Below are 72089 nucleotides of genomic sequence, written 5' to 3'. Positions count from 1 at the left end.
GCTTTTACCACTTTGATATTATTTGACTGTATATATAAACTGTGCCGAACCCTTCTCTCTTCACCTCCGGGGATGTGCTTACTGGTTGAGACTCCCTATTCTGTTAGTGTCATACCCTGAAATAAAAAAGAGGCTCGGACAAGTTACGAAGCCGGATGGCCTTTTGGTTCCCGGTAAGTTGCCCCCTCCTCGACTTGAGTTGTCCGCTCGGGTACACAGTCTAGAACACCGACTCAGGTTTTGAACATAAAATAACATGACTTCATGTCGGATCCCTAGTAGGAACGCTTATTTGCATCATGTTGCATTTGACATAGGGGACTCAACACAGGGGTTGGGTCCGTCTAGGACAGGCAACCTGAAATGAAAGACCATCCTGCTGCATCCCGTTTGTTTTGCGCATTTATTTGCTTCAGATCTGCATGCTGGCCGGTTTCTAAAAAAAGAAAAAAATAGCAGCGTAGAGAGATAATTACTTATTTTGGAAAAATAAAACCAATGTCCAAGTAGTGTCGAAACCTCGCCGAAAGTTTCTTAAAAAAAAGAAAAGAAATGAAAACAAAATTCGTCTTTTAGTTTGATTTAAAAAAAAAAAATCCAAAAAAGAAGTATTTGTTTTTTTTTTTAAAAAGGAAAAAACAAAATGCAAAAAAATATTATTTTTTTTTCTTTTTCTGTAGTACCTCTTTCATTAAAATCAGACTAATAGTCCAAATACTTCCTTAAAAGATTTTTCGAAATTTCAAAAAAAAAGTAAAAAAAAATTCAAAGAAAAAAATATTTCTTTAGTCTTCATCTCTTTTCAAAAAAAAATATATATATATATAAAAATCCAGAAAAGAAAAAAAAATATTTTCTCCTTTTCCTTAAAAGATTGTATTCAAAAAGGGGTTTAGTTTATTTCCTTATTCCTGATCGGACCGAACTACGCCGGTTTGATTCTCACAGGGTGTGAGATACGTAGGCAACCCTCATCGGGTCCAACCTCCCATTTTGCAAAAACGACCAGAAAAGAAAAAAAATAACAAAATGTTGCCACTTTTATAAAAGAGTCGGGTGATGCCATTTTTGTAAAAATAGTTTTATGTTCCTAAGCGGGACGCCGGAAGGCTGACATTGCATAAACGGCCATCTTTGGTCATCATTTTTTGATTTTTGACCGGTTGATCCTCGCAGCCTTAAAATCTTCATTCCCGAAGTGCTAAAAGGCCGCATTTGAAAACCAAGTCCATCGTTTTGAAAAAAAATCTTGGAAAAGAACATAGATAGTTTTATTTTGAGTCTAATAAAAGTTTTTCGTTGGCATAATCACCTTAATAAATGTGCAGGATGAGCACAATACAAAACAAACCCTTTTCAATAATGACCAAGATCCCTTTTGAGTTGCGATTATGGTGGAATGACCTAGGCAAGGAAGGGCAAGACAAAGTAAAGAAGTATCTGAAAGATCTCCCGGATTTACTAGACATCCAGCCTCGGGGTGATGTTATCAGATCATTGGTCACTTGTTGGGATTCAGCACACAATGTATTTCATTTCTCGGACTTTGAGCTCACCCCGACATTGGAAGAAATAGCGGGATACATCGGAAGTGATGAAGCTCCGTTAAGGTTCAAGTACTTGATTGAACCTAGGGCCGTCACTGTACACCGATTTTTGGATTTCCTAAAAATACCCCGAACATTTCACCATCCAGATTTTGCAAAAGGTTTCTGCAGTCTCCGCCTCATATATGCTAGATACGGCCACGTGGGCGGGTTCAATAAGCCAGACTTCAAACTATGCAGTAGAGATAACCGACAAAAGTGGGATGAACACAGGCTGGTAGCTTTTATGATAGCTTTTTTGGGTCTTATAGTGTTCCCAAGGAAAGACGGAAACATTGATTTGAAAGTAGTTGGGGTCGTCAGTACCTTGCTCACCCAGGATAAAAGTACTCTGGCGCCTATGATTATGGCTGACATCTTCCGGGCTCTCACTGCTTGCCGAGCGGGGGCGACTTTTTCGAAGGATGAAACCTATTGTTGCAAATGTGGATGACCGATCATTTATGCCACCGCTCCCCGCTCTTGGGTTACGGTTTGCCCGAGAAGACTTGTATTGGAGAATTTTACACAAGAATCAAAGGGGTTAGTCTACCCGAGGGAGTCACAGCTTGGATGTCATTCTTCCGAACTCTCACTGCCAACCAAATCCAGTGGACGCTCGGATGGTTGCCTGTTGAGGAAATCATATACATGCCGGCAACCAGGCCCCACTTTTTGTTGATGGGGCTTAAAAGCATCCAACCCTATGCACCGTATCGGGTTTTGAGGCAACTTGGGAGGTATCAAGTAGTGCCGAAAGATGAAGACTTGAGTACCCAAGTGGTTGAAATCAGTCCGAACGGTCGGTTCCCCGAAGAAGAAGTTCGCCAGATCTGGAGTGAGTGTCAACATCTGACGGCAAATACTTGTGTGTTGGATACGGCTAAAGGAGAAGTTTCCCCAGGGTATCACGCTTGGTTTAGAGGTGACATGTCCTGCGGGAGACCAGCTAAAAGACCTCATCTCAAAGATTTCGCTGAGTCATCCCAGGAGCAATGGAACTGGTTAGCAAAGGAAAAGGGTTATCGGGCGGAGATCGGTGAGTTGAAGCAACAGGTTGAAAGTCTGAAATTCAATAACAGTATGCAAGTTGCTACGGATTGAGGCGAAAAGAATAGATTGGCCCAAGAAAATGAAGAACTTAGGGCCCAAATCCAGAAATTGAGAATGGCTCCTGATAAACAACCAAGGAGTCGATCAGATGAGCAGTTGATAAAAGGGTTGAAAAATGAAGTCAGGGAATGGCGAGATGGTTTAGAAGAGTATGAAAACGTCATGGCAGAGCTCAAAGTACAGTGGGGTACAAGAGCAGATAAGCATCGCCGATACTTGAATCAATTGAAACGCGACCACGAGAAAATTGTTACCAACATGAAGAGAAAGGTGGTTACACTTGAGATTAAAGCAGTTAAGCAGGCTGAGGATTTCCAAATTGAAAGCGGACACTGTTACGACTTGTTGGCCCAAATGGAGGTAGAAGTGCGGCAACTGAAGAATCAGCATATGCAGGATTTTCAGGCATTAAAAACATGCAGTGATTAGATAAAACGCCTACTTATAGAAAAGAGGCAAACCAGGGATAAGATTAGGACCATTGCCCATGCCATCATCAGAAGGTGTCTACGGTGTGAAAACATGACCAGCATTACCGTTCTCTCAGCAGTGATGGTTTATGTCAAGCATACCATACATGATCTGGAACAACTTGAAAGGGATCTCACACCTAGGACCGCGGCGAGGCCGAACAATGCCCCACGGGCACCAATTCTCGAAACCTTAATGTATTCGTAGGTCGAGTCTGTATCTTAGCGTCTTCTGTCCATCTTTTCACATCAGGGTGTATTAGTCCGTTTGAAGTCTGTACTTATTTCAAGGTTTGTTATTTTCCCCTTTTCAAAAATATTAGTTGTAATAGATTGTTTCAGTAATAAAATGTGTGCTTCTTTTACACTCATCTATTTTGAACTACGTAATGATCTGATTCACGCGGCATCGTAATACGTAGGCAATCCTCATCAGATCCGGTCACATTTTTAACTGCAAATAACGAAAACGATAATAATAGGAAATAAAAAAATAAAAATAATAATAATAATAATAATAAATAAAGGAAATCCTAAAGAGAAGCCGGAATGACGCATGTCTTCGTTGCAAACATGTAGAAATTCACTTAACTGTATAGGTGCATCACGCCCCAACGTGCGATTACCTATCTGTTATTTGTTTCAAACTAACCGTTTGCTTGCTGCTGAGTTATCCAGGTTTTTAGAAAAGGTGGTTTGGTTCGGTGGAGGTCTGGCCTCACATTCATACTTCACGAGGTCGAAAGGAAGTGTTCAGTTACCCATTGTTAAGTCGAGAGGGAGTATTCACACTTACTTCACAAGATCAAAGGGAAGCATAGAGATGTCTTCAGAAATTCCTTTGCCGACAGTTCCTGTTTTCGAGGAGAGTTCAATCTCGGCTGTCTTGAAGCCCGAGTCAGCAACTGCTGAGGAAAACAGAATCCTGCGGCTCCGCATGTTGGAAATGTTGGATGACTGGAATAACGGAAAAGAGCCACCGAGTGTAATCCCTGGGTTCCCTGAGTTGTTCTCCAGGACAAGTGGGACTTCCAACGTCCCCATAAGCTATCCAGCTACCCCATTCGGGTACCCAGCCATTTCAGCCCTCTCTGCTGGATCGCCCTCTGATTCTTATCCCCGGATGTCAACAACGGACGTAGCTACGAACATATTCACTGCACCTCCATGTCCAATCGAGGCACAACCTGCTACACACAAGCCAAATTTTGACTCATCCTCATTCACATTCCAAGCACCATCCTTCTCACTGGAACCAACTCGGTTCACCACCAGCACTCATCCTCAACAACCTCAATACGAGTTTGTACCTCGGCAGGATCAAAACCCCAAAGCTGCTGAACAAGATGAGATGGCAAAAAGGATGAGGAGCCTCGAGTAGAGTTTGAAAAACATGCAAGGTTTAAGCGGACAGAAGAGTGTCTCCTATACCGATCTATGCATGTTCCCTCACGTGCACCTACCCGTGGGTTTCAAAACCCCAAAGTTTGAGAAGTATGACGGGCACGGCGACCCCATTGCTCATCTCAAGAAGTATTGCAACCAGTTGCGGGGAGCCGGCGGCAAAGAAGAATTGTTGATGGCATACTTCGGAGAAAGTCTGATAGGAATGGCTTCAGAGTGGTATATGGACCAAGACATATCTCGATGGCATATATGGGATGATCTCGCCAGAGATTTTGTGAGACAATTCCAGTATAACATCGACATTGCACCAGACAGAAATTCTCTGTCAAACTTGAAGAAGAAACCTTCAGAAAGCTTCAGAGAATATACTATCAAATGGCGCGAGCAGGCATCAAGGGTAAAACCTCCTATGGACGAGATAGAAATGGTCACTACTTTCCTCCAGGCTCAAGAATCAGACTATTTCCAGAATATGATGTCAGCCATGGGAAAGCCTTTCACGGAAGCAATCAAGATCGGGGAGATGGTAGAGAATGGTTTGAAAACGGGTAGAATCTTAAGTCAAGCAGCCATAAGGGCAACCTCCCAAGCCGTCCAAAGCGGGTCCGGAGGAATGGCAAGAGGAAAGAAAAAGGAAGAAACATCCATGGCAGCATCAGAAGCGAGGGAATATCGTAATCCTAGGCCCCGATTTCCAGAAAGAACCCCACAGCATTACTACCCCCACCAAAATGTGACTTATGCTCCTCAACCCTACATGGTCATGAATACCCAGCCCTATGTCCATCCACCACAGCAAGCCAATCGAGGCCAAGCTCCACCTCCTAGAAATCAGCCTCCCTACCGGAACCACTATAATCCACAGCCCCCTCAAAATAACTTCCGCCCTCAGGAACCACCTAGAAGACGGACTTTCACACCCATCGGCGAACCATATTCTACCTTGTTCCCAAAGCTAGTCCAGATGGGTTTCCTGCAGCCAGTCCCTCAGACAAGGCACAATCCGGCATCACCTGCTTACAAAGCCGGTGTTAGGTGTGCCTATCATTCAGGAGCAGAAGGGCACGATACAAATGATTGTTGGGCTTTGAGAAGGGTAGTTGAGAACTTAATAGAGCAGTGGAAGATAGTACTAAGGGACGAGGAGGTCCCAAATGTGACTAACAATCCGTTGCCCGCTCATAATAACGGGCCGTTAATTGGAATGATTTGTGAGGACAAAGAATTTGATCCTGCTTTAAAAGCTATAATCGCCATCGTCGATGTAGGGAAAAAGCCTAAAACCACCCTGAAGCTAGAGAAAGGGGAAAAGAAGGCCACTACTGTCAAGGTTGAGCCCGAAGAGAAGGTCGAGAAAAAGACAATAACGATGGTGCCTGTGAGGAATGAAGTTCTTTACATTCCACGAGGTCGAGCAGAGAAGCCGCAGAGATTTGAAGTCAAAAGGGCAAAACCAATGTACGTACCAAAAGGGGCCTATGTGGTCCGGGGGACGATTCAACCATTTCGGCCGAACGAGCCAGTGGTTATCGGACGTGTACCACAGAAGCTAATGACAGACCCGTCCACAGTACCGTGGAACTATCAAAGAACATTGGTTACATACAAAGGCAGAGAAGTCACGGGAGAACATCCGGAGAATACTTTCGTTGGAAGGTATTCGAACACTCAAGAGTTAAACAACGCCACACAGAAACGCTTCCCACCCAAGGAGCCTGTAAGCATTGAGGAAGCGGAAGCTTTCTTCCAAAAAATGAAAATGCCAGACTACGAAATGGTGGATTAGCTATGCAAGTGCCCCGAGCAAGTGTCCATGCTGTCTCTACTGATGAGGTCGGCCGAACACCAAAAGATCTTGCTCAAGACCCTGAACGAAGCGTACATACCAGTTGAAACCTCAGTCGAACAACTGGAACGAATGACGGAGAGGTTCTTCGCCGTTAACCAGGTTTCTTTCAGCAAGAACGATTTACCTCAAGAGGGAGCAGCTCACAACAAAGCCTTACATCTGACAATTAAATGTGAAGACTACTACGTCAAGCGGGTAATGTTGGATGGAGGTTCAGGTGTTGACATTTGTCCACTCTCCACACTGCAGAGAATGGAAATTGGGACCGGAAGAATCCGCCCCAATAATGTCTGCGTAAGGGTTTTTGATGGCGTCAAGAGGGACACCCTCGGGGAAATAGACTTGGTGTTAACTATAGGACCAGTGGAGTTTGAAATAACTTTCCAGGTGCTTGACATGGATACGTCTTACAATTTTCTCCTCGACGGACCTTGGATTCATGCGGCAGGGGCTGTGCCTTCCACTCTTCACCAGATGGTGAAGTTTGAATACGAAGATCAGGAAATTATGGTCCACGGAGAAAACGAACAGTCTATTTATCGGGACCCATCCATCCCATATCTTGAATCAAGGGAAGGGAGCGAGCACACGGTTTATCAGGCTTTCGAAGTTGTGCTAGCGGAGCAGTATGAAGAAGGAAGACCTTGCCCCCAACCTTTCTCGTCCAACGCCTCAATCATGGTGGCTAAAGAAATGATCCGACATGGATTCAGGCCAGGGAAAGGGCTCGGACGAACGTTGCAAGGAATAACGGAACCCATCACCCTGCCTTCCACCAAGAAACTTTTTGGGATAGGTTTTCAACCCACTCCAAAAGATGAAGAGTGGGCAAGGAAGAGGAAAAATGAGGGTTTGAAACTGCCTCGGCCATTGCCAGATTTGTACGAGACTTTCGTCGGACCGAAATACATCGAAGAAGAAGACGATGAGGTTTTCACGGATGAAGAGATCGAGGAGATATGTGGTTCAATGAGAGGAATGCTCTACGAAGCTCACATGGTTCAACCAGGAGAAGGCACAAGCACCGCTGAGATGTTATATGTGGGGCCAAATGCCAAGCTTTGAAACTGGGAGGCCACGCCATTCCCAACTAGACAGGAGTCCGAGTAGACCTATCCTTCCACCATTCCTGCATCACGAGTTATCCCCATGATGTAACTCAGATGTTTTTCCTTCAGTTTCTTGTTTTGAATTCCTGAAATATAAACCTTGTTATCTTCCAAATTCCAAGGAATAAAAATCAGTATTTTCTCATTTTTTCCTTTATTCTGATTTCTGTTATTTTTCTTTTATCTTTTCTTTCAGTTATAATAATGCGGCTTTAAATAATATGACATGCTTGCGGACTTCACGCCCAGATCACCACGAGCTATTTAATTGTGAAATAATGAACAAATAATCGGAATATGACGAAGAAGAGGCTTTTAGGGAAATAAATCGAGAATTGGAACACTTTGAGAATAAACCTAAGCCGAATCTGAATGACACTGAACAGGTTAATTTGGGAACTCCTGAAGAAATCTGAGAGACCAAGATAAGCATTCACACGGACGAGAAAATGCGAGACACGATAATTAAACTCCTTTTTGAATTTAAAGATGTGTTTGCTTGGTCATACGATGACATGCTAGGATTAGGTGTTGATCTAGTGGTGCATAAATTGCCAATTCACCCTGATTGTCCTCCAGTTCAACAAAAGCAGAGAAAGTTCAAAACCGATGTCAGTGACAAGATTAAAGAAGAAATCATCAAGCAATTGAAAACGGGAGTAATTCGGGTAGTCCAGTACACCACGTGGTTGGCGAATGTAGTTCCAGTGCCGAAAAAAGATGGGAAGATTCGGGTATGTGTGGATTATCGAGATTTGAATAGGGCGAGCCCCAAAGACAGTTTCCCATTGCCCAACATCCACATTCTTGTTGATAATTGCACCAAACATGAGATCCAGTCTTTCGTAGATTGTTACGCTGGGTATCATCAGGTGTTGATGGATGAAGAAGACGCCGAGAAGACTGCCTTCACTATACCTTGGGGCACTTACTGCTATCGAGTTATGCCATTCGGTCTGAAGAATGCTTGGGCAACTTACATGAGGGCCATGACTGCCATTTTTCATGACATGATGCATCAAGAGATAGAGGTGTATGTGGACAACGTGATAGTCAAGTCTAGGACTCGGGACAATCATATCCAATACTTGAGGAAATTCTTCGAGAGACTAAGGAAGTACGACTTGAAGCTGAACCCGGCCAAATGTGCTTTTGGAGTCCCATCAGGCAAGCTTTTGGGTTTCATAGTAAGCAGGAGAGGTATCGAATTAGATCCAACAAAGATAAAATCTATCAGAGATCTACCTCCCCCAAGAACGAAAAAAGACGTGATGAGTCTATTGGGCAGATTAAACTATATCAGCCGATTCATTGCCCAGCTGACTAGCACATGTGAGCCCATATTCAAGCTGTTGAGGAAGGATGCGGCGATCTAATGGACGGCTGAATGTCAAGAAGCTTTTGACAAGATCAAAGAATATCTTTCAAATCCCCCAGTTTTGGTCCCGCCAGAGCCAGAGAGACCCCTGTTCTTGTATCTGACAGTCTTGGAAAATTCTTTCGGTTGCGTCCACGGGCAACATGACATAACCGGAAAGAAGGAGCAGGCAATCTATTATTTGAGCAAGAAATTCACCGACTACGAGGCCAAGTACACTTTGCTGGAAAGAACGTGTTGTGCTTTGACGTGGGTTGCTCAAAAATTGAGACATTATCTCCAAGCTCACACTACTTACCTCATAAGCAGGTTGGATCCTTTGAAGTACATATTTCAGAAACCAATGCCTACTGGAAGACTGGCCAAATGGCAAATCTTGCTTACTGAATTTGACATAGTCTATGTCACCCGCACGGCAATGAAAGCCCAGGAATTAGCGGATCATTTGGCCGAAAACCCGATTGATGAGGAATACCAACCGTTGAGTACTTATTTTCCGGATGAAGAAATAAACACCATAGAAGTAGCCTCGGAAAATGCTCATGTTTGGAAGATGTTCTTTGATGGGGCCGTAAACGCCAAAGGTGTAGGAATCGGGGCGATTTTGATCTCACCCTCTGGTCAGCACTATCCTACTACAGCTAGACTGCGTTTCTTTTGCACGAACAATACAGTTGAGTACGAAGCCTGCATAATGGGCATGCATATGGCGATCGATCAGGATGTTGAAGATTTATTGATTATGGGGGATTCTGACCTAATTATCCGTCAAGCCCAAGGTGAATGGGAAACTCGGGATGTCAAGCTTATTCCTTACCGACAGCACGTGGAGGACCTCGGCAAGCGTTTCAAATCAATAGAGTTCAGGTATATCCCGCGGTGTCACAATGAACTAGCAGATGTACTTGCTACCTTAGCTTCAATGTTACCCTACCCAGGCAACGCCCACGTCGATCCTTTGGAAATCCAAATCAGGGAAAGACACGGTAACTGTAATGAAATCGAGGCAGGATCACGTACACAACCATGGTACCATGATATCAAGAGGTTCTTGAAGACACAAGAATACCCCGAACATGCTACTGGAGATCAAAAGATGACTATCAGGCGGCATGCATGAGGTTTCTTTTTTAGCGGTGAGGTACTGTATAAAAGGACCCCGGACCTCAATTTGCTAAGATGTGTTGACGTTGAGGAAGCGGGAAGGATCATGCATGAAGTACATGCAGGAGTGTGTGGGCCCCACATGAACGAGTATGTTTTGGCAAAGAAAATCCTTCGAGCAGGTTATTACTGGATGACCATGGAAAAAGACTGTTTTAGCTTCGTTCGAAAGTGTCATCAGTGTCAGATACACGGTGATTTGATTCATGCACCTCCCACAGAACTGCATCCCATGTCTGCACCTTGGCCATTTGTTGTTTGGGGCATGGACGTCATTGGTCCGATCGAGCCGAAAGCCTCAAATGGACACAGATTCATATTGGTTGCTATCGACTACTTCACGAAATGGGTAGAAGTTGTCACTCTCAATTCAGTCACTAAGAAGGCTGTGGTGGATTTTGTACATTCAAATCTTATCTGTCGTTTCGGTATTCCTGCAACTATCATCACAGATAACGCGGCAAACCTGAATAGTCACTTGATGGGGGATGTTTGCGAACAGTTCAAAATAACGCATATGAACTCCACTCCTTATCGGCCCAAGGCCAATGGCGCTGTTGAAGCAGCAAACAAGAACATCAAGAAGATTTTGAGGAAGACGATCCAGAGTTCCCGATAGTGGCATGAACAGTTACCCTTTGCATTGTTGGGATATCGCACTACAGTACGCACATCAATAGGGGCAACCCCTTACTTGCTGGTGTATGGGACCGAGGCTGTGATACCAGCAGAGGTAGAAATTCCTTCGCTCCGAACCATCGTCGAGGCAGAAATTGAAGATAGCGAGTAGGTTAAGACTCGATTAGAGCAGCTGACTTTGATTGACGAGAAACGAATGGCTGCGGTTTGTCACGGGCAGTTGTACCAACGAAGAATGGCCCGTGCTTACAACAAGAAAGTCCGACCCAGGAGTTTCGAAGTGGGTCAACTGGTATTGAGGCGCATTCTTCCACATCACCAGGAAGCGAAAGGAAAATTTGCTCCTAATTGGAAAGGCCCATACATCATCAGGAAGATACTGCCAAGAGGAGTGTTGTATCTGGGCGATATTGAAGGAAATGATCCTGAAACAGCAGTGAATGCGGATGCAGTCAAAAGGTACTATGTTTGAGTTTACTTCGGCGATATTTTGACACATTTGAGATGATGAAGGATTTATCCCCACTGCCCAAACACTGTCAACTCTCTCCACAAGCCCTTTAAGCCGGCTACATTTCTTTGGCTACCTTACAAAAAAAAAATTGGCCTGAGCTACGTCTGACTTGATTCCGAAAGGATACGTAGGCAGCCTCTCTCTGGGGTTCAGTCACGCCAAAAATAAAATCCAATTTACCCTGAAATTGAAACCGGGGCACACCAAACAGCTTAGAAGTTGTAGTTTCATCTACCATTCTTTTACCAAGCACAAGTCCTTTGGATCAATTGCTAAAGGCAGGGGAAGCCAAGAGATATCATGATTGGAGGCCGGTACATTCAGAATTGAGAGAAATAAAACGAGAGAGTCTTGTCGGTGAAAACCTTCGGGCACCATGAGGCGACGGGAGTAGAGAAATCAAAAATGAGAGAGCTTGTTTAGTAAAAACTCGCAAAGAGTGCTATCAAGCGACAACCAGAAGAGAAACGAGAGAGGTCGACTAGCGAAAACCCGCAAAAGGGCGTTGTCGGCCGAAAGGATGATTCCACCTCAGGAAGTCTTGGCAAAGTTCCCCCAGTTTGGAAACATAGATCCGGTTTGGTTCATGAGGAAATGCAAGTTCGTTGAAGGTCAGGCGTCCAGTCCAAAAAGCATGTCATGTCAATTTAAAGTCAGCATGTTTTCCTCAGATAAGTCTTTCTTGTCCCGAAAGAGACATTTCTCTTCTAAAATTTGCTTTCTCCATTCTTTGTTTTACTTTTTTTGAATCCCTTTCATTTTTAACCCCAAGTTCCAAATATACTGGAAAGAATAGGAGGCGGGACCGGTTTCATGGAGCTCTGTTTCGTAAGAAGTAAATACCCCACTTCAGTGGTATGTTTGTCCAATCCCGATTGATCATGATGTTGGTTGCATTCGAAGTAAAGCCACACACACCCACACAATCAAAAAAAATCCCTTGGTAAAAATCCCCACGAAGTCTCCCTTTGTAAAAATCCCCCAAAGAGTCTGCCCCAGTGAATCCCCATGAAGTCTCCCTTTGTAAAAATCCCCCAAAGAGTCTGCCCCAGCGAATCCCCACAGAGTCTCCCTTGTACAAATCCCCACAGAGTCTCCCCAATAAAAATCCCCACTGAGTCTACCTCGGTAAAAATCCCCAAGCAGAATGGGATGGAAGAACCAAAGCCTTACATGGGCAAATCATCACAAATCCGGGAATGCGAGTCTGAGCAGTTTAAAAGGGTGTTGCCTGTGAATCCAATCAATGGCAGAGTTTCTCAACAGGAATAAGGACGAGACAAAGCAATTGGAACAATCAAGGTCACCGAACCAACCACCATTTTTTCAAACTGACAATTGTTCTTTGTTTGGAAAATTGAAATAGGTGTGATCCAAAGCAATCGTGCAAGAAGCAGGTGTCGCCCAAAAGAAAAGAAATACGTGAATGCAAGAAACAGTTTTGCAATAAGGAATCTACCCAAAAAGGGAAGTTTCCCCAAAATTCTCTCTTACATTTTACTAAACAAAAATAATAAAAAAAAGGAAGTAAGAAGAAAACTCAAAAACAGAGGGTCAGTTAGAATCCCCGGCATTTTCCATTTAGCCAGCATTAGGGCTCCAACCCCTGAACTGAGCATTTTTCTGTTAAGCCGACATTAGGGCTCCAATCCCTGAGTTGAGCACTTCTCCATTTAGCCAGCATTAGGGCTCCAACCCCTGAACTGAGCATTTTTCTGTTAAACCGACATTAGGGCTCCAATCCCTGAGTTGAGCATTTTTCCGTTTAGCCAGCATTAGGGCTCCAATCCCCGAACTGAGCATTTTTCTGTTAAGCCGACATTAGGGCTCCAATCCCTAAGTTGAGCGTTTTTTCAATTTAGCCAGCATTAGGGCTCCAATCCCTGAGTTGAGCGTTTTTCCATTTAGCCAGCATTAGGGCTCCAATCCCTGAACTAGGCGTTTATTTTTCTGTTAGCCGACATTAGGGCTCCAATCCCTGAGTTGAGCATTTTTGTAGCCAGCATTAGGGCTCCAATCCCTGAACTGAGCGTTTTTCTGTTAGCCGACATTAGGGCTCCAATCCCTGAGTTGAGCACTTTTCCATTTAGCCAGCATTAGGGCTCCAATCCCTGAACTGAGCATTTTTCTGTTAGCCAGCATTAGGGCTCCAATCCCTGAACTGAGCATTTTTTCTGCTAGCCGACATTAGGGCTCCAATCCCTAAGTTGAGCATTTTCCTGTTAGCCAGCATTAGGGCTCCAATCCCTGAACTGAGCATTTTTTCTTTTAGCCGACATTAGGGCTCTAATCCCTGAGTTGAGCACTTTTCCATTTATCCAGCATTAGGGCTCCAACCCCTGAACTGAGCATTTTTCTGTTAAACCGACATTAGGGCTCCAATCCCTGAGTTGAGCACTTTTCCATTTAGCCAGCATTAGGGCTCCAATTCCTAAACTGAGCATTTTTCTTTAGCCGACATTAGGGCTCCAATCCCTGAGTTGAGCAACCTTCCTTCAGCCGACATTAGGGCTCCAATCCCTGAGTTGTGTATTTTTACCTTTAGCGACATTAGGGCTCCAATCCCTGAGTTGCGCTTTGTAGACTAGACTTTTTTCCAATCCCCTCATCAGTGCTGTAAATTTTCATGGCAATTAACTCACGAAATTTGCCTAGTTGAAACTGGGGCAGAAAAATTCGTTCGTTTGTTTTGTTGTCTCAGCAGGTCTGACCTCGAGGCGCATGGATCGAGATGACCTACGGGATGAGTCTCAATCCAGAATAAAGAAAAGAAGAAAAGAACAAAAAGAAGATGTTCCCAAATATCGGAACAAACAAAGGGAAGGTCGCTCAAAATTTGATCAAATCCCCGAGCTCCGCCAATCCCGTCTCACTCAATACTGTAGAAATAAACAAGCGCCTACAACTTGCAAGCATCAAGATTAGGATCGAAGTCTACAAGCAGAATCAGCTAAGACCCAAGATCAAGTTGTAAAAGAATTATAGATAGGAATCTTGTAACTAGCAGTTGATAGGCATAAGTAGTTAGTTCAGTTTCAATTTTCCTTTGGCTGTAATAAGGAGGTCAGTAAAGCAGTCATGGCAATAGCGACAGCAGTAACAGCGAGCATTGCAATCCCATGGTAGTCTCAGCTACCAAAATTTCCCGAACTACATTGACCTGATTCCTATTTAGCCCAGGATATGTAGGAAATCTTTGAAGCAAAGATTCGGTCAAATCTTTCAAAAAATGTGCTTCACACGGAGTATTCCAATGGGCAAAAATCGCTCATATCCGCTCACTTTATCTTTGCATGAAAACTCTTCATGTTTTCGGACAAAGAGGGGCAGCTGTGAGCACGTGATTTTTGTTTACACGACAATTACTCCAAAAGAAATCAAAAAATAAAACAAATGGTTTTGTTGTACAATTTTTGGAGTTTACGTGGCACTTTTGGCAGTTATTTGTAGTGTTGTTTGTGATTGTTTAGTAACGTCGAACAAAATACAAAAAAAAATATGTATGTCACATGTTGAGTTTAGGATGTCATTCTACTATTAGGAATTAATCAAATCATAATTTGGTTATTAAAAGGAAAATCACAAAATATGCATCTTTTATTCTACTTGTTGTTATTGAGTGATTTTATTTTAATTAAATGTTTAATGTGAGTGATAACTGTTTGTTTGAGTATTAATTAATATATGTATGGTTTTATTTTGATTTTTACAATTTAGTTAGTAATTTTGTGTGAATTAGAAATCAAAAGAAGAAAAGAATTGGTTTTTATAGGATAAATCGGAATTGGGCCAGTTTCAGACCCAAAAATCAGTCCCAAACTCATTAACCTAGTCCGGCCCCAGACGCAAAAGGAAACGACACCGTTTTTGGCACCCTCCATCTGAACCGTTGGTCAAACAAATCCAACGGTCCAGGTCAGGCCTGTCATTAGTCCAAACGACATCGTCTCTTTAAGTTAAGAGATCAAAGTCGTTGATCACCAATGATCCAACGGCCAAAAATCCAACCCCCGTCCCGTATATAAACCTCCCCCTTTCACCCCGCGCCCTAAGCCAACCCCCCTCCCTCGAGTCGTCTCCCTCACCAAACCCAAACCCCTTAGAACCCTAGCGCCGCCCCCCTTTCCCCTCACCGTAAACCCGGCGGCAACAACGCCGGTGACCCCCAGACTAACACCCCTAGGCCACCTCGACCCCCTGAACACAGATCTACTAACCGTAGGTCTCGAATCTTTCCCCACCGTCTCGAATCTTCATTTGAAGATTCGAGCCGGACCCCAACCCAGTCCAAACCCCCCCCCCCCCCCAAATCCATGCCAGGCACTCCCCTGACCTCCCACGTGACCAAACCAGGCTTGGTTTGGTCCGAATCTAACCAGAAAAACTTGAATCCCAAATCTGCCCTAGGAACCCTAGAAGTCCAGAATCCGAGTTTCTGTCCGTTTAAAGAAGAAGTTTGAGGTCTACTAGATTTTAATCGAAGTATTCTCAGTTGAGAACACTTCGATTAAAGTCTGTTCAACCCCAAAAGAGGTTCGAGTCAAAATCCGAGACATGGTCATCTGATTTTCAATTCTTTAAGGTATTTTCTTCTTCTTTTCCTTGCCAGTTCATGTTGTTTGTTTTGCTTAATGTTTGTTCATGTGTTTAAATGGTAGTGGATTTTTTTTGTGTCGACTGTTCCGTCCACCTTGCCCGGACCTTTATTTGGTCAAGTTTTTCTCTATTTTAACTGATTCGGTGTATGTGTGTTAAACTATACAATCGATTGAAAATGAATTTGGTCAATTAGTTAGTTTCAGGTTTAAGTTTGTTTTGATAGTACAATTTGCACCTCCTGTTAGTACTATTCGATCCTGATTCATTTGGTATGAATTGAATGTGCGCATTATAATTCACGCAGTCTATTTGATACATGTCGTCTAATAGTTTTAGTTTGGAATGATAGTAATTTGACTCCTGTTGGTTTAATTTTATTCAAATCAGTTGAGAATTGATTACATTGTGTGTTAGCCTTTTAAATTGAATCAGAAACCACTGTAGGATTGTTTATAGCTGTAATTTCAATAAAATCTCAGAGTATAAGTTAAGTGGACTGCCAGTTTGAGTATGGTTGAACCATTTAGAATAATCTATAGTGCAAATACACCCTGGCTGACATCTTTACAGATGAGAAGTCAGGTGCAAACTGAGTTTAATAATAAAAGACTGGAGATGCACATGAGAATGGTAGTGGAACCTACTGTACAGCAGGGTATCCACTGTTTTTCTTGATTTTCAGCAGTTTAAAGTGAAGAAATCCCATGCCTAGACAATCCTAAGTGGAGATGACAGCCTTTAAGGCTTATTTTAAGTCCTGGACAGCCTGTCTTTAAAGGCAGGTTCTTCCTTCTATAAAGAGGAGGACATTAAGAGTTCAGAAGGGGGAGAGTTCTGAAATCAGAAAGGTAGAAGAGAGAAAAACTGGAAAGGAAAAGGGGTTTGGGACCAAAAGAGATTTGAGAACAAAGAAGAAGCTGAAAATTCTACTTTTATTCACTTTTTCTGTTTGAAATCAGCATCAACTGCTTTGTTCTATTCGAAACTTGGGTTTCTTTCCTTTGAGTGTCTGAAAATCAGAAACTGTGTTCCATTATTGTGTCGGATTCACCTATTACCTGTTAATTAACATTGGAGTTTCCTGGGTCTCAACTGAGCCTTGTTGAGTCTTTTACTTGGACATTGTGTACTGTTTCATTGAGTTACTGCTGGTTTATTCTGCCTGGGGGTGCTACTGCTGCTGTATTTGTTGTTGTTGTTGCTATCCTTTGTTACTGCTGCTGACTTCTCTACCTTCTTCTTCTTCTTTACATTTCAACATCTAGGTACACACTAGAATTTCACATTGTTGTAACAGTGAAAGCATGAAATGAAAGATGTGAAGAAGTTTAATCCTTTGCTGCAGTAATTACAGGTTTTGTAGATGTTGTTAGATTTGTGTAACTTGCTAGGTTGTAACTCAATAGCATAATACAATAGGTAGTTTTTGTACTTAACTGAAGCTTAGTCTGTTTAAGTATTGTGATTTACAGTTGTTTGGTTTTACGAATGATATAATCATGCAATTTGTGGAATGCACGAGTAGTTGGCATAGTGATAACTAGATTTCCTTTCAGCTATATGTTGTATGTATAGGGTAGAATGCTTTAACCTTGCTAAATACAATGTAGTTTTAATCTTTTGAGTTTTAACTTTATCGGATCCCGTTAGGCAGTTTATAGGACCACGTTCGAATCCCATTAGTAGCAGCTTCTAGTAGTTTAATTCTATTAATCTAGTTAAATAAGTTAGCTTAAATTCAAACTCGAAGGATGTTTAGCGTGAGCTTAGCATGCTATTTACCTTGCATGCAATTTCTTTCATCAAATTAAAAGCATGTTCAATAAGGTACAAAAATTCCCCACCTCGCAGATAATTAATCCGATAATTAATAAGAACCCGGAGTTGGCTAAGCATGTAATTTAATTAGCATGTATTTTCTTTCTTCTATTTTTAGAGACAAACATAATAGAAAAATGTAGTCGCTGTAGGTTTATCCTTTCAAAATGAGACGAGCCTCGCCAAGTATAGATGAAATTGCGGGGCCCTCAACAAATTGGTTGTAATAAATATTTAGATTTCTTGGGATGAGCCGTTTAATGAATTTCACTGCCTTCCCCAAAGATAATAATGTGTTAGACTCTGTAGGCACGATTTTAATAAAAATTACATTCTTAAACTCGGGTGCGCATTGATGCGACCCAAATCCAAATCTCAACGAAGTCGGAATGTGTCGATAATCATGGGTGCATTGATTGCGACGTGGTTCGAGATGTATTTTCGCGATGTTGCAATTCTATTAAAAATATGATAATAATAAAAGCGGTTTAAACTTAATAAAAGCACATAAGTCACAACATGTATTCAAATCAGATATTTAGCCATTATAACAATTTAAGCGACCGTGCTAGAACCACGGGATTCGAGGGTGCCTAACACCTTCCCTCGGGTCAACAGAATTCCTTACTTAGAATTTCTGGTTCGCAGACTTCATTTGGAAAGTCGAATATTTTCCTCGATTTGGGATTCAAGATAAACCGGTGACTTGGGACACCAAAAGCCAAACCTTTCCCAAGTGGCGACTCTGAAATAAATAAATAATCCCATTTCGAATATTGTCACTTAAATTGAAAAAACTCCCTCGCGCATTTACCCTTCGGGGCGGGCGCGCAAAAAGGAGGTGTGACACCCATAATATCATGAACTCAAATATATGATTTTCACTAAATTCCATTACTAATTTCGTGGTTAAATCTCATTTTTATCAAAAATCTAGGTTTTCCATCTAACCCATAAATTTCACAAATTTACATGTTAAAATATACCTATAATCTTATGTATTAAACTCACATTAGCTAGAAATTACTTACCCTCAATAGCTAGATTGAAATCACACTTTTTGAAGCTCTAAAATCGCCCAAGTGTGCAATAAATGAACCCAAAAATGGCTATGTCCCGATTTTAAAACTCTCTACCCAATTGCCTCCTTCTTCGCGAATGCGGAATAGTCCTTACGTTCGTGAAGGCAACGGCACAGGCCCATGAAGATTTGGCCTAAGCGAACTCGACAAAGGCCTCACGAACACGGAGGCTTACCAGCCCTGCCCTACGCGAACGTGAGGGAACCTTTGCGAACGCGAATGGCACTAACCTTGACCCCTCCCCATATCTCTCCCTTCTACGCGAACGCTATGGGTTTCGTGAACGCGAAGGCCTAGGCTCAGAAGGCTTCGCAAACACGTGAGCCTGACCGCGAACGTGTGAGCTTGACCGCGAACTCGAAAGGCAATTTGCCCGCTGCCCCAAATCCTTCTTCGCGAACGCGATAGCTCTCCCGTGTTCGCGAAGAAGGAAACTCGAACTGGAAAATCTGGTTTCTCACATTTAGCTCCGGGCGGTCAGAAACACACCCGAGCCCCTCAGGACCCCATCCGACTACACCAACAAGTCTGCTATCATGATACGGACCTGTTCGAACTCTCGAAACGCGCAAAACAACAACGAAACCAAGAATCACACCCCAAAACCAAACTATGAACTTCAAGTTTCTAAATCGCTCCGAACACATCGAATCATGCTTAGACTACTCGGAATGAAACTAAATTTTGCGTGCAGTTTAAATGATATTACGAAACTATTCCCAGTATCGGAATTCCATTGGGACCTCAATATCACCAAAATCTACTCCAAACCAAATTTAAAAAACTTCAAAAACCTTCGAGAAACCAACTTTCACTATTTTGCGTTAAAACACTCCCAGGTCATCCAAAACCCGATCCGAGCATATAGCCAAGTCCTAAATCATCATACGAACCTATTAGAACCGTCAAATCCTGATTCTGATGTCGTTTACTCTAAATGTTAACCGAAGTCAAACTTAGCTTTTTTAGCCAACCTTAAGGAACCAAATGTTCTGATTTCAACCCGAACTCTTCCAATTTCCGAATTAACCATCCCGCAAGTCATAAAACAGTAAAAGCATATACGGGGAGTCTTATTTAGTGGAACGAGGTTCTAAAAAGCAAAACGACCGCTTAGATCGTTACATTATGGTTTGTCATTTGAGTTATTCACAATTTATATATTCCTATAGATAAAAGAACTTTAATCGTTTATATGTTAAAAAATTTTAAGGAATTATTGGACGAGTATCGAGCGTTATGTGTTAGGCGTATTTAGAGCACACAGTCAGACGCTTGGGAGCGTAAGCCTCACAGAACTAAGCCACACGCATGAACCTCGAGGCGTTTTGATAGCGCTCCGGAAGCCTAAAAAGGCCTTTTAAAAACATTGATGCTAGTACAAGTAAAAGACCGAGTAATGAAGGATAATTGAGTCCAAATTGAGTGATTGATTGTGTAATGATTGACTCATCCCATTCATTGTATAAGACCTCAACCCACCATATTGACGTGGCATGACCCATTGAAGTGGTGCAGTATGTGACGCATTCGACTGATTCCTATCGGACATTGGCTGATCATATTATTGATATTTTTTGGCACGAATTTAAAAAAAAGAAAGATTTTTGAGCTTGGGTAAAATGTGTTATATATATATTGTGCAACTATAAATATGTTATTGCATAAATACAAATTGTTTTCAAATATAAATAATGGATCACTTTTTTGTACGAATTATAAAAAAAATAGATTCATATAATTAAAACGTATGGAATAGCATTTATTCATAGATTACTTGCTCCCCTTGCCGAAGGAAAAATATTATTCTGATGCGTAAGAATTAAATTGCACAAAGACAACAAATTGTGGATGCTTTTATAACATAAGTAGAAATCGTAGAACTCTTGGATTAGTACTATATTGTTTGGTTTTGGTATAAAATTTTACATGAATCAATATTTTCTCCACATAATTAGTACTACATCTAGTGTTTGGCTTTCGATGTTAATTTTGCATAAGTTATACGGATTTTAGTATTATTAATTTCGGACTACAAAAACCCTTATAAGACAATCCTATTTACCACATAACAATCTTTGTATTATTATTCTCATTGTATCACTATATTGGTATTAACCCACATATTTATTTGTACACTCTGCCATAGGAGAATGGTAATTGGAGGGCCAAAACCTTGTGCATATTTCATAAAATTTGCTCATAAGATTCCTGAAGAGTTAAGGGGCAAGATTAAATATCAAATTTCAGTGGCTTCTGGGTTTAACTTTTCGGGACAAGAAGGTTACTGGTGCATTTAATTAATATTTTCTCCTCATTATTCTAATTACCCCATCATTTTCAATTTATTTTCGTCACTACATCTGAATGTCTAATTAAGCTAGCTAGCTTCTTGTCGTATGCAAGATATATATTTGGTTGTTGGCACTTGGCAGGACTATAAAAATAAAGGGAGAAGTAAATATGTGGACGACAAAATGCAAAAATAATGATAAAGAGATTCCCCCTTACCATGTATTCACGTGATCATATGCTGCAAACATATCCCTTTTGTTCTACAACTTATTTTGCTTCAATAATTTACTTGCAGCGTAAAAGAGATACATTTTCTTTATTAGTTTGTTTTTAAAAAAAATAACATATTTTTATAATTAAAAATAATTTAATTTTAAACTTTTTATTTTATTTTTAATGAACAGATTTTTTAACCACATAAATATCTTGACCCCAAGAAGTTTTTATCCCTTAAGCTTTTAAGATCATAAATTTAAAAAAAATTAATTAATTTCATATCGAGTCAAACTACCTTATCTACACTGAAACGGAGAGAATACATGTTTCAACACTAAACAAGTGGATACTTCATAAAGTAAAAATCTAATCAATCTCCCATAAGTACCTTGGACTTTGTTCTGCACTAACAGAGAAAGCCTCTTAACATTTTGCAATATAGTTTTCCTAGTTAGTTCTAGTCTCCTTTTCCTTAGAAATAATGGATTATCATTTTCAAGCTCTTATAGGGCTTTTAGCCTTTGTATTCTTGTCTATTATCTTATGGAGAAGAACACTTGCATCAAGAAAATTAGCCCCTGAAATCCCTGGGGCATGGCCTATTATAGGCCATCTTCGTCAACTGAGTGGTACTGATAAGAATATCCCATTTCCCCGAATATTGGGCGCTTTGGCCGATAAATATGGACCTGTCTTCACACTGAGAATAGGGATGTATCCCTATTTGATTGTCAACAATTGGGAAGCAGCTAAGGATTGTCTCACAACGCATGATAAGGATCTCGCTGCCCGACCGACTTCTATGGCTGGTGAAAGCATCGGGTACAAGTATGCGAGGTTTACTTATGCTAATTTTGGTCCTTACTATAACCAAGTGCGCAAATTAGCCCTACAACAAGTACTCTCGAGCACTAAACTCGAGAAAACGAAACACATACGTGTTTCTGAAATGGAAACTAGCATCAAAGAATTATATTCTTTGGCGCTAGTTAAAAACAACATACAAAAGGTGAATATAAGTAAATGGTTTGAACAATTGACTTTAAACATAATTGTGAAGACCATTTGTGGCAAGAGATATAGCAACATAGAAGAGGATGAAGAGGCACAACGTTTCAGAAAGGCATTTAAGGGCATCATGTATGTTGTAGGGCAAATTGTTCTATATGACGCAATTCCTTTCCCATTGTTCAAATACTTTGATTTCCAAGGTCATATAAAATTGATGAAGAAAATTTACAAAGACTTAGATTATATTCTTCAAGGATGGTTGGATGACCATATGATGAAGAAGGACGTAAACAATGAGGATCAAGATGCCATGGATGCTATGCTTAAGGTGACACAACTTAATGAATTCAAAGCCTATGGTTTTTCTCAGGCCACCGTGATCAAGTCAACAGTCTTGGTAAGTTTATGTCACCATTGCTGTTTAGTTTCGTAGTTTCTCTATTTCAATTTATACGAACCTATTTCACGTTTGAGAAGGAAGAATTTTAAAACTAGTAACTTTAAACATGTCATAGCATTTGTTTTGCTATAACTTTAAAATTTGTAGTTTTAAATATCTTATATGGAAAAGGTCCAAAATTGCCTCTTTAGTATCCACCTAGAGTCACTTTCACTCTCCGTTAATAGTTGGACATGTTTTTCCCCTCCAAAAGTCCCGCACAGATCTGCCATTATATTATTTTCAAATTCAGAAAACATGATGGTGTAAAGATTGAACGGTTCACATGATGGTTATGTTAATGAAATCAGTGGAGATTTTAATAGAGAGATACATAGATAGTAAAAATGAAGAAGAATGGTGGTGTCGTGTATTTGTGTATTCTGAGAAAAAGTAAAGTTGTGCATGTGACGAAGATTGCTTTGCCTTTGTGTGCTCCGTAAATGTGCTGTGTGTGTTAATGGAGGAGAGCAATCGGTCGATGGTGGTGTTCTAATCCCTGTGAGAATTGAGTGCTATCAATTCTAGTGGGTTATGTGGGTGTAGGACTGAAAATTAAAGAGGTAGAAGAAGATAGTTTAATTGTGTGTATTGTTTTCTGAGTGAATAAGTGCCTAGGTCCTCGTGTATCCATAGTGACATCTTTATGAATGAGTGCTTTGTGTACTAGGTGAAGAATGAGCGAAAATGTGAGTTAGAATTATTATGAAGAAAACTTCACAGGGTCTGAAATTGCCCCTCAACTATACGAAGAGAACACTTTTGCCCTTTTCCGTAACAATTTTTGGATTTTTCATTCTTTTTCAGATTTCGTCAGCTGGATTTGAAAATAAGGGCAAATACATGACACTTAGCTTGTGTAATGGTAGAGTCAAAAACAAAAAGGCCCAACTATTAACGAGGGATGAAAGTGCCCCTAGGTGGATTATATAGGGACAACTTTGGCTTTGTTCGATATCTTATGACGTGTGGTTATAAAGATTGTTATTAAGGGTAAAATAAATGTTCAAGTTAAATTGTTTTCAAATTTAGAAAGAGGACATTTTTTTTAGAACAGATTAAAATACAAATTTTTGTTTATACTATAAAGTGTGAAGGAGTACCTATTTGATACACATTTAGGAAAATATTCCCAAAGACTACCTATCGAAATAACTAAGATTTGTATTATGGCTACAATGTTTGTGTATTGTAAATGCATAAACTGATGACGCATTACCATATTTTCCACCGTCATCTTGGAATTCAGTGTAATTACATCTGTATTTGATCTGTAACAAAATTAAATAATGTATGCAGAGTTTGATCTTAGATGGCAATGACACAACAGCTGTTCATTTGATATGGGTAATGTCCTTATTACTGAACAATCCACATGTCATGAAACAAGCCCAAGAAGAGATAGACATGAAAGTGGGTAAAGAGAGGTGGGTTGAAGATACTGACATAAAAAATTTAGTGTACCTTCAGGCTATCGTTAAAGAAACATTGCGCTTGTATCCACCTGTTCCTTTTCTTTTACCACACGAAGCAGTGCAAGATTGTAAAGTGGCTGGTTACCACATTCCAAAAGGTACTCGTCTACATATCAATGCATGGAAAGTACATCGCGATCCTGAAATTTGGTCAGAGCCCGAAAGGTTTATGCCTGAGAGATTCTTGACGAGCAAAGCAAATGTGGATGCTCGCGGTCAGAATTTTGAATTTATTCCGTTTGGTTCTGGGAGACGGTCGTGTCCAGGGATAAATTTTGCGACTTTAGTGACACATCTGACTTTTGGTCGCTTGCTTCAAGGTTTTGATTTTAGTACGCCATCAAACACGCCAATAGACATGACAGAAGGCGTAGGCGTTACTTTGCCTAAGGTAAATCAAGTGGAAGTTCTAATTAGCCCTCGTTTACCTTCTAAGCTTTATGTATTCTGAAAGTGCAAATCATCACTCGTGGCTTGAGTAATTAGTTATACTTTAATATGTTTCTCGTGTAAATTTTATGGGGCCGTATATGGTCACTTGTAGTGGTTGTGCATAAAATGAAGTTGTGAAATATATAAACTTCATATAAGTGCCAGTCTTATTTAGTTTCTTGTCTTATTATTGAGTTCTAGTCTTTCCATACCACGTACATACCAACTAACCTTTTTGTTTTCTGAATAACAATTGTTGCCCGGGATAAATATTATACTTCTGCTTATGCATAATGTGTCAGGTGTTTGTCTTGATTTTTTATCATATTTGATTTTTTTATCTCTCGAAAGAAAGAACAATATATTTACTGTTTGACCAAAAGATATTGAAACTTTTTTGATTAAATCAATTAAGAAAGTTGAAAAACTAAATCTTAGTCAAACATAGTAAATTCCAAATCTATAACCAAACCAGAAAATGATATATAAAATGAAGTAGAAGCGGTAAATTATCGAAGCCTTTCATTTCTTCTTTCACCAATCGGTGAAGATGACTGTTGTAGATATATATTGGAAGATTGTTTTTCTTCCTCTTTACTAAGGAGATTACAGAGGAGAAGGAGAGAAAAAAGCCCCCCTTTCCCCCCCTTCCAGGAAGGTCTCATCCCTATATATAGTCATGGAATCCTTGGCATGTATTTGGGCCATAGTCCCCTCACATCGCATCCATTTTCGTTGTTCGGTGAATGCGTGGTTTAGAGTAAATGATATCGTCTTTCCTTGTCCCACTGTTTGGACGTGGTCTCAATTGGATCGACCACAGCGGTCAGATTTTGACCAATACATTTACCATAATTGGGTTTTCCTTCTTGTAGAAGAAATTATAAATCGTTTATATTTGGCTAGTCCCTTTTCTTGTATGAAAAAGTTTTGAACTTCTATAAACTGAGGATCCTTTCTTCATGTAGTGCCTAAGGGGTTTGAGAGTCTTGTTTAGGGGGAGAACTTTTTGGGACAAGTGTTAGTGTGAAATTTGTGTTTACCTCTTCGCGAGATTGTTCTCTCTGTATTTTGTACTCTCTTCTATATAGTAGATTGCTCATCTCGGCCTGTGGACGTAGGTCAATTGACCAAACAAAGTTAAATATTCATGTCTCTTTTGGTATATTTTTCTTTTGTTATCTAATTTATCGTCGTTCAAGTTTTGTTTTATTAGCTTCCGCAAGATACCTGCTTTTTTCGATCCTAACATAAGGTACAATAAGTATTTGTGACGATCGAATGGAGGACCGCGAGGTACACTCGACAAGTGTTTTACTTATGTATAGGATGCGATAAGTATTTGTTACGGCAAAAAATTGGTAGACCGCGACCAACACTCGACAAGTGTTGTTACCCTTTAAGCGGTCCTAAGTTTTATCACTAAATTGGCTAAAACAAGCAATCTTGCAACATCTTGAGCATTATAAAACCATTAGTACAGCTAGGGGTACATAGATCGGGTTGGTTCGGATTTATGATTACCAAATTAAACTAATTGTGTCGGATTATTAAATCTAAAGATCAAACCAAACAAATAAAATTCGGGTTTTTCACTTTCATTTTTTCTCGAGTTTTCGGGTTATTCAGATTTTTTTACCGGTAAAATCTTCGTAGAACAAAACATATAAATTATGCTCAAAATATTTCTTTAGTCCTAGTAAGATACAACTATATAAAGTATTTTCCAAGAAAATAATACAAAATATGAGATATGTCATGGCATTATCCTAAAATATTCAACAATAAAATTATGTAATATAAATATTGCTAATTAAAAAGCCATAATAAAAATAAACATAATCTAAGAGTACTAAGTCATGCTAAAATAAGTAGACTAATACGGAAGTATTAAATACATGGCTAAACGCAAAGAAAAAATAAAAATAGGTTATGCATTTTATCTAAATTATTACAAAACAAAAAATAGATATTCAATACATTCCCGTTCGTAGTATTGAATTAAATGTCTTTTGTTAGCATTAGTATTGATTTGATTTTGGTTTGGGCTTTTGTTAGCACTATTTAATTTACTAATGTTAATGGCTATAAAACTTATTGGAACATTCAAAAGTTCTAACTCCAACCTTGAAATAATACCTCAAAAAATAAAATTATGAAATATTTATAAATTACATCACAATAAGTATATTTATATATTAAATATATCTAAAATTTCTATATATGTAATGTCAGGTTGGTTGGTTTCGGTATGTCTTTCTTTAGTTAAAACTAAACCAAATCAATTATGGTCGGGTTTTTTTCCAACACCAAACTAAATCAAACCAACCTATAGTCGGGTTTTTTTCTCTCGATTTGACTCAAATTATCGGATTAGTACGATTTGTCGGTTTTCTTTGTACACCCCTAAGTACAGTTTGTTATCTCTTCCTTCATTTGCTAATGCATCTCTCTAATTTATTTCTTTCCCTCAAACAATAGATGATTTGAAAGGTATCGAAGAAGGTGCCCATAATTAAATTATGTCATAGGTGTCGTTTTGGAATTGGAAATATTGTTATGGCTTTAAGCGTTCAATGAGCGATTGGACGCAAGACAAGTTGAAATAAAGTAAAAGGAAAGAAACATGTATGAATGAGACAAGACATAATTTCAAAACAGCATAACTCTTAATATACAAAAATTTTGATAATGAATTTTGAACTAAAATTGAAGTTTGCGAAATGGGTTCTTATTGGACTATACCATGTTAAGAACAGTGTACTAAAGTCGTGTTATGCGAAAATGAACACATCAAACGCTATAAGCCTATAACACTGGTTTGAACGCTCTAACATCAGGTAGAAGAGAGAGAGAAAAAATAATATTAAAACTGAATACTATAGTATTGAGCGGATGTGAGATATTATGAAATTTAACCATGGAATATTCATCGTGAAGAATTTGAGATTGTTGATCCAAATAGAGACAAGTCCAATTAAACTGAAGCTTTTAAACTATCGTCAATCACAATTGCCATCTTGAATGAAATTCCAACAAGTTGAAAATCTCGGCGAAATCTATTAATTCTCTACTCATAGAATACATCAGATTAATTACTAAATCACATTCTAAGGAGAAAAATACCAGATCAAAATCTTAGAATTAACAACTAAATTTATTATGTTCTTAAGGGAAAAAGGAAAAAGATTAAGACTTGCAAAAACTAGCAAATGGCCTCGACCACGAGCCTCTTGGCAATATTGTCACAATTAGTCGATCCAAGAATACTTTGAGATGCAGCCACAGAACAATTTTCCTTGCCAACACACTCCCTTTGGATTATAGAAAGTACATCACTGTTGCTTTCACAGCTTCCCTTCTCAAAAGAACCACATGTCCCTTGTGTATCACCAAAATTTGCAAATTTTATAGCAGAAATTGGTCGATCATGGCATGATATGTTCATCAACTTATCTTCATATGCATTTCCACAAGCACTTCCGACTCTAACTGTTTGGAAATTTACAAGTGATGGGTTGCCTCCGAATTCTTCAAGCAAGACTATCTCGTTGTCACCATCGTTGGACAGGAACGAACGTGGAACATGGTACCTACATAGCAATTAATTATTGAGATTAGTAACATGTTAAAATACATTGATAGTATTAAAAAAAAAAAAGTTATGATGTGAAACTAACCATCTTTGAGTAGGCTGACCACAGTTGGAATTGCATTTTTTATCACTATATGGACCACGGTAGTCACAAGGGTCAGTAGAACAGCCATCTTCTTCTGCCAAATAACTTGGCCAATAACGACCTATGCTTTGACCATTTACCCAGGCTAGCCCCTTGCCCAAACCTTGTAAGTCCACAACCACTGGATCATTACCTAATGGAGCTGTAAAAGTAGCCTGACACAAAACAAAATGAGTTTAAATTCTATACATTGACAAATAATTAAGTCAGTTATAATATAATTACAAGTAAATTTGTTTAATAAAACAATAATTGGTAAGGTGCTAATAAATGATGAGATATGTATGTTACCTTGTACCATGTCATCATCCTATTAATAGGAACATCATGGGATTGCCATTGAGATTCAAAGCGTGAATTTCCAGCATACAACTTATTTTCAAGTCCATGCAGATCAACCTTGTACGACCATTTGTGTGCAGACAAATCTTTAACTACACGTTCATCACCATTTCTTCCAACTATTTCCACTGGACCAGGGACTCCAGTTTGAATCAAATCAAAACGAGGTCCATAGTTCTGTTAAATTCCAAAAATTATATAATTCAGTTGTCAACATAAACTAAAGAGTTTTTTTTAAGTTACTAAATAATTAGAAAGAAGTACACAATTATCTGTTGTTGTAGATAGTCTTCACATGATATAGTGTAAGGAAATATACAAAGTGTACAAAATAAAGTTACCTGAAGGCCAACAGTAGCACTAAGCAATGTAATCTGATTCTTTCCAGGATTCAATTTAATCTTGTTTTCAAAGACATAATTGAAGATTCCATATGTTGCCCATTTCGACCCTACAATAAAAAAAGTACAATGTTTAGCAACCAATTATTCAAATTAACAACTAAATTAAAAAACAAATAAAAATATACATTATGAATTAATTAATACCTAGATATTGGCCATTGACATAGACATGTAAGATGTGGCCAGTGCCGTTCACTCTAAGGGTCATATCATCACTCCAGATTGGATCATCTTTGCCAAGGTTAAAACTGTTTTAACAAATAAAAGAAAAACTAATAATTCAACATTGTAATTGGAAAAGAAGATATAGTTCAAAGCAATTAGAGAAAATTAAAAAGAGCAATTGATTACCTTGTCATGTACCACATATAGTCACTAACATCATCAGCTACCTTTTGATCAAGCAATTTATTTGCAGAAACGTGACCCTTTCCCAGTAGCACAGTCTCATCAAGTTTTTCAGGCCTCCATGACCATTGGAGAGAAGCTGTCTCGCTCTCTCCCTCATTTGACTTCTTACCATAATGGAAGTTTGTGTATTCACCTATAATATTGTGACATGTACAAAATTAAATTAATATTCAAGATATCAAAAATTTATGTAGTTACAAGATAATTGGTATGAATTTAACTATTACCCCCTCTGGTCCATTTAAGTGATTTTTTTGGTTGTTTTCACACATATTAAAGAATCTACCTTTTAGCATTAATTAACAATGTAATTGACCATAGTAACCTTAGCTAGCGTTTCCGAATTTGTTTTGAAAAATCTGATTTGAAGATGAAAATGTGTTTGGACATACGTTTTCAAAACATATTTCCAACTTTATTTTGGAAAAAACATATATATAATTCCCAAGTTTTGGGATTTTGGCCGAAAATAAGCAATTGGGGTGATTTTGGGATTTGGGGTTTGGAATTTGGGATTTTGCCAAAATGTGGCAAAATTTATGGCCAAACATGAGTTTTGAAAATAAATCCCAAATTTATTTTGGCAAAACTCATGGTCAAACGGGCCTTAGTTTGTTATTGAAAATATAACAAATGCTCTTATGCTCTTTACTCTAAGGGCAACTTTGGAAAAAGAAGTTAATTATATGTAACTTCCACAATAAGTGGAATTACTAAACTGAAAAAAGCAAAAAAAGCAAGTAACTTTTCTATATCATGTTAAATTACACCGATATAATTTTCTTTAATCGGACAGTGAATATAGGTTAAATTGATTTTGTTTTAAGTTATGTTGAATGTACCAAAAGTATTTAATTACCTTTGCTGTGTTGTAAACCTCAGTCTTGCAATCTGGAAGAATACTTACAGACCAAGCTGGAACATTGTATTTAACACCTTCATAAGTGATGGTGGCATCTGTAGTTGTATTTGCATTGCTCAAGAAGCAGCTTGATTTGTCATCCAAAGCATAAATTGTAACCTAAAAAAAGAACATTAACATAAAATATTTTTTTTAAAACAACAAAAAAGATAATAATGATAATACACTATAAATTTTTTATCAACTTACAGAAACGGAATTTCCCAAATCATTGTTTGAAATATTGCCACTGGTAAGTGTTTTCTCCATCGAATGCAATACATCATGAAGTTCTTTCAGATGCCCATATTTTGGCTGGTTCAAATTTCCTTAAGTAATAAAAAATTTAAATTAAGTTAATTGAAAAATCGAAAATAATATTAAAATTAACAGGGTTAAAAGTAAATAATTACCAAATTCATCAAGTGGTGCATCGTAATCATATGTTGTGGTAATATATGGACCGCCAGCTGTTCTGCCAAAGTTTGTCCCACCATGATACTGAAAAAATAGGACGAAATTATTTTTTGGACAAATATAAAAATTTGCAAATAAAGTTAAAGGAAATATAGAAAGAGAATTAATAGTATGATCTCGTTATAACTCACCATATAGTAATTTTGGAACGTGCCACCAGTTTGAAAGAATCTTGCAACAGCAAATGCAAGGTCCTCTGCTGTTCTATGAGGATCTCTGCCACCCCAATTCTTGAACCTTAATGAATTTAAGAGTTATGTAAATTAACAATATTTTTAATTAGAGATAATTAAAAATATATAGAGTATTTGTTTTTATAACTTACCATCCAGTCCAGTTTTCAGTCCTCATCTTTGGGCTATTGGGATTGTTAGGAGTAAACTGATCACAATACCAACCATTGCACGTATTTATCTGTTACAAAATATAGTTTTATTCCATCAATACACTTAAAAGTAATACTTATACATAGAAATACTAACTTTTATGCACTGACAATAAAACTTTTAACAAAACCATTATAAAGTTATTATAAATAAATTCTAATGATTTAGATTAATTGGTAACCTAATAAAAATGATAACTACAACAGATCAATATTATTTTTCACTATCGATGCGTATAACTAGAACTCTTATATTAATATATGTAAGAAGAATAAGAACAATTTACCATGGGTTGAGGAGCGTCATTCTGTTGGCACATAATCCATGGAACTCCAATATTAAGAGATTGGGCCATATTTGAACACCAATCAATATAAGCTTTACCAGCATCTCCATAAGCTGTCTCTACATTACCATATTCATTCTCAATTTGTGCAAGAATTATAGGACCTCCTTGAGATGCAAATAGCTTCTCTTCTTTCACCATGTTAACTATCAATTGTGTAAAGTTTTTCATCTCATCCTAATACACAAAAGAAAAACAAAATCATAAGTATTAGGATAACAGTGAAAAATAATGCTTTGTTGCTTAAAAATTACTATATAATGTCAAAAACGGATTTAAAGTTCTTTTGTGCATTCAAAAGAATTCATCGTTTTCTGTTCAAGTTAAGTACACATATTAAATTTAATAAAACTGATTTTAGGTTCTAGATTTGCCTGTGCAAAATTTATTATGTGTATTACCATAAAAACGCTGTTGGCTGTGCGCAACTGAACGCCAGGCATATTGTGCAACCACACTGGAAATCCTCTGCAGAAGTGAAGGAGATAAATAAAAACAAGAAAACACCAATAAAAAGGCCAATACACTAATGAACTATTTAGATATAATTCTGAAATAATTAATCTAGCTTGATTATTACATACCCATAGTTCCATTCAGCGCAAACATAAGGTCCAATACGAAGAACAGCATAAAGTCCTTCATCTTGAATTGTTTTCAGAAACCTTATCAGATCTAAATTTCCAGTAAAATTGTATTCGCGACGTAGTGGCTCGTGGGCATTCCAGAATACATAGGTTTCAATTGCATCAAGTCCACCTTCCTTGGCTTTCTTTATCAGATCAGGCCACATCTACAAAAAAGGTCAACCGAAACAAAGCAATATGTTTTAGAGTATCGTAAAAGAGTATAGTAAAGAATATATAGTAGTAAGAAACTAGGGTTTACCTGAGCAGTGCTTCTAGGGTAATGAATGGAACCGGACAAAAGAACTTTTCTTTCACCATTAATGGTGATGGCTCTTCCGTCATGAGAAACTTGATAAGCATCACAAGTGCTAATAACTAAAAGTAAAAATAAAAATAAAAGAGTTTTGAAGGAAACCATTGTTGAAGGGAGAAAAAAGATATAATGCAGATTGTGTATTAAGGAAGGTATATATAGAAATCTGGTACGTAGGATCAGGTTCAACCTTAGTCAATCTCGGTCAGCAAGATATTTGAATTGATAATGATACCAAAAGTTGTTAGGATAAAGCTAATTAACCATAGAGTTTAATTTTTATACATTACTAAGTATTTTTCTACTATTAGGTTACCTAAAAAAATAAATTCTGAAAATCATCCATAAAAAGGGGAACTATTATACAAACCTGAATAAACGGATAATGTTTCATTACTGTATATAAGTAAAGAGTTTAATTTCTATACTGCAAAGGAAAAAGTTAGTAAAATTATCAGCTTATCTAAACGATAAGCACATAATAAGTATGTATATGATTATTATTCTAGAAGGGAGAATTTGTAGTTTGAATCCAAAACAATTTCTGGCGGGAGAATTTCTTCGTGTAACAATTGAAAACTTCCTTAATTCAAATTTGCAAAACCTTCATTGTTTTGGAGTCCATATTATTATAGCTCAAAGCATAAATTTTAAATCCATATTATTATAGCCCAAAGCATAAATTTTAAAGTACCCTTACAAAGAGATAAATTATTCAAAGCAATTGACTCACTTATTATGAAAAATCAATTGTCTTCGCCTTTTCTAATTAAGCTTAACAATATTGTAGATAGGAGTGTACAAGGAAACTCGAAAAATCAAACCATATCAAACACCAAACCAACTCACTAGATAAAGTGATTTTTTTTTATTTGATTTGGTATGAAATTTAAGAAAAGTAAAATCCGCGATGTTGGTGTGCTTTCGTTTTATAGTCAACTGATCACGCCCAGCTATGCCTTATAAAAAGTACTAAGCGATCGTTGCAAATATAATCCGGTTTACAAGTCCGGAGTCGAATCCCACAAGGAATTATTCTACTAATGACAACTGTTAGTTTCGCAAGAATTCAAGTAATCAACTTTCAGAAATATTGAATAATGAGTTGAGTTTTTACTAACTAAAAACAAGGTAATTAAATAGGTGTAATTTTATTATTAACAAAGCAAATATTATAGACAAGATTAGAAAGGTCTAGGGTTACGATTTTCCCTCTTATCGGAATCCTTCCTGTTATGTCTCCTATAAATTCGCCTAGATACTCTTTACCGATTGTGACCACTTTAGGTGTTGTAATTCTCTTCCGAGCAATTACAACAATTTATTAGACGTATTCTTCCGAACTACGCTAGCTAGTACTAGTTTACTGCTCACTAAGATCGCACCAAGGTTTTGTTATTCCTAATCTCACCTTTAAACCCTCCGTATTTATCCCTCGTATACGTTAGGAGTGATGTGATTCAACAACCACCTAAATATGTACCTTTTTCCAAGTAATACACAATAAATAGGCATAGTTAATTGAGGGCCCTTCAATCAACCATAATAACACGTAGTTGAACAAGTAGAGAAAATCCAATGGCAAATTTATATTAAACGCAACAAAAATTCATCCTCCAAGAGGTTCCATCAAACCTAGAATAAAGGGTTTAGCTGCTCAAAATTGTTTTCACCCGTGGTCAACTCAGGTTCGCCCCTTGATAACTAGGGACTATGGTTCATTTTACACTCCTTCTTACTTGAGTTTTGATTAAAAATGTATACAAAATAGTCCCAAAGGCTTATATGTTATACTTGTTTGCAGAGTTTGGTAAAAAGGTGACAATTAGTCAAAACCAGCTCAAGAAGGAGTGAAACATGCACAAGTACCAAGAACAAGTCAAGCACAGTGCAACAAGTTCATTACGGCCGTATTTTATTTAGTGCGATCCGCAGTGAGGAGATTCAGAGAGGTGCTTATTTTGGAAACTCAAGCAACGCCGCAGCAAAGCGTTTTGTGCGGACCGTACTAGACTCACCGCGGCCGCAATCGAGATTGTGTAGTCCGCAATGATGGGGTTCAGAGAGTTGGGAGTTTTGAGGACATAGCCAATGCGGTCCGCGGTCCTTTTTGTGCGGACCGCAGAAGAAGCCACCGCGGCCGCGGTGCATTTTATGCGGCCCGCGATGGCCAAGTTCAGAGAGCAGAGATCTAAAGCCAAGAAGCCTCACCGCGGCCGCACTCGATTTTGTGCGGACCGCACTACCCCCGTAGGGGTATTTTTGTCCAAAAAATTCGGCCTAGTATAAATACTTTCTTTTCCCATTTTTAGGTCATCAGTTGTAATCTAACTTTGAGTTGCGCTCGTGAACAGTGGTTTTTGACTATTTTGAGTAATTTGTAGCTATTTTAACACTGAAGTTTCTTTATATTAGTTTGTAATTAAATCTTATGGTTTTTTCTTCATTTATTTCTTTGTTTTCTTCTAATATCATGAGTATCTAGACCCATTAGCTAGGGTTGTGTCTCAACCTTAGTGTGAGTATTTGATGGGTCTTTAGTTTTAAGGCTTGAATGTCTATGGGTGTTTGATATTTAGACTAATTTGTGTTTCCATGTTGAATTAGTGGTTGCAAACACTAATTTGTGCCTTTTTGACTTGAGCTCTTCTTGAGAAAGAGAGCTTGAGTCTAGGAACATTAGTCCAACAAGGAATTGGGGCGTATTCAGGAGATTGATAGCCCCAATTAAAGGGTTAAACCTAGAGATAGTAATACCCGACTTGAACCTCAATTGCTTGCACAAATTATCATACCCAATTGGTCTTGAGAAAGTCAATTAGGGCAAAATTACTCAAACTACTGAGAGGTATAGAGTGAGAAGTTTCGTGCATTGGTTATATCTAATCCCCAATATGACAATCTTGCCTTAGACTCGAGAACCCATCAAGTATCTACCTACGAGAAAGTCACTGCCCTAGTGTCTCCTTAACCATTTAGACAACCTTTCACGTATCTTACTCTTAGCTTAACTTAGCATGTTATTAGCATAATATTAAAAGTAATATCAAACCAAAAGATGAATAGAAGAGTAACTAAGAGCAATTACGCATTTTTAGTTTAGATAGGAATCCAATTCCCACTTCTAGCTCCCTGAGGATTCGATCCCGACCATCTCGGGTAAAAGTTGCTTCGACCACTCTCGCTACTTTGTGGTGGTGTAGGGTTGGCTCCGATCACCCCACCGTCGGCTCCTCTTCAACCACTCTTCCATCAACCTCTATCCTTCGCCTTTTCAGCCTCTTCGTCCTCGCCCTGATCCGACTCATCGACCAAGTGAAACACTGTAGAAGCCAGAATCTCCGCTAGCGGGGTAGCAGCCTGGCGAACTAGGACCGTGCGAGGCTGGGATTTGAGGAGTAACAGCGGTCTGAGCAGGCTCACTTGCAGCCACAATGAGTACGGGCCGGCCGAAATACCCGACTGGCGAAAAGCAGGCGTAGGAGCCCTCGCCCTCCTTGAAGCCCTCCGATCTACCAACGAAGAAAGATAAATAAGAAATAGAAGGACAAAAAAGATGATATAAAGGTCAAAACTATAAAAGTCAAAGTAAAGTGACTCGCCGGCCGCAGGACTACACCCAAGCCTCTTATTAAATTGTGACCACTCGCAAATCCCCACCATTTGAGGCAAAATCTGACTCACCCAGTCGTGAATGTCAACGACTGGAGAATGAGGATCCCTCTCGACTGCAAAAAGAGAAGGAGAACGATCAGATCGCCAAAAATAAACAACGAAGTCATTTGGGAGAAAAACACTTACAAGCAAAGTTCCACTCCATGGGGTATTCGCAGGGGTTCGATACCACGTGCTCTGTCTTCACGTAGAAGAAATTCGCCCAAAAACAACGATTATTTTTATCGTCCATCTTCACCACCAACCCCTTGGTTCCGCGGTGGCGCATTTGAATCATCGAGCCCCTATAAAAACTTGGGGCGAAGAGGTGAAGCAGATGGCTGAGAGAAATACCACGGTTGGCCAGCTCCTCGTACTTGATAAGCATAAGAAAAAGCTTGTATATGTACGGAGAGAGCTGAGTGGGCACACACCGTAAAAACGACAAAACTCTTCCACCAATGAAGGAAGAGGAAGTGTATAGCCGACAACGAACGGGTACGCATAAAATACGCAATACCCTGGGCAATGTACTTGCACTACATCGGTACTAGCAGGGATAAGTTCGACGTGGGCCGGGATTCGCCACTTAGCCCTAAATGCAGTAATCTCCGTCGCATCCATCTCAGAAATGACGGGCTCGGGTTCACCCTCAGGTGGGTTCTTGAAGTCTGACCTAGCCTTCCCCGAACGTGGAATTATCTCATCCACGGTGGGAAAATTCTCGTCTTCTACCATGGTTTCTCCTTCTTCATGAGGAGGCACGTCTACGGCCAAAGTTACAGGATCAGAGGAAGCACTGGCTATTTTTTCTGATTATATGCTAAAAGGAAGTGCAAAAGTGAAAAAAATGACAATAGCTGAAAACGCTAAAGGGAGAAAGAAAACACAGATGCGGAAAATTTAAAGAAGGAGAAACTTGGGTTTCAAAAGCTCTAGAAATGCAATAGCTCAAATGAGAAATACCCATCCCTATTTATAAGAATATGGGCACCCTGATCGAGAAAGCCCAAATGCCGCCTCATTAATTCCGAAACGGAAGAAGCACGGGAAATGACGTAACGTATTGGGAACATGCGCCATAATGACGCATGATGAAATGATGTCATTTCAAATCGATGTAACGGTCAGATGTGGCTCTTGAAGCACCACATCATCACCTCGCCATAAAAGGGTCACTCCTCGGCCAACGTGCTCAAAATTTTCAAATTTGTAACTGGCAAAATTCGCCCATCGAGCTTGTCCAAAAACAACCCTGACGGGTGGAGAGACTAACTATATGGGTCAAAATCTGGTCAAGGGGACCTCGCCTGAAATAAGGCAATCAAGAATCAATTAGGCCGAGGTCGTGCTTAAGAAGCAACACTGGCGAGCCGAGCAACTAATGTCGAGGTCGAGCACTCAGTTCGGCCAAAATGACTAATTTAGCAATAAGATATTTTAAAGGAATACTCTGAGGAATATTCTCTGTTTTGTACTTTCAGTAAGTAAGGGATATGTCCCATATAAGTAGAAATAAAGAGAGAAAGAAAGGGCATGTAATTTTCTATCTTGATAAGCTCTCTCTAGAAAAATTGACTCTCAAGTAACTACAAACATTATCTTTACACAAGATTCGATTCGCTGCTTTATTCCAATCTTTCCCACATAAGATCCGATAAAGTATTTGATATTCCCATGTTTGGTTATATATTTAGGTGAATTATTCTCTATATTTACAGTCATTGCCATTTATCATATTTATTGTTTGTCCTTATCCTCTTATTCATTCACAACAATATCATTAAACCTCTTTTAGGCATTTAATAGCTTCAAATGCGGTTTTTAGACTATTACTATCCATCAATCTTGGATCTATGATTTATTATATTTAACTAGAATTTACCCATTATTATTTATTTAATTAATTTAACAAAACGGCTTAACACTTTTTGGTCAAACAAAGATCACAATTATTTCTTTGCATGATAAAATGTCCAGTAAGTGATCATGGATGCTACAGATAATTTGCAAAGCAATATTTCTTGAATTTTGATGTGGAGAAGAAGAATCCAAACTGGTTGTTTGTTAGGCAATATTATTCATATACACATATATAAATATTTCATATCTTGAATACAAGTTTGTTGTGTTTAGGAATGACATATTAGTTACTTCCCCTGTTTCAGTTTATGTGAACCTATTTCCTTTTTGGTCCCATAAACTGTGAACCTATTTCCTTTTTGGTCAGTTTCAAAAAGAATGATCCATTTCTAAATTTGGTAACACTTTAGCTTAAACTTACAATTCTACCTTTAATGAGAAGCTTTTATAGCCACACAAATAATCTGAGCCCTTTTTTTGATTTGTTTAAGACCACAAATTCCAAAAGTCTTCATTTTTTCTTAAACTCCGTGCCTAGTCAAACATGTTCACATAAATTGAAACGAATGGAGTATATTATGGACAACTTTTACTTTAACACCACTTTTAAGTCAAACTATATTGACACCACTTTTGCTTTAAGTGACATATTTAAGTTCCTTAGATATATATTACTCCCTCCGGTCCACTATAAATGAGCAATTTGCCTTTTTATTTTGGTCCAAAATAAGAGTCCATTTATATAATTAAGAAACAATTCAATTTATTTTTCCAAAATTACCCTTATATATGTATCCCAGTCTTTTACTTCTCACATTAAATTATGCTGTAACAATTAATTAAGGACAATTTAGTCACACTAACTAAATAGCTTATGAAGTTATGTTTTAAATGATAAAACTGGAGAATAAATTATTTTAACATCAAAAGAAAAGAAATCTCAACTCATTTGGGATTAAAACTTAATTGTTGTTGTTAAAGTATCAAAAGAAAGAAGATATTATCAAAAACAATCTCAAAATGAGATACTTGAATTAATCACTAAATACGATAATGCAAATTAGTTATTCTGTTAATTGACCTAACAAACTTTTTCTATTCAATAATAAATTGCTAACCTAATCGGTTTTGTTTCATATCTTTATTTTAACAAAGACACTAATAAGGAGCTAATATTACGCTTATTTAGCCATTGGCCATATTCACATTTATTTGGCTTAATAATCTTTTTTTTTTTGTTGCAAAGTTTGACTTTTGGTTGGACCAAACTTTCGAAGTATGATGTTTGATTGGAAAGAAAATTAGTGTCCAATTAAACTTTGATTTTTCGCCTTTTTAGGTTTAAAGGACATCCGATCATTTAACTTGTACAAACAAGTTATCATACAACTATATATTGATCATTCACATAAACTTATACTTTATTCTTGTATGTATAATTATTTATTTAAGTTTTTATTTTAATAATGTTAATATTATTCTATTAAATTATGCACTATAATTCGATATACACATATAATACATATATCGAGAAACTAAATTATTATAAAAATATTATTCTTTTTTAAATAATGGTAGCAGCCTCCTTAGAATTTATGAATAGACGATTTCCGATAAGTGTTCTTTTTTACTTTCTTGCATCTGAATCACGTGGCTGAATTATTTTTTTATTTGTTTTAAAGCATCAACTTCCTAAATTAAGCTTTTGTATCGTGAATAACGAGGACAGGAAAGGAAATTCCGAATATGAGTGCTGGGCAACGCTCTGAATCTTCTTCGTCTTCGTCATCACCGTCATGGTTATCTCACTTCTCGTCATCGGCTCTCCGGTCAAAACCACTAGCTCCGACGTCCGACAGTATTGCCTCTGGCGGCGAAGGTCTTGTCCGCCGTCTAAGTCTCTTTGATCTTCTTCTCCTCGGAATTGGTGCTTCTATTGGTGCCGGAATCTTCGTCGTCACCGGCACCGTCGCCCACGATGCTGGTCCAGGTCAGCTTAAGAGCTATCTGAAAGTCCCTCCTGGTTATTGAACTCTTTAAAGGTCCTTTCTTGGCACTGTATTAAACACTAATTTTATAAAAAGTGTTTATAGGATCCAAAAGTCCTTTCCAATAATTTCCTAAATACCCTCCGATCATTTGCTTAAATAGATGAATAATAGTAACAAGAATGTAAAAAACCAATGGTGGTTCTTCTTAAGGTATTTTCGTATCAATATAAAAGGGCCATCATGCCCATTGTGTACCTGTATCTCAAATAGGTTATGATAGGTCATTCCATGGTTAGATTATTACTGCTCCGTAAAAGATATGTACCTGGGTGATATTGACCTCTAATATATTTTTTTGGATCAGTTAAAGATGAATTGTTTTTGACCTTTTTATACTTTAATTGAAGAAAAATTCCATACTTAAAAAAAAAACATACTTGAGGCTCTCGCGGTTATGTGATAAGTTGCTATACCAAATGTGTGGTGATAACTTTGCAAACTTTTGACATCATGTTCTCTTCAGTGAGAAGTTTAGCTTCATCCATATGTGTGTATGCGTGTACCTTTATTTCCCAATTTCTTTTGTGTAATCTAAAATTGGTTTTACAGTTCAGTTATCACATAGAAGTTGCAGGTAAAGGCTGAAGTATCTAGTTTGAGTAGCCATTGCTGTAAATTAAGCTTCTTTGATAGAAGAGAAGCAAACTACATAGCTTATATCCTTTCCATCGTAGTATGCATATGTTATTAGTTTTCATTAATGAGGATTTGATTTCTGCTAATGCAGGAGTTACCGTGAGCTTCATAATTGCAGGAGGATCTTGTGTGCTCAATGCTCTCTGTTATGCTGAGTTAGCTTCACGCTTTCCAGCCGTTGTTGGGGGAGCATACTTATATGCTTATACAGCTTTCAACGAGATTATTGCTTTCCTTGTGTTTTCTCAGTTGATGCTTGACTATCATATTGGTGCAGCTAGTATAGCTCGCAGTTTAGCAAGCTATGTTATTACTGCACTAGAGCTCATTCCCTTCCTCAAGAGCAACATCCCAAGTTGGGTTGGACATGGCAGTGAAGAAATATATGGAGCATTTTCTTTTAATTTATTAGCTCCAATTCTCCTAGTGCTTCTGACAATTGTTCTATGTCGAGGTGTTGGAGAATCTTCTATATTAAATTCAGTGATGACAGTGACTAAGGTGATCTTGTCATCTACTCTTTGTCCTTTGTTATTTGGAATAATAGGGGAGCTTGTCCTTCTTGGTGAACGAATATCTTTAGGGTAAAGGTCCTTCTAATTTTGAAGTGTAACTCCTTAACTTAGCGTAAACATTGCTAATGCAAGTTCAACCATTAGTAATGAAATTAGTTAACTTAGGACATTAAAGTTCTCCCATAATCTGAGGAAGAGGATAACTACATATACTAGTGCTTTATGTATGGATGCTTAGAAAAAGTTGTGGATCACCTCTTATTGCATAGCTAAGTGGCTATGCACCTGTGGTGGGTTCTTTAACTAGTCAGAGTGCAGGGGATGATGCCGGGTTCACTGAATGACGCACACAGTTTAGTCATTAGATGAAGAAAAGGAATTACAGGGCAAGGGATGTTGCCTCTCTAGCCATCACGTGGGTCCTGTGGAAAGAAAGGAATAGGAAAGCTTTTGAGGGGATAGAAAATGATTCTATATAATGTTACCATCTAAAAAAAAAAGAAATGAATCTGTATCAAAAGAAATAGCCTTTTATTCTTAGTTAGCTTTTGCTGCACCCATGAAATATGTGTCTCTATAGAAGATTGGATGTCATTTATAGAGGACCACGTTTTTGTGAAGGTCCTAACCTTTATGTAGACGGCTTATATACAAGAGTATTTTCACATTGATAAATTATTACCTTATCAAAATCATTTAAATTCTCCAGTAATCAGATAATTTTTTGCCATAAAGGAGGAAAGGACATCAGCATAGCGGATGTTTCGGTCGTACTTCAAATTTGTCGAGTTATAGAGTAGCAATCAATTAACTTTTTATATTTGGAAGAGAACTATAGTAGACTCATATTGGCCACATGAAAATATGATTTTTGGAAAGGGAGGGGTTGGGGGAATCTGATAGTAAGACAAGTAGGCAGTCTAGTATAATCAACAACTATAGGAAGTAAGTTAACATTCAACTATAAGGAGGTACATAAACATTGATCTTGCAAATTTTTTTTTTTTTTTTTTGCAAAAAGATTATTCTTGACAAATTTTGTTATTTAGAATAATTGGACTAGTTGTGTATGGTATTCTCTGAAGTCAGTGAACATAAATAATTTCGAATATGAGTATTAGAATATGCCTACTCCTCCGGGGTAGGGTTAAGGTCTGCGTACACACTATCCTCCCCGGATGCCACTTGTGGGATTTTACTGGGTTGTTGTTGTTGTTGTTGAGTATTAGAATATGCATGTAGTTCCTCCTTGTCAGTTGTCCATCCGTGCGTGTTTTTTTTCTTTTTGTGATGTAGCACCAAAACCAAGATGAGGAAAATGATGAGGAGAAAGTTAAGAGGGAGAGGTTATAGTGTGGGAAATGGAGAATTAGAGGAAGGCAGGAGGAAGAAATGAGGAAAGGGAGGAGAGTGAAATTTAAGAGCAATGGCAGGAAATGAGAAAGGGGAAAAGAGAGAAACCGGGTCGTGTCTGATTTAAGAAGTACATGATGGTCCTACCTCTAGCATAACTTTAACAAGTTAGAACTCTTCATACGATTAAGATAATCTCTAATAGAAATGCAAGTAAAAATCAAACCAAACTGAAGTGATAATGGTAGGATATAAATTTTTTATCTAAAAAGATGCCAGTATAATCTTAAATTTGTAAAGTAAAACGGGAACATTATAAACATAAAGGTAAAATTAAGCTGAAAATATGGAGGGTAAACTAAAGAATCTGCAGTAGCTCATCTTTTTCTACAGAACAATTCCCGATTTTATGAGCTACACCAGTGTCAGGTCTCCCAAAACCCAGAACTTTATTAGTAATAGATTTAAGAAGGTGATGTTTCTTTTTTTCATTGAGCTGTAAAAGAAGTAGGTGATGGTTCATTTGTTATTTATCCGGCCATTCATGTGTGGCTGCAGTGTAGACTTTGTTAATAAGTAGTTCTGTAATCACTATATTATTCTCCTTTGTTCTGAGAAGTTTGTGATGCAAATAGTTGAATGATTCATTCTCTTAAGATTGACGTCAATGACATGGCTGATCTCTGACAGAAAGACAATTTCACTGCAGGTAGTCATTGTTATTTTTGTCATTATTGTTGGAGCCTTTGAGGTTGATGTTTCAAATTGGAGTCCATTTGCTCCTAATGGCTTTAAATCTGTACTGACGGGAGCAACTGTTGTATTCTTTGCGTATGTTGGGTTTGATGCAGTTGCTAATTCTGCCGAAGAGTCTAAGAGCCCACAGGTAAGACTGATTGATATGATGCCCTTTTCACAACTGTCTTTTAACAAGTATTAAGTGATTTTATTCTTCTTTTTTCTTTTTTTGGGGTGTACTTACTGATATATTTGATGATGAATCTGGTGATCAGAGAGACTTGCCGTTAGGCATAGTCGGGAGCCTCCTTATTTGTATTGCATTATATGTTGGAGTCTGCTTGGTGCTCACTGGGATGCTTCCATTCAAGTCCCTTGGGGGAGATGCTCCTTTGGCTGAAGCTTTTACGTCTAAGGGCTTGCAATACGTGTCTGTATTAATCAGCGCTGGTGCTATTGCTGGACTTACTACCACTCTCCTGGTTGGGCTTTATGTACAGGTATATTGCTTTTACATCAAGATACTGATGTCATTAAACTAGCTACTTAAGTGGTTCATAAGAGATGAATTGTTTCCAATGAGCAGTCTCGACTATATCTTGGCCTTGGAAGAGACGGTTTGTTACCATCATTGTTTGCTGAAGTACATAAAACGCGACACACTCCTGTTAATTCACAAATATGGGTTGGAATTGTAGCCAGTGTTTTGGCAGGACTTTTTAATGTGCATATTCTGTCACACATTCTCTCAGTAGGAACCCTGGTATGTTCTTTTTCTTTCACCTCTTATGTTATATAATAGCTATATGGCGTGAGGTGGATAAATCATTCTTATTGTTAGTAAGTTTATACTTAGCAAGAGAATAATGTCCAAAAGATGTTTAAGCACTCTTGCACTCAGTGTTTTCAAAAAGCACTGTGTGCAAGAGGGTGCTGTGATAAATGAATAGTTCATCTTCATATGTTATAAAAAGAGAAAGCAAAAGCGCAAAAAAGCATCAAGGGTCCTTGGGCTTTAACCAAGAAGCAAGAAGGTGGGCACATCATTAAAAAAATACCAAAAAAGTAATATTACACATATGAACAAATAGGAAATCCTCGTCAATGTAATAATAGCAATGCTAACTCAGCACAGGTCTTAGGTTTTAGAACTCGTGTGAATCAGTCACAAAAATAAAAGCACTCATACAGTTTCTTTTTTGTGTGATAAGGGACAGCTTAGAAGAAGTCCTGGTTGGCAGGGTCAATTCTTGTAATGAGAGCTCATCCAACTTCAAAATTTTAGTGCTATGTTTTCCTCTGCCAACTGTAAAACCCGAAGAATAAGAAGCCATGAAGCGCACTCTTTACTCACGTTGTCTGTAAAAGATTGGCACCATCATGTCACCTCGATCAGTCACTTTAACTGATGCAGCTAGCACTTTTCAAAACTCTGCTTGCATATAGTGAGAAGGAGAGAGAACTTCTCTGGTTGACAGCAAAATAAAAGGAAACTTTCTACATTTCTAAAAAGAAAAGCAGACAATAAACTTTCTATTTATAATGAGTGGTACTTTTTCTCCTTTTAGGTGTGTCATGATGAGTGATTATATTTAGTTTATACTTGATTTAGAAGATAAAAGCTAGTTCTACTAACAGATAGTTAGCATGAGCTGCTTCTTGAATGTCTGTAAAATATATCTGGTTAATATAGGATTTCATGTAACTTACGAGGATGGCGGTCTGTTCAGACAGGATATTCTGTTGTTTCAGCATGCGTCGTGACTCTTCGCTGGAAGGATAAGACTGTGCGTCAGGTGTTTGGCATGCCTATGTCTAGCAGGGCAGAAGGTCTCATATGCCTCATCACAGTTGTTTGTTGTGGGTTTGCTGCAGGAGTCTTTTACCGTTTCGGAGCTTCTTTTATATTCTTGATCATAGCTGTAGTTATTGCGATCTGCGCAGCTGCTGCTCTTCATCTCCGTCAAGTAAGTTGGTTCAGATTTTGCACCGAGAATCCTAAGACTATATATCAGGGCGTTTACTTGCACCAGTAATTCAGGATATCCTTGAAGCAAGAGAACTGAATGTGCTTTACCTGACTTGGACCATCAATGAATTTTAAATGGATGAAAAAAAAAAAATTGTGGATTCAATCTTTATGTTAAAAAATGGCCATGTAAAGGTTTTTCAAAACTTGAACAGTTTCAAAAAATAAAAAATAAAAAAAATAAAGCAGCAAAACCTTTTTTCACCATTGGACCAGCAATGTTCAACTGCTGACTTTTGATCATTAAATACACGTGTGTCCTCCGTAACCACAATATGTTGGTGGGAGAGGAATTTGACCTTTTGAGGAAATTAATTTAAACTACTCTTTTCAATCTGGTTGGCAGAGCACTTTAGATTACCCAAGAATGATCTTAAATCTGTGAATTTCTGAATGAGCAGAAAAGTTAGTAGTTTCATAGCCAAATTTTCACAGTTACCGTCTTGTCTGTCTAGCATTTGTATGTTTTTGATGCTTAACTTATTCTAGTATTTCTGAAATTTAGTTTGTTTAAGGAAATGCATCAACTCTCCCTCCGGGGTGTCAAAGCTTACTTTAGAACAAGCTATCTCACCAAATTCTAATCTTAGAAATTCCCGAAACAGAATTGGAAGGAAATGTATGCGATTGAGCTTTCTCAGAAATGGGAGTGTTAAATGCTTTGTATACATCAGAAACTTCTAAAACCAGTGAATCTAGGAGTTAGGTCTCAGGGTTTTATCCATTTACAACAACAACAAACCCGTGTAAACCCACTAGTGGGGTTTGGATAGGGTAATGTGTACTCAGACCTTAACCCTACCTTGTGTGAAGGAAGAGATGCTATTTCCGATAGATCCTCGGCTTAAGGGACAGTAAAAAGAAGCAACTAACAATAACAACAACATGGCATCTTATTACCTTTTTTTTTTTTAAAAAAAATGGTACTAATACTACTGGTAAGACTAGGAGAAGCACTCGACTACCTGTCAAACTTGAACCTAATTCTCGACCTCTACACCTTCCTATTGAGGGTCATGTCCTCGGTAAGCTGAAGCAATGCAATATCTTGCCTAATCACCTGTTCCCAGTACTTCTTTGGCTTACCTTTATCCTTCTTCAGATCCGCAATGGTTAACCCCTCACACCTCCTAATCGGGGCCTCTATGCCTCTGCTCTTCACATGCCCGAGCCACCCAGCATCGATTCCCGCATCTTATCCTCCGCGGGAGCTACTCCCACCTTATCCCGAATAACTTCATTCCTAATCTTATCGTAAGAAACAACATTGTCAAGGGTTTTATCTTATCGAGGGTTTTATCCATTTTAGGGCCCAAAGTTAAAAGACAACATTGCCAAACTCGTACATACATCATTTGAGGACATATTACCAAAAACAAAAAGGTAATAAGATAATAGGAGCGAACAACACAACAGATAGAAATAAAGATTTAAGAATAAGAAAATACAAGAATAGTACTAATACTACGGGTAAGATTAGGAGAAACTCTTGACTATCTGTCAACCTTTAATCCTAATTCTCGACCTCCACACCTTCCTATCGAGTGTCATGTCCTTGGTAAGCTGAAGCAATGAAATATCCTGCCTAATCACCTCTTCCCAATACTTCTTTGGCTTACCTCTATTTTTACTCATGCCATAGTCAACCTTTAACACCTCCTAATCGGGGCCTCTATGTCTCTCCTCTTCACATGTCCGAACGACCTCAGCCTCGATTCCTGCATCTTATCCTCTATAGGAGTCACTCCAACCTTATCCCAAATAACTTCATTCCTAATCTTATCTTAAGACTACAACGTTGTCAAGGGTTTTATCCATTTTAGGGCCCAAAGTTAAAAGACAACATTGCCAAACTCGTACATACATCATTTGAGGACATATTACCAAAAACAAAAAGGTAATAAGATAATAGGAGCGAACAACACAACAGATAGAAATAAAGATTTAAGAATAAGAAAATACAAGAATAGTACTAATACTACGGGTAAGATTAGGAGAAACTCTTGACTATCTGTCAACCTTTAATCCTAATTCTCGACCTCCACACCTTCCTATCGAGGGTCATGTCCTCGGTAAGCTGAAGCAATGTCATATCCTACGTAATCACCTCTCCCATATACTTTTTTGTCCTACCTCTACTTTTCCTCAGACCTGCCATGGTCAACCTTTCTTACCTCCTAACTGGGGCCTCTGTGTCTCTCCTCTTCACATGCTCACTACCTCAGCCTCATTTCCTGTATCTTATCCTCTAAAGGAGTCACTTTCACCTTATCCCGAATAACTTCATTCCTAATCTTATCTTAGGACAAGTCAAGGGTTTATCCCATCGAGGGTTTTATCCATTTCAGGGGCCAAAGTTAAGACAACATTGCAAAACTCATATATACATCATGCGAGGACATATTACCTAAAAAAAAGGTAATAAGAAACTGGAGCAAACAACACAGCAGATAGAAATAAAGATCTAAAAATAAGAAAATACAAGAATAGTACTAACATTACTGGTAAGACTAGGAAAAGCTCTTGACTACCTGTTAACCTTGAACCTTAATTCTTGACCTCCGCACCTTCCTATTGAGGGTCATGTCCTTAGGAAGCTGAAGTAATGTCATATCCTGCCTAATTACTTCTCCGCAATATTTCTTTGGCCTACCTCTGTCTTTCCTCAGACCCGCAATGGTCAACCTCTCACACCTTCTAATCGGGGGCCTCTATGCCTCTCCTCTTCACATGCCCGAACCTCCTCAGCCTAAATTCCCGCATCTTACCCTCTATAGGAGTCACTCCCACCTTATCCAGGATAACTTCATTCCTAATCTTATCTTAAGACAACAACATTGTCGAGGGTTTTATCCATTTTAGGACCCAAAATTAAGACAACATTGCAAAACTCATACATGCATCATTCGACGGCACATTACCAAAAGAATGTCTTACCTATTTAGCATTGTTTTCTTAATTTCAGGTTATATTTTGCCACAATGGTGTATAGCATTGTTTTCTAAATTTCAGGTTCTCCTTTGTTCTTCACAGGTTTATAGTGATACACCTGGATTTTCTTGCCCAGGAGTGCCCATTGTGCCTATTGTTTGTATCTTCATCAATATTTTTCTTTTTGCCCAGGTTTGTTCACAAAGCTTCATCCATTACCATAAACATAGTTCAAATATGTCGGATGCGATAAACTAAAACATTGGAATCCGAGCTCATTTTTCCATTTCCTTTTCTGCAGTTGCATCATGAAGCATGGGTGAGATTTGTTGTTCTCAGCATAGTTACAGTTGGAATTTATGCGGGTTATGGACAATATCATGCCAATCCTCTAAGTTCGAAAACATCAATTATTTACCATAGGGCACCTGCAGAAGAAGCTCCATGATTAAGCTTCTAATGGTTTTCAATCAACCTTGATTACAATTTTATCAACTGTAAGAATCTTGACGCAATATCCTCAAGAATTGGAGGAGCTCTCATTTCCCATTCAAATTTCAAGCCAGATAAAATTGCATTCGTCAAATGTTGTTGTTCCATGTGTGTGTATATATATGTAGATTTATTTGTAATCTGTTGATTAAGAACTACACTTGAGCTTAGTGCTGTCGGAAAGCTTGGTGCTGCTTTTGGATAAATACACTGTAATTGTACAGCACCATCTTCCTTCTGGATTTCAATTAAACTTGTATTGTTTACAGATAAAAAAAACCACATGCAATCTTATTGCCGTGGACAATTGCGACTTTATAGTTTCTTCCTTAAATTGTTTCTGGTTTATGTGTTGCATTCTAGATTACAGCAACAGTTTTCTGGATTAATTTCAGACTAAGGACCATGGTTAGAGATTAATTCACTGATATTGCCATTATTGTGTAAATCCTCACCTCTTAACCTTTGTGTATTTCTTGTTCCTTGGATTATTGGTGTGGTCAGTCATGAATATTTTCTCGCCGAACTCATGCTTCAATCAAATGCTGACATTGACTCCTTTCCTGTCTGAGCAAGTTGAAAGTATAATATGGATCTATGGAGTTGTGGACCTGTGAAGTCCTTGAGTTTCAGTTAGCACCTAATCTGCAGGTTTAGTTTATTTACTTTGGTAGGAACGCTGTCTAATTTCCTTCAGATCAGTTTGCTCTTTCTCTAGGTGCACTAGAGTGTTTGCCAGCAAGGTGATAAGAATTTCTGGTTTTGGTTTCAAATCTCGTTTGGTATAGTAATATATGCTTCTTTCCACTTGGGCGGCTAATTTGCCATCAATTGCTTTGGTTTTTCTTTTATTGATCGAATTTAAAGTAGGACATGTTCTATTATACTTCACTTCCGACTTTTCCTTTTGAGAAAGAAGAGATTACTGGACAATCGACGGAGATGCCAAAAGAGTGGATGGTTTATTTGTAACAATAACTTAACCTCCAACATAAGAAAAGAGCATTTCGGGCGAAAAAAGGTTGGGAAGCAAACACTCATATTCATGTACATTTAGTATGAGAATTGTTTCTCACTTCATCCCATTTTACGTGATGCAGTTTGGCTGGACACGAACTATTCTCACCTAAATAGTAGCTAGGATTAACATAGTGCTTGGTTGCGTTCTAAAAAGTTTCACTTCACTGTTATTTCCTCCTAAATTTTCGACGATCCAAGGAGTTCATTCAGTTACCGATGCATACTAGAGAAAGGTAAGCACAAGTAGTTCTATAGGCCCATTCTTGCCTCTTGTTTTGCTTTATAGATACAACAAATACAAGATTTCTCAGCAAACATTAACCTTTTAATCGAGACAGTAGGATAGTCTCCTGTTACTTTCAGTGAAAAAGTTACTGATTCGGAACTACCTTGTGATCTCTACACTACAGTCTTTTCTATCTTCCATTTTTCTATTTGCCGTAAAAGAATGAAAGGGAAAAATAAAAAAAAACAAGTCTCTTCTTCTGATAATAATGATACAAGATGTGACTAAAATATTCACAGAAGGGGCTTAATTGCAGACAACATCAGAGTAGAAGCCTGCTATTGTCCTCCGTTTGCAGTCTTGAATGCCTAGCAATTCCACGTCAAATACTTCAAACTGTTTTGAGCTAAAAAACGTTGAAGGCCCAACCTGTGAAACATGAATAATTCTAAAATATCAAGATACGTTCTTCTTGTGCAAGTTTTAACTTCCAAACAGTGTAATATCAAAGGCCATATATTACTTGGAACTATAATCAAAGTCTGCAATAGACTACTAAATTTCACCCTAGTCTGAGAAATACAATAGCGTAAGAGTGGCTCCAAACGTGATTTTCAACGTTTTTTTTCCAACTTAACCATCCAGTATCCAAAACCCAGATAGCATGCCTATAGGATGCATATTATATGCTTTTTTGTTAACCTAGATGTCATGTCCATAGGACTTCAAATAATTAATTGATCAAATTGCTTCATTACTTAGTTGTGTTGCCCATCCAGATATCATGACTATAGGACACTAGTCTCTTAATCAATTACTTCTGCTGTTTTATTATACTCCCACCTAGATAGCATGCCTATAGGAATATATGATGACAAGAAGTTCAAATATCAATTGATAAGAAATCTTGCCTATAGAACACTGTTATCCGCCTAGAAAGCATGTCTATAGAATCAAACGTCCGTAATTCCCAGTCTTTAATAACTTTCAATGCCTATTACGCAACAACTTAGAAATCATGCTTATAGGATAGTGTCATTCACCTAAGACTCCTATTTATAAAATCAATGCTAATGATCCTGAGTCTCCAGAATCACCTAGAAACCATGCCTATAGGACTTTAAATCTTCACTTAGTTTTTAGAACATGCAATTTAAAATTTCTAGATTCCTTCTAAATGGGTCATTTGCATGGCAACTGATGTTTTCTCAACCAAAATAACAATGTAGAAAGAGGTTCCACTTATTTATGTTGCTTTAAGAAATGCATACTATGCGCACAATTCAAAAAGTAAGACAAATCAAGCACGACGTCTGTAAACCAAGAACCAAAACTGCAATTTGTTCTTCATAATATACAAAGATATAGATACTTTATAAGGATGTATTATACCGCCAAAGTCAGTTACTCAACATCGTATAATATATTGATAGAATCACATGTATTATCAATAATTTTCAAAATTAATGTGTAACTGAATCCTGTTAAACCACTTGATTAGAACAGTAGCTACATCTAGGTTTCTGTTGGTAGTTACCGATAAAAAAAAAAAAGGTTTCTGTTGGTAGTTTTGAGTTCCTAATAACTCCAAGCTTACAAGGAACTTATCCTTAAAGTGGCAAAACATATATATAGGTTCTCTGAGTAAGGAGTACTCCAACTTAAATCACACTATGTAAATGGCTGAGGGAGACGAAAGCAATTACAAACGCGAGCAAAAGAAGTATTAAGAGCTTCCTTGGCTTCTGTTAGTTAGCAGTATCAGAAATAGATTCTTATCAAATAAATAATATTGGAAGAACGCAACACAATGCGAGCACGTCTAAATGCTTAGTTTTATTCCATAGCAGCTTTAAACGATACTAATTATAAAAGCATTCAATTGAGGAGCAGATTTAAGGACACTTACCGGTGGTCCTAGTTCTGGAGGTATGATAATCCTCCTTCTCCCGCCAGGTCTCATGTCTCTAATTCCTTCCTCAAAACCTGCATTCATCCTTTTCTTCATATTACTGCAAAATTTTCTCATATCTGAGAGTTAAAAAAGGTTATGACATTGTGTGTTTGCTTAGATCACCTGGGACCAATGCGTTGGTGCCCATCCGAATCTTTGCAGGAGCATTTTGAAGGTATGTACTGTCTATACGACGTCCAGACTCGTTATAACCAATATAGTGGAAAGTCACCTGCCAACGGAGTAAAAAAAATATTGGTGATAATGAATGCAGCAATTCAAAGAATCAGCAACAAGCAGGCAGCAATTCAAAGAATCAGCAACAAGCAGTCCGTTATCATTTTAATGCTAGTAAACCTTTCTTTGTTCCCTTTTAATTTGTAATAGGAATACCTATTAAGATAATAAATCCCATTTGTCTTTTATTCTTTGTAAATTAAGTGAACTATGAAAAGGATCATTACTAGGCCTAGGTGTCCAGTTGAACCAAGCCCAACCAAGCTTAGCAATAGTTTAATGAGCCCGAGTCAGCTCTTTTGTGTTTATCAACCATGCATATGTCAGAATAACTGCATAATACTTAAAACAGTCACATCTCTGTGAAGGAAAATAGAATTCAGAACGATTGTGATACATTAATTTCTTCAGAGACTGGCAGAGCATCCAGTTTTGGTTTCTTGAAATTCAGCATTATTCCCATAATATAGACATCCAAGAATCATCTTATTACAAACTATAATAGTAAAAGCCAAGACACCATCGCCTGTGCAGTGAGAGTTTCTAGAAGACCAAATGAAACTCTTGAATGCAGTAACATACAAATTAATTATAAGGAATATACAAAAAGGAAGGATAGGAAAAGGAAATTAAATGCATTTCGTCTTGCTTTGTTTTATTGTGAATGTACCATATCGGTTCCAAGACTCCGCTAGAGCAATGTATGAACGTAAAAGACGAACTCCGGTACCATTATATACTTGTTTCCCAATGATTCATGGATGTATTTAAAATTAATGACATTCTAATAAAAGCAGATCACAGCTTTTCAGTAACAAAGAATGAAAGAAAACCTGTTGGCCATCCTTCGGGCAATCACCTTCACCAACAACAATATCCCACAATATAAGACCTGAGTCACGCTTTATGTAGTTATCAGACGTAACTACTTTAACTTCAAAACCTGAAAAAGGATTCAAAGAATCACATTCACATTATAATTTACCATGATATCAAAATAGGAAATGGTAAGTCAAACTACTGATGTCTTAAAAACTAGTTCATGGTCATTTCCACTCACACGGTGTCTCATGGGTGGACAAACAAACCTTCTCTGATGAAACTGGGGAACTCTTCAGGGGCATTATTTTCTCTTTGGATCCGTTTGTTTTGCTCTAGTAAGCGTCTTTCATCATACGGGTTTTTGCTCTTTGTTTTCCCAGAAGCTGGGAGAGCGGGAGATATGCCGGATGTAATCAGAAAAAACAAGAGAGATCTGCGCTTCATATTGTCCTCATAGTGCAATATATTTACTTTCTGTTCCCAAACCCTGAAAATATTTTCTATTTCAGCTACAAAAGATTGACATTTTGGTTAAAAGTTAAGTTACCTTTTATCTTGTAATGTGACAGCTGAGCAGCACTGGAACGTGGACTTCTGTCTGTGAAAAGCTTGAGCTGGCTGACAAGCTGAAAGAGTATCTGAATTGAGAATAAAACAAGTTGTTTAATAAAGGGATTTATGTATGACAATCCATAACGATTACCTATCAAAGGCTGTCAAATGTTGCTTAAAGGATCTACAACCTACATTGTATCTAATGGCAAACTACACAGGAAAACCAATAATTTCGGTAATCCTGTTATTTCCCGATTCTTTTCTCATTTTTCCATGAGCACTATCGATGTTTAAGGATGGAAATTTTTCACAGCAACATGAAGATAAATTTTTCTAATGCGTCGAACAAATTTTGAGTTTAGAATCCTACATGAGCTCACATTGCCAGTCCAAAACCCGGATATATGTTAAACCACTATTGTGAGCACGTGAGGTGTGACAACTATCACAAAACTAGTTAGTTTATGATGAATCCTCACAAAATTAGAACGTGCTCCTAGGAACACATAACGTTGGAATGAAATGGAGCAAACTACATATAGCTGACCCCAAGTAGCTTGGAACTGAGACGCAGTACTAGCTCTTGCAAGCCAATTAAGAAGTCTCAACTAGCACTGCATCAAAAGATGTGGTTACCGAGTCTCTTGGATGCATAATTGGCGCGAGCAAATATATTATTGAAATGGAAGGCTTTTCCTTATGCTACTAGAACAAATGTAATTAAGTTCAACGAATTATTGAGGCTAATATTGCATTTAATCTAGTTCGGAGGGAGAGCAAACAAGAAAAAGACATTCATTCACATTATTCTTCACAGCATAGTTATCAAAGTGAACATGGCATGTATATCACATCTAAATTTCTCTTTAGAATGGGAAAACAAGGTAAGAGAAAACAGAACACAACTCAATAAACCCACAAGTTCAAGCGAAGATTTTCCAAATTGGAAAAAAAAAACAAAGAAAGAGACTATTAGAGAACACATTGAACCATTTTTTTCTCATGCCATAGACAAGAAAGTTAAAAATACACAACAATAAAACAAACCCAGTAGTTTCCCATTTTACCCTTTCCTTCTTAAAAGGGTGTGGCTAGTCAAATAAGTAATATGGTAAATACTTTGTCGGTATTTACACCAAACCAATTAAACTTATCATGGTCAAATGTAATTTGATGAAGTAAAAACATGCGTTAAAACCATGATTATGTATAGCAGAACTCAATATGCAAATACTATGTCATGTTTCTATTGGTTTGGTGTAAATACCCAGTGAGGTTAAGAAGCCAAATTGAACATTTCCCTCAACCACAGCCAAGAAAATCCACAATTTCTAATTTCTCGTTTCTATACTAAGAAGCAGTATTCATAACAGCAATAGTGTGTAAGTGTTACTCTGAGGAAGAGAGGAATTACAAGGAAAAGAAATGTTGGAGAGGAGAATCGAAGAATTCAGCACCATGGCCTTTGTCACTTCAACTGCTTCTTTGGCAAAAATGGCTGTTTTTGCAGTTTATTTGGGAAACAAAAACAAATGCTTACACTGCCTCTTTATCTTCACTTTTTGATGTGCTATACATCTAGTCTAGATATTAACAATAAGACCCTTATGATATCTTTGATGTTATCATTGTGCTACTATTTTTTATTTTTCTGTCGTTTTGCCTCCCCCTTGGCCTTTCTCATTGGACAATACTTGCTAGAACCTAGTTTTAACTTTTAATTGTAGGGAAAATAGTCAAATTTGCTATGTATTATTCAAACTGAGCACCAATTTTCGAGTTAATATTATCTCCACGTTTATGAAAAGGTTTTATATTTGCCATTAACCCTTAACGGAGCTTCAATTTAAGGGCAGTTTTAAACTATAGTAAAAAATTAAGGAGTAAATTTTGATTTTTTTTCTTTCAAGAATTTGGACGCTAGAACTCCTTTAATAACAAACGGCAAATAGGAAACTATTTCCTAATGCAAGTGCATGAATAGAGCAAAAGTTTAATGGAGGGAAAAATTGAACAATTCTGAATAGTACAGATACAAATTTGAACAATTCTAAATTTTAAAGATCCAAATTTGAATATTTTCCCTAAGTTAAAGATAGTGAATGTAGAGATAGATACCCTCGTTCACTAAATTGAAGTTTTAAATTTTTCTACCTAATCCAAGTTTCCAACGGGTACAAACTCGTATGAGAGGGTATAAAAGGGAGGAGAAAAGATTGAATTGGATCCAAAAGGAACAGTGAATGTAGAGATACCAAATCCAATAAATTGAAGCTCTAAATTTTAGATCTATTCCAACCATTCTAAACTGAAGAGATGAATTGAATATAAGAGGGTAAAAAGGGGCAAAGAAGCATTTTGATACCCACATTGTATCAAGTCTATTTGAACAACATAATTTTCTTATACAATTTCGATTCAGTGAAAGACGCAAAGTTGCGTGTGGTATAAAGGATATCAAATCTTTAGCCAGCTCTGCAGGAATTGACATAATTTATCAAGTTATTTTGCATTTCAACTGAAGGCGAGCTTTTGAAGCAACAATAAAATTATCTCTGTGCCAGGAGTTTAAGCTGTGAAATCAGTCACTACACCTTTCCTGAAACAATACATAAACGCATAATGCTGCGCAACAAATTTATCTTCAGGTGACAAATTTGCTTTTGCTGAATGATTTCAGGAATATGTGTGTGTGTAGCGTGATGAAAGAAAATAGATTTTTTGCATTAAAAACATCCAATTCATTAAAACATGCATGCCTCACACTTTTCCCTTTCCAGAACTCAACTCAACTTACTATACTGTTATGCCCTGTCGCAACACCACATATTATTCTCTGTGTCCACTTCTTGAATCTTGGCTTCTTGCCTAGATAATCTTCTCACAACTTGAATTACATTCGCAACAACATTGTTGTAGCTCCACAAAAGACACGAAAAAAGGGGGATCAAGGGGTGGTTTAAGATATATATATGAGAGAGAGAGAGAGAAGCAACATAAGGGAATGGCAACACCTCGGCTTCCCTTAACCAAGATATGACATCTCAATAAACGTGGATGTTAACGCCAATACCTCCTAGCTTCTTCGTTGACATTTTTTGGCTTGAATGATAGCGAAGCCAGAAAAATGAAAGCCGGGAAATTGCAGCCTGGCTAGCAACCTGAACACCTCTACATGCAAGGTTTAAATCTGCTAACACTTCGTTACGTGTCAGACCTGATTCAACGCTTTCCTCATACCCATCAAGGTCAGATTCAGAGACTAGAACCACCGAGCCATCATCAAAGGCAGCAACTTCTTTTTGTGCTGGAAAGTCCAAGACTTCCAATGAATTATCACCTCCACAGACATCACTATCAGTATTATTTACTCTTACATAGAATTCTTGAACCGCCTGCATTTGTATAAGTAATGAAAATGACGTTTTAAAACTTTAGAAAAACAAGACAAGAAAGGACAAGGGATTCTGAACTATCAAGGACAGCTTTTGGAAAAGAGAGTATGAAGAATACAGTAAACAATAATATATACATATAATTTGTTTTAATAACCAAGAAATCGCTTGTTTCCAGCGTCGAAACTCAAAGAACGTGCCTGCCCCTCTACCCTAATCCTCTTAAATACGGGCTTGGTTCACCAGCCAGGATTCAGACTATTGAGTAGTGACGTGTGCTTTTACACATCTCTCATTTTACTACCTTGCCGTTGAACCTCTAGGGTCAGTGATATATCCATATAATAAAAACACATACAGAAAAAATTAAAGTCGAGGACATGAACGCACAAATCTAAAGTTGCAGTGGACTGGCTGACATATCCTAACATATTCTAACTCAAATGTACAGATTTTATTTTAAATGCCAGTGTCCGCCTGTCCGGTCCAGTTTCGCACAACCTCGACTATTTAACTGGGTGACCTCCCACTAGCACAGATACAGCAAAACTCTCCCACCAAGGCTTAGATAGATGAGGAATCACCTAGAATATTTTGTCTTTGTTGGGATTTGAATTGAGCGGGAGTATAAGCGCCTCGTACAAACAACAACTAAGCCTCGATGCAGAACAAGAATCCTGGTTAAGAGCATACCTGCCACTGAGAGGAGGCTAACAACACCCTTGGTCTAATGGATCTGACATATTCAAAAGCAGCCTCAGGTGTCATGTGCTTGTGTTTGACCTACCCAAGAGGAAATATTAGAATAGAGAAAAACCATGAAACAGATACTAATTATATGCTCTGAGTTGTGGTGCCCACCAGGTAGCAAAGGACAATTGTTGTACTACGGCCACGGCCGGCTTTACAGTGCACATATGTTGTCTTACCACAAGATGCATTACCTTCAAAGCCACATGCATAGAACTATGAATTGACAATCAAAATAACGTAATGAAATTGCAAACTCCAGCAACATATAATATATATTTACCGTTTGACTCAAAAGCACAGTATATAAAAGCTGGGGAAGGATTCTTACCTTCATTTTACACACTAGAAAGCTGGGAGTAAGAAGCTTACCATGGATGAATTCAATAGCTCGGTCAATATCTCTATCTGATGGTGCAAAAAGATAGTCTCTGGTAGGAATCACCAAGTGATCGATGCCATGATCCTACAAAATAAGTAAAATGGCATCATTGGAATGATTTTTTCTTACAAATCATCACTCTTTTAGTGATAAATAAGGAGCACGACAATCATTTAGAAACAATATGGTGAAGTTTTCTTGCTCATGCGTATTAGGACAAAAGATGTTCCTCTAGTTATAATTGATCCTTTTACAAGTTTACACCCGTTCACTCAAAATCTGCATATAGGTAGGCAATCCAGCCATCTTGTTTCGATCACATAGCTAACTCAACATAGTTAATAACAATAAACTTGTTAACCAGCAATTTCAGTATAACAAAATGTAATGACTTAAAAATGAGATACAATGTGAAAGTGGGAGTGTAGACGGTACAAGATATAATGATGTTGAGACCAAAGTCTCATATGGTTCATTCAAGGTAACCACTCCAGCCACGCCTAGAGCCTTCAAGCGAGGGACATCAGCAGGAAATGGAACAGCTCCTAACAGTATGAACTGAAAACACAAAAAGCCATCAACAACACCTCAATTAACTGAAAACATAATAAATGGTTAGTCCCCAATGTAATATGTATTTTAATTTTGAAAGCAATAAGTTCAGAGATAGAGAAAAGAATGAGCAGAGAAAACTGTAAAATCCACAATATTGCAGTGCATAAACAAATATTAATAACAGCTGCAGCTTACACAAAGGCTGTATATAAATGAAAATTTTGCTAAACGACAGACGCAATCTTTGAACTTGTATATCCAAAAGTGTTGGCAAGTCTTCAGAACTGCAACTATTTGGTTCAAGAATTAGAAGTACTCAAAAGGAAAGGGAGTGTGTGTGTGTGTGTGCGTGAATGGATAGAAAGGAGGAAGGGAAAGGAAGGAGATGGGACGTTCCTAGAAGAACAGTATTTTTCTTCTGCTTTCTTTCGTATTCCTCCATATTCAAACATGCTAGTGTAAATAACTTAATTGTCCTCCTCTCTTTTATATCCATTAATTTCCTTTTTCATTACCATATACTTACACCACACAAAATGGTAAATAATCCTAAACTCTAAACTTGTTGAGCAACCGAACATGTCGATCTTCAAAGGTATAAGCTTAGGAAATGGCTACTTCACATATAACAATCTTATGAAACATCCAAGCCAAGGGCAAGTGACAAACCAGGATGACAATATGCAATAACCTCCACGCATAATGAGAGAATGCACAGCCAACGCCATTAACTTACTATTTTAAATTGATAGAAGAAAATGTAGAGGGAAATAAGTTGAAAATTAATCATATACACCAACCAGCAATCAAAAGCAGCTGAAAATATTAGAGGATATGTGAAAATGAAACGCTATAAATTAAAGTCGACATGACTTACAGTTTCACATCTGGACCACCAACACGGCATTTCAACAACACTAAGATGGGAAGGGGTATCTATTTCTTAGTAAACATCATATATTAAATACTCGGCACTGATTTGCCCAGGAAAAGCACATATCAGTGCAACAGGAGGAGATTAATGAACACGCGCCCATCACATGCTTTGCAACACAATACTGAGATCTCCTAGAGTAAATGGATATCTCTAACAAACACTAAAAGTTTCTCCTGGGTAAGGGGTTTAGGTAGAGGCTGATCCAAGACTTAAATTTGATGAGCTCAATCATAAGGTTCTTCACACTGAACTCATCGTACTTTCAAAATTACGGGTCACAATTTAATATTTAATGAGATTTTATTGGTTTTTCACATATATATCTATGTTCCATGTCGAAAACACTTGGTACAGTCGAACTCATAGGCAATACACTCCATTCGCCTCTGGGTTAGGGGTGGGTTTACATATCAAAAAGAAAAAATCACAAAGAATCAGCAGTACTAAGAACTTGATCCTTCAGTTGAATTTTGATTTGGGAATTTGGAATAGTCAAACTATGTGTCACATCTTAAAGTCAATAACTTCTAGTTATACTAAAGATAAGCTTTGAATAATTTGAACCATCAACCTAGGAAATATTAGGAAAAAATAAACCTTTTTGACATTGACCAACTATTGGATCCTAAAGATAATCTGAATTATACATTGAAATATGAAACAGCACAAATTTAATCAAAAAAGCTTAAAAGCAATATACACATAAAAACTACAGATAGTATGTATGTTAAAGAGCACAAATGCAGTAAAACATGAATATTACATAGGTAAAATTTATACCTCATCAACCCTATCCCACCACCGAAACTCGGTCTCAATCTTGTTTCTGACAACATTATACAACAACGTGGGATAAAAAAGCGCACGAGCACCTGCTCCAACCAAAGCCCTTTTCGCGCCCGAAACAACCAATGCACCTTCTTCACAAGTATCATCACAAAACTTCTCCTCCCTGTTTACTACTACTTCTTCCCCCTCATTCAACTCCTCAATATACATCTCTTGGACTAAACACAAGCACAACTAACCCTCAAAAAAATAGCCTTGAAAATCTCTATTAAACCGAAAAAGATTCAAACTTTATTCCTATACAGTATCAATTTCAAGAACTAGAATTCTTCAGGCATGAATTTTACCTATAAAACGAATTAAAAAGCATATGAGTACAAAAAATTAGAACCCCAGAAAAAAAAAAGAATCAATTCAATCACAAGTTCAATTACTCACCAAATTGAAATCAAATACAGAGGAGGCTGCTGCTACAAAAATTACACATATTTCTACAGCAAGATAATAAAACCAAAAAAGAATTGGATTCAAGAATGTGCCTTTTACATGCCATATTCAACAACAAGAACAAGAAATTGATCTGAGGGATTACTGAAAAAGAACCAAGATTTTGAATAAATATAAGATGAAAAATTTCAAAGGAGCAAAAAAAGAGAAACTTCAAGAAAGGTTCTTCGTTGTTGGGTGAAAAATATAATTCTTGAATTATTATAGAGAAAAAAAAAGTGGGTGAGTTTTCTCTCTCAAGAATTTAGAGTGTTTCTCTCTCTCTCTATGTATATGCCTTTCCTTTTCTCTCAACAAACTCTAACGCACTGTGTGTATGAGTGCGTGTAAAGCTAATGTAATGCTATTACATTCCCTTAATTTCAGTTTTGTGTCAGGAGTGCTTGACTGAGCATAAATTTAAACTAAACAAATTAATGTAATGATTTTTGACTGAGCAGTAATTTAAGAGACAAAAGCCACTTTTAGAATTTATGCCCTACAACATTTCATATACTCTATATTTGTGTGGATTTATGCCCTACAACATTTCATATACTCTATATTTGTGTGGCTAGAATCACCTTATTAAGAGCAAATTGAGAAATTTATAATTAAATTATTTGTAGAAAATAAAGAGATATTATTCTTTTTAGGATAAATTAAAAGAAAAATGTGTTACTTAAATTAGGACAGATAAATGTTTAAAAACAGTTTAAAATCTATGCACTAATCATATAAAAAATAGTTATACAGTCAAATCACCTATTAAATAATAATTATTAATTGGTAACATGAGAAATGGTTATTAACATGTTTTAAAAGATTAAGCTAAGCTACTATGTAGGGAAAAAAATGTAGACCATTATATATATTCGCTCTATCCAATTTTCTTCGACACATTTTTTATCTTTAATTCACATTTGTCAAATAATTAGTTTCTCTTTGTATTGAATCACCTTAATTTTCTATGCGCTTTTAATAAAATATAATTTTATTCAGCAAAAAAATTATTTAATTTTAAATTTCTTATTTGTACCTCTAATGAGATGATTTATGACCACTCAAATATTTTTAATTTATTTTAGATTATAAGTTTGAACATCTTTTTTTTCTTTTAAACTTCGTGTTCAATCAAACATAATCGCATGAGTTAAGAAAAAAGTAAACTTAAATATTTACAAATTTATTACACCATGGATAGATATAGATGGTAAGTTTTAACAGCTAACGACCAAGAAGGAAGTTTTTTTTTTTTTGGGTAATGACCGAGAAGGAAGTTACCATATAGTTTGTAACGCCATTGATTTTATTGTTACACCGTGTTTGCAGGGAAACGTTAACATCTGAGTGTGCAGCTATTAATAGTAAAAATTTATTAGCATAATTATTTGATGATGATGTAATAAAAATATTTCCCTAGATATATTAATAAAATTAAATTAAAAAAATGATAACTTGAGCTCTTTTTTGTTGAGCTCTTTTAGGGATATAATTACTAGAGTTTTAAGATTTTGTGTTGATTGATTAAACTTATAATATTTACTATACTATCAATGGATATAACTTAATTTATGTTTAATATATAGTAAATGTGTAAAAATTGAAAACCTTTAACATATTATGTGTTTGTTGTAAAATGTGCACTAAGCTCCCGCTATGTGCGGGCCCGAGGAAGGGCCGAACCAAAAGAGTCTATTGTATGCAGCATTATCTTGCATTTCTGCAAGAGACTGTTTCCACGGCTTGAACTTGTGACCTCCTGGTCACATGATACCAACTTTACCAGTTACGCCAAAGCTCTCCTTCTTAACTTATGTATACACTAAATACTAATAGCCTAAATAGATTTTTACTCTATCGATTAAAGTATGACAACTACTTACCTTTTTTAAGACTATCACCTTACACTTCTTATAAAAGGTTACTTTGTGATTATCTTTTTAACTACCATAGCATAAAAAAGTCTTGTGAAAGTACACTGAGTATGTTATTATTGTGTAAGAGGGAAAAAATACTGTTAGTTTATAAAAATTGACTCTTCACGAATGTAGGAATCCAGTGAAAAATTCAAAATACCACATTAAATTTTCTCGAATGGTGATAGAATTTCATTTATTTTAATTTAATTAACAAACCCTAAGTGTATTTTCGCATAGATGTTAAATGTCGGTTATCCATATTTTCTCTGTGAAGAATGGTTCAAAAACAGTTATAAGGTGTAATATTATGCGAATCTTGAAACAAGATCTCCTGGGATATCGCATCTTGACTCAAAATCACTAAATTTTCTGTAAGTAAATGAGCACGTCCTAAAAGAATGATGTGAATTTTATACTTTTGAAAAAGATTCTTGGCTGAAAATAAAAAGTGGCAAGTCCCTTGATTCTATACTTTTTTACCTATTTTGATTTTCTTCTTAATTGAATGTAATATATTGTCTATCCTTTTTATAAATTCTTTGGAATTACTAAAGCATACTCCCTCCTGTCCAAAATAAGTGATTTTTTTTCTTGTGGTTAAAAATAAGTGATTTTTTCAGATTTCAAGAATGAATTAATTATTCTTTTCCTACATTGCTCTTGGAGTAATTAATGTTGGAGTATGTGTTAGAAGTATTTATATGAAGAGATGATAAAAGTTAATATAATCAATTTCATTACTAATTAATGTTAAAAGGTAAATTTCTTAATATGTGTAAAACCAACCAAAAAATCGATTATTTTGGACGGGAGGGAGTACTTAATTGCTGAACCTTCATGGAGTAAATGAGCATGGAATTTATAACTTTCACGTGATCTTCGAGGTTGAGTTTTATAATCAAAATTCTTTAAGAAGTTAGCGCAAGAACTAAAGTTTCTATTTGACCTTACTTAACTAGTTTTTGAGGTTGAGTTTTAATTGAAATTGAAAAGAAAACAAAATGCGAAGGTACACTAAGGCTCCGTCAATTGTTTTCTTAAATTAGAATTAGTATTAGTACCCGTGCGATGCGCAGACACAAAACTTGTAATTTGAGTTATTTGATTTATGTGTAAATAACTTTAAAATATTAATCTTTCAGATAAAAGTTATATATAATCATTAAATAAATATTAAAAGACGCAGTAATTTCTCAAATCTCTTAAAATTACCCATAATTTCTTGTCCATATTGCATTACCCATAACTTAAAATTATCAAACTTAAAATTATCATATTCTTGTTTGTTACTTCCGTTATAGTACATTATAAATAAAAATAGGTTTTTTTTCTTGTAGTAATTTTTTTATTTACTTTTATTCTTTTATTTTATTGTTCATATTAATGTTTAAATTTATCATATTTTTTACAGTACCTATATTCTTATCTTTATAATTAATTAAGATAGAGGCGTTGTTTTTATCTGTCAATTTATTTATTTTTAAATTTTATTAATTAAGATAGAGCAGACAATATTTTTACAAAAATATTCACCGTCTTTTTATTCAGATTAAAAAAAATTAAATTTATATTAAGTATTAGTATTAATATTACCCTAAATTTCCAAGTGGTTTTATAGTAGTTTGTCACTTGGATTAACCACAATGCAAATTTTATTCGTTATTATTTAAAATACTTTCTTTTCTCAAAAATCAAATAAGGCTTATCCTTCCAAATATTTCTACATTGAAATTTTATATATATATATATATATATATATATATATATATATATATATATATATATATATATATATATATATATATATATATATATTATCTTTTTCTTTTAATTTTTTTAATTCTATTTATAATATTAATGTTTAAATTTATCATATTTTTTATAATACCTATATTTTTATCTTTATAATTAATTAAGATAGAGGCGTTGTTTTTATCTTTCAATACAATTTGTTTTTAAATCTTATTAATTAAGATACGACAGACAATATCTTTACAAAAATATTCACTTTCTTTTCATTCAGGTTCATAAAATATATTTTAATTTAATTAAGTATTAATATTAATATTATCCTAAATTGCCAAGTAGCTTTATAATAATTTGTCACTTGGCTTAATCACGATGCAAATTTTATTCATTTATATATATATATAATACGCACACACATATTCTCTTGGAATTTGGTTTATAAATATTTCGATTTTTCGAGAAGTTAACAATATTGCAAAAATCAATGTCAAATTAGGAAAAAGCACGTAGGCTTCAAAAAAAATCTTTCTTTGTTACCCTTTCAAATATATATTTCTTGCAAATAACCCTTTTAAATGCCTAAAATTTAAGCGGCAAAGTAGTTTTAAATAGGATTTACAATATCCCGTAACTTTAGGCATTTATTAGTCCAATTAAAAATGAAGATTTTCCAAATCTTTGAATGTGATATAAAATTAATACATTATATTTTCTTCTTATCCTTTTAACTTTATCCTAAGTCTTTCCTAAATTCTTATTTATTTTGTCTTACTTTGTTATGTATCTTATTCTTAAGACGCCGCTTTATTTTATATTTTAACTCACTCCAAAGAATAAATAGTCATATATTATTTCCATTTACGTCTTTTTATATTTTTTATTTTGTTTCTATTATATCTTTTTAATTAATTTTTCACCTCCATATTTCTAGCTAATATATAAGAAAATCTATGAGTGGATCAATATATAGATATAAAATATAAATATAAATATAGATACTAATATACATATAAATATAAATATAGATATATAGATTAAATTTGTCTAAGATCTATTTAGATTATGTATAAGATTAATTCAACTACTTCCATTAATTATGTTTCCATTTATAATTTCTAATTATTAATGTTGTCTTATATAATATAGATACTATCCTCCTTTTAATATAATATAGATTTTTATTTTGTTTCTATTATAGCTTTTTAATTAATTTTTCACCTTCATATTTCTAGTTAATATATAAGAAACTCTAAGAGTAGATCAATATATAGATATAAAATATAAATATAGATGTAGATACTAATATACATATACATATAAATATAGATATATAGATTAAATTTGGCTTAGATCTATTTAGATTATGTATAAGATTAATTCAACTACTTCCATTAATTATGTTTCCATTTCTAATTTCTAATTATTAATGTTGTCTTTAAATTGCCAAGTGACTTCTTTTTAGTTTGCCACTTAGCTTAACCACAATGCGTAATATCCTCCTTTTAATGTAATATAGATATTTCTAGTTAATATATAAGAAAATCTAAGAGTGGATCAATATATAGATATAAAATATAAATATAGATGTAGATACTAATATACATATAAATATAAATATAGATATATAGATTAAATTTGTCTAAGATCTATTTAGATTATGTATAAGATTAATTCAACTACTTCCATTAATTATGTTTCCATTTATAATTTCTAATTATTAATGTTGTCTTATATAATATAGATACTATCCTCCTTTTAATATAATATAGATTTTTATTTTGTTTCTATTATAGCTTTTTAATTAATTTTTCACCTCCATATTTCTAGTTAATATATAAGAAAATCTATGAGTGGATCAATATATAGATATAAAATATAAATATAGATGTAGATACTAATATACATATAAATATAAATATAGATATATAGATATATATATATATATATATATATATATTGATATATAGATTAAATTTGTCTAAGATCTATTTAGATTATGTATAAGATTAATTCAACTACTTCCATTAATTATGTTTTCATTTATATCTAATTATTAATGTTGTCTTTAAATTGCCAAGTGACTTATTTTTAGCTTGCCACTTGGCTTAACCACAATGCATACTATCCTCCTTTTAATATAATATAGATATAGATATCTCAATCTGAATATATATATAGGCATGTAAAATTTATTGAATTTAAATTCAATAAATAATTTAGACTATATTTTAAATATACTAGTTCAATTATAGAAAATTTTACATCGTATAACAAATGTTGATACCTTATTTATTATAAATAAATATCCTTTTAAAAATTTATCTCTTATTGTCACACCTCCTTTTTTACACCCGAGGGGTATATAAGGGAGTTTTTCCAATTAAAGTGACATTATTCGAAATAGGATTATTTAAATTATCATAGTCGCCATTTGGGATAGTTTATTTGGTGTCCCAAGTCACCGATTTATTTTAAGATCCCAAATCGAGGAAATTTCGACTTTATTTTAAAAGCCTGCGAACCAGAAATTCTAAGTAAGGAATTTTGTTAACCCGGGAGAAAGTGTTAGGCATTCCCGGGTTCCGTGGTTCTAGCACCGTCGCTTAAACTATTTAATTGGTATATTATCTATTTACTACATGTTTTAAACCTGCGGTGCATTTTAAACTCTATAACCGCTTTTAATAATTACTGTTACATATTGCAATTCATGTCACGGGAACCGTACCCACGATCTACAACATGCTTAATTTTTAAAGATTAAATTGTGGCCGGGTCACATAAATGTACCCCCGGATTTTAGTAATTAAGCGTCACAACTATGTCACGGGAACCGTACCCGTAGCTATGGTAATTATTCAATTAACGCCTAAAGCAAACTTCGAAAGTTCAAGGCAATTTCTATACTAATTTTATATTTATGTGAGGGCCATAGATTGTAGAATTTTATTTGCGTATGGCGCACCTCGACTTATTTTCTAAAAGGATTAGCTCTTGATCTAATTTCGTGAGGGCCATGTATTATAAGTTTTAAGCATGACACACCTCAAATTGTTTTAAGAAAAAAGTGGTATATATTTTAAAGGCAAACTAATGGTACTCATATTTTTACTCTAATTTAAAATTAGTTATCACAACCATATCATGGGACCCGTATCCGTCGTTGTAATGAATTAATTACGCGCCTAAAGCAAGCTACGCTTAGAAACTTCCTTCTTTTTTGGAATTATATTTGGCGGAAATAAATTAGTAAGGGACAAACTGACCGATTAGCTTGTTCAGGCCAAATTAATGATTTGATGTCTCTTTTTAATTGCCAATTAAAAGTACACATTCCATTGACAATAGCCATCCTTGCTCTATTAAGCAAAACCAACCAGAAGAATCAATCAATAAAAAAACGTGACTTGAAGCATATGAACGTCCAAACCAATTTTTAAGGCAATGTGGGGTCAATTGGAACCCTTTATATCATCCATGATAATTAATCAACTAAACAAGCTATCAAGCTAGAACTTAGGGCCTAAAGTAAGAGATCACAGAAAAAAGATACAATGCCATAACCAGTAAAACGCTGTACCCTGAATGAATAACCATTAAAATTACTACTAACTTGATATTGCGGTTATATGAAAATATCAGCATGTGGAAGATAAATGACTTTAAACTAACATTCAATCTGACTTAGTTTTAACCAATTTCAGTCATCTTGTTAATCCTATGTGTGACACATTCTTTTGTCAAACACTAAGATGCATTTTAACAGTGATATGTAAGCCTAAAAAATAATCACCATGTTCTCTTGGATGGCAGGGCCGTATAAACAACAAAATAGCACAAAAGAAAATATTTAAACTACATCTATACATAAGTAAATCTACTGACATCATAACAACTCAATTACATATGACTTAACAAGGAGTAATTGTAATAGAAGACACACATTTCCAGATATCATGTTCACCATACATATATAGTCAATACATCAAAAAGGAAAGAAAGTTAACTCTAGAACAATTTTCTTCTGATGTAGTTATTGCTTTGCATTCTCTCACAGGTACATTTCAAGCTCAAAGAAAATCAGTGAAACTAACTACTCTAATTGTTCTCTGCTTTCCAGTTTTGTTTCATTATTCACCATTGATATTTTTTACTTCAGATGCAATCAAAAGAATCATGATTCACGACTTAAATATTTTTTCTTAACTACTTGCTAACATCAACAATATCTCTTAGATGGTCAATGTAGATATCAACTAAATACAAGCTGCTAGTGAAAGTTAGTGTATTTCATTAAAATTTGTGTGACACTCATGTTTTATAAAGCTGTTGGCTTATCCAGAATATACTCAACCTTAGCATTCAACCTTAGCATTCAACGTTTGGAAATTTTAACCAATTCAAGAACAGACATGAATTCTGTATGGTAAAGCAAAATAGATTTATACACCATTCACCAGTAAACACCAAGGCAACACATGTATAACCCGAATGAATCGCAGCACACAGAACGAATAGAATAAGGAAGATGTGTCCGGAGCCAAGAAAAACAAAAACAAAACTGCATCACAGGCTGGTTTCTCATGAACCAGCTCATAAACACTTCCAATCTAACAAAGTCTCAACCATCATCACATTTTTGATCGATACCAGAACAAATTAAGAAGGAGTGAAGATATGAACCTGAAATTAGAGCTTTCAATTAACGAAACTTCAGTGATTACAACAATCTAAGCTGACTCGAACAAAGCTGCAACTCAAAACTTGAAACGAACAGCAACAAGAAACAGAAATCGACGAACTTGAAGCAAATCAATACTGAAATTTTAAAACCCAAACTCGACTCCAACTTAAACTTTAATCAAGCTTCCTTTTGAGAACCAGAAATCAAGAGAAAGAATAAATGCTAAGAAATCTGTTTTAGTGATTTTATTTTTGAAATTTTCTCTTGAAATGAAATAAACTTAGACCATTTGTGCTTTTTTGGGTGTTTTCTGAAGAGAAGCAGACTGAAAAGAAACGGCCTGAAAAAAGTGACAACTTCAAGAACCCTAGAAAATTTTACTCTCCTCAAATTTCAAAAATTTTTCTTAGATCTTTCTCTGATTTTTTCTCCTACCCCTTAAACAAGAAAACTCACCTTATATATAACCCTCAAAAATCTCGAAGCTTCTGCCCAAAAATTCGAAAAAATCCCCTCATTTTTGAACGATTTTAGGGACAAATAGAAAGCATGGATCGATTTACATCCATCCACAGCTCCCATTCATCCAGCAAATCGCTCTATAGTACACAAATCGTGCAAATTCGGGAATATTCTTCCTTCTCTGACAGAAAATCATTGGAATAAAGTAACGTGGAGAGGAGGGGGACCCATTTGAGTGAACTCGCCTGAGTTTTAGACGAGTTGAGGACTGAGTTTGACGAGGAAAATGATGAATAGTACAGTGGGGCGCCGTTTCTGTATCTAGGTTTAGGGTTTGTATTTTAGGGGAAATGTTATAAGAGGGATTTATACATGAAGGGAAAACGGGTGGGTCGGTGGAGCGGGTTTGGTCCGCTTCTTCTTGAGCTGGGGTGATAAAGGGGAGTATTTGGGCTGAGGGTTTAAGGGTGCAGCCCAAGTGTGCTAGACCCCCTTTAAATCATTTTTCCCTCTTTCTTTTATTATATTTTTAATCTCTTTTTTTAATTAACAGAAAAATTCCAAATTAATCTAAAAAGTGGAATTAAACTAGTTACCTAATTACAAAAATTATAAATATCACTTAATTCTACATTAAAAAGAAAATCAATAAATTAAAAATTTAAAGACAAAAAATGTAAAAATGAGCTATTTTTTGTGATTTTCCAAATTTTCATAAAACAAACAATCCTTGATTAATTCTAAAAAATGTAAAACAAATCCTAAGTGCAATGCATGATATTTTTTGTATTTTTCATAATTTAAATAAAAATTAAACATGCACAGAAATGCAAATAATTTAAAAAAATTCTACAAAAATTCCTAAAATGGCAAAATTAACAGAAAACCTATTTTCTTGGGATTTTATAGGAGTATTTCGTATAGGGCAAAAATCACATGCTCACAGCTGCCCCTCTTTGTTCGAAAACACGAAGGGTTTTCGGGCAAATACAAAATGAGCAATTATGAGGGATTTTTGCCCGTTCTGAAACTTCTTGGGAAGCATCTTTTGAAAGAGCCTGACCGAACCTTGCTTCAGAGGTTGCTACATATTTTTGGCTATAAAGGAATCAGGTCAGTATAGTTCTGGAAGTTTTAATAGCTGGGACTATCGGAAACTGTGATTTCACTGCTATTTCTGCTTGTTGAGCTCCTTATTACACCAAGATGAAAGATAAAAAGTTAAACTAGCTAAGCATATCAACTACGAGTTACAAGATTCCTATCTATAAACATTCTTTGCTTGATCTTGAGTCTTGGATGGTTCTTCCTCCATACTCTGACCTGAATCTTGATGCTCGTTAGCTGCAACCGCTGGTTCATTATTCTTTTCGGATCAAGGCGGGACATGCAAAACTTGTGACTTCAATCATATCTTGGGCAGTCCGTATCTTTTCCCCGCTGCTGCACTTAGAGTTTAATTTCTTTTCTTGTTCTTCCTTTCTTTTATTTGGGTTGAGACTTCTTCTTTTGGTCATCTTGAACCTTGTGCCTCACGGTGAAAACCTATTTAGGCACCAAAGCGAACAAACGAACAAAATTTACTGCCCCAGTTTTCACTAGGAAAATTTTGTGAGTTATTGTAACAAAATCTAAACTATTTCTTTATTGAAAGCGATAAAACCAGGATTGTGTATCCTTGGGAAAAAGAGATTAGGGAGTGGAGCCCTATATCTATGCTAAAAATCAACTAGGGGGTGGAGACCCTATGTTGGAAAAACGACTAGGGAGTGGAGACCCTATGTCTAAAATAAAGTCAACTAGGGAGTAGAGACCCTATGTTGGAAAAGCTACTAGGGAGTGAAGACCCTATGTCTAAAATAAACTCAACTAGGGAGTGGAGACCCTATGTTGCAAAGACCACTAGGGAGTGGCGACCCTATGTCTAAAATAAATTCAACTAGGGAGTGGATACCCTATGTTGGAAAAACGACTAGAAAGTGAAGACCCTATGTCTAAAATAAACTCAACTAGGGAGTGGAGACCCTATGTTGAAAAAGAAACTAGGGAGTGGAGACCCTATGTCTAAAATAAACTCAACTAGGGAGTGAAGACCCTATGTTAGAAAAGCGACTAGGGAGTGGAGACCCTATGTCTAAAATAAAATCAACTAGGGAGTGAAGACCCTATGTTGGAAAAGCGACTAGGGAGTGGAGACCCTATGTCTAAAATAAACTCAACTAGGGAGTGGAGACCCTATGTTGGAAAAGCGACTAGGGAGTGGAGACCCTATGTCTAAAATAAAATCAACTAGGGTGTGGAGACCCTATGTTGGAAAAGCAACTAGGGAGTGGAGACCCTATGTTGGAAAAACGACT

At 36.5% G+C, this 72089-nt stretch overlaps 4 protein-coding genes and 1 pseudogene across 5 annotated transcripts; 2 read left to right on the top strand and 3 right to left on the bottom strand.

Annotated features, from left to right (window-relative positions):
* Window positions 1–21621: 21621 nt before the first annotated feature.
* LOC107822970 (nicotine N-demethylase CYP82E4-like) lies at window positions 21622–24754 on the top strand. Its single transcript, XM_016649554.2, has 2 exons — window positions 21622–22647; window positions 23989–24754. Exons 1-2 carry the CDS (start codon window positions 21721–21723, stop codon window positions 24613–24615), a joined length of 1554 nt encoding a protein of 517 aa, XP_016505040.2. The 5' UTR covers window positions 21622–21720; the 3' UTR covers window positions 24616–24754.
* A 2972-nt stretch (window positions 24755–27726) lies between these two features.
* Window positions 27727–37169, bottom strand: LOC107822969 (beta-galactosidase 15-like; annotated as a pseudogene).
* Window positions 37170–39739: 2570 nt separating this feature from the next.
* Window positions 39740–49125, top strand: LOC107822971 (cationic amino acid transporter 9, chloroplastic-like). 2 transcript variants are annotated; one of them, XM_016649555.2, is made up of 8 exons: window positions 39748–40052; window positions 40841–41250; window positions 43327–43503; window positions 43631–43855; window positions 43942–44118; window positions 45086–45322; window positions 48418–48507; window positions 48617–49125. In XM_016649555.2, the coding sequence occupies exons 1-8, from the start codon at window positions 39809–39811 to the stop codon at window positions 48761–48763; spliced, it is 1707 nt and encodes a 568-aa protein (XP_016505041.1). In that variant the 5' UTR covers window positions 39748–39808; the 3' UTR covers window positions 48764–49125. The 2 variants fall into 2 exon arrangements, with proteins under 2 accessions (XP_075110568.1, XP_016505041.1); XM_075254467.1 differs by lacking the exon at window positions 45086–45322 and having other exon boundaries at window positions 39740–40052.
* Window positions 49126–50136: 1011 nt separating this feature from the next.
* On the bottom strand, window positions 50137–55194 carry LOC107822973 (peptidyl-prolyl cis-trans isomerase FKBP20-2, chloroplastic). Its single transcript, XM_016649557.2, has 7 exons — window positions 55036–55194; window positions 53614–53704; window positions 53333–53553; window positions 53078–53187; window positions 52131–52239; window positions 51963–52039; window positions 50137–50482 (listed from the first exon to the last, which is right to left on the bottom strand). The coding sequence occupies exons 1-7, from the start codon at window positions 55079–55081 to the stop codon at window positions 50360–50362; spliced, it is 777 nt and encodes a 258-aa protein (XP_016505043.1). The 5' UTR covers window positions 55082–55194; the 3' UTR covers window positions 50137–50359.
* Window positions 55195–56324: 1130 nt separating this feature from the next.
* On the bottom strand, window positions 56325–61321 carry LOC107822972 (phosphatidylglycerophosphate phosphatase PTPMT2). Its single transcript, XM_016649556.2, has 7 exons — window positions 60868–61321; window positions 60421–60776; window positions 58584–58706; window positions 58139–58232; window positions 57878–57960; window positions 57710–57799; window positions 56325–57016 (listed from the first exon to the last, which is right to left on the bottom strand). The coding sequence occupies exons 2-7, from the start codon at window positions 60637–60639 to the stop codon at window positions 56666–56668; spliced, it is 960 nt and encodes a 319-aa protein (XP_016505042.1). The 5' UTR covers window positions 60640–60776; window positions 60868–61321; the 3' UTR covers window positions 56325–56665.
* Between the last annotated feature and the right edge of the window lie 10768 nt (window positions 61322–72089).

This window comes from Nicotiana tabacum, chromosome 1 (assembly GCF_000715075.1).
Source record: "Nicotiana tabacum cultivar K326 chromosome 1, ASM71507v2, whole genome shotgun sequence".
Classification (NCBI taxonomy): domain Eukaryota; kingdom Viridiplantae; phylum Streptophyta; class Magnoliopsida; order Solanales; family Solanaceae; genus Nicotiana; species Nicotiana tabacum.
This window is presented reverse-complemented; position numbering and strand designations above follow the sequence as displayed.

Bases quoted from the DNA above. Each gene is read 5' to 3' on its own strand.
- LOC107822971 (XM_016649555.2), top strand. From the start codon at position 39,809: ATGAGTGCTGGGCAACGCTCTGAATCTTCTTCGTCTTCGTCATCACCG. The intron at 45,323-48,417 runs GTAAGTTGGTTC...TGTTCTTCACAG, and splicing joins CTGCTCTTCATCTCCGTCAA to GTTTATAGTGATACACCTGG. The intron at 48,508-48,616 runs GTTTGTTCACAA...CCTTTTCTGCAG, and splicing joins ATATTTTTCTTTTTGCCCAG to TTGCATCATGAAGCATGGGT.
- LOC107822972 (XM_016649556.2), bottom strand. From the start codon at position 60,639: ATGTATATTGAGGAGTTGAATGAGGGGGAAGAAGTAGTAGTAAACAGG. The intron at 58,707-60,420 runs GTATAAATTTTA...TTGTGTTTTCAG, and splicing joins GGTGGGATAGGGTTGATGAG to TTCATACTGTTAGGAGCTGT. The intron at 57,961-58,138 runs GTAAGCTTCTTA...GTGGCTTTGAAG, and splicing joins AGCTATTGAATTCATCCATG to GTAATGCATCTTGTGGTAAG.
- LOC107822970 (XM_016649554.2), top strand. From the start codon at position 21,721: ATGGATTATCATTTTCAAGCTCTTATAGGGCTTTTAGCCTTTGTATTC. The intron at 22,648-23,988 runs GTAAGTTTATGT...TAATGTATGCAG, and splicing joins TGATCAAGTCAACAGTCTTG to AGTTTGATCTTAGATGGCAA.
- LOC107822973 (XM_016649557.2), bottom strand. From the start codon at position 55,081: ATGGTGCTGAATTCTTCGATTCTCCTCTCCAACATTTCTTTTCCTT. The intron at 52,240-53,077 runs GTTTTCTTTCAT...CTCCGTTGGCAG, and splicing joins GCCCGAAGGATGGCCAACAG to GTGACTTTCCACTATATTGG. The intron at 52,040-52,130 runs GTGATCTAAGCA...GGATGAATGCAG, and splicing joins CACCAACGCATTGGTCCCAG to GTTTTGAGGAAGGAATTAGA.